Below are 72,089 nucleotides of genomic sequence, written 5' to 3'. Positions count from 1 at the left end.
TGAGGAAATAAAATGTGTCTGCACACATTCGACAAAGGATTCTTGGTCAAGAACTAGCTAAATGTTACATATATCTTGCGAGAATGAGTGAGACAGAAATAATAAAAAAAAGTCGAGACAACGGTCCATGCTTCTATCTCAGCCATATGAGGTGCTTTTGTTTGGGATGAGTCACTTGGCGAAAGTGGCGCGTCATGTGGCAACATGACTCACAGCGAGGGGGGAGGGGGCGGGGGGGAGCAGAGAGGATCTCTGTAGAGCAGACTGCTTCTGACCTGTCCAGCCTATTAGTACAGAACCAAAAAAATAAATAATAAAGCTGCTTATTCAAACCATTCAGAGACAGTGGTCATTCGAAACAACAAAATTGAGGTTCTTGATTCGACATACCGTGCAGCGAGGGGAACAGCTCCTTCCTACCTCCTCCGGTCGTTGGTCTCCAACTACACACCCTCAATACCCCTGTGCTCTGCATCGTCTGGCTGGGGGGTCATCAAAGCAAGCAGACTATTCTCCATCCAAATTCCACAATGGTGGAATGAACTTCCCACCAGTCAGGACAGCTGAAAATAACCCGGCCAATCTTCCACCGTCGACTAAAAACACATCTCTTCAATCAATATCTTAAATTAAAAAAAAATATATATAAAAAATAAACCTTCTTACAGCCTTTTAGTTTTACTATTATGTACTTTGCTACTATTGTCTATACTACTATGTCAGGACTTTCCCTAAGCAATGGTATAGGGGTGCAGCGCCACTATGGGTTTCTTTTATTTTTGCAGTGAAAGCTTGGGGCAAGGCTTAGAAACAGACGCATCATTGTCTATGTGATTGCCTGGTCCTCTATTCCAGTGGTTCCCAAAGTCGGGGTCGCGACCCAAATGTGGGCCGCGAGCAGCCACGGATGGGCCGCGAGATTTTTTTTTTTTTTTTATTATTATTATTATTATTTTTTTTTTTTTTCAGGCCACTGAACTTAGAAGCAGGCCAGGACAGTGTTTCTAGTTGTATTCTAAAATTATTTTCTATTGTATTCTAAAATGTGACTATATGGTTTTATATTAACTTAATAAATAAACAAAAACGAAAAATTTACTTATTTCAACGAACATTTCAAACTAAATAACAGATTATGCACATAAAACGCTGAAAACAACCGAAGCAACAATAGTATTTTAATGAGGCTATTATTATTATCATTATTATTTTGCAACAAGTTAGCCCTCTCATAAATAGCACATATAAATGAATAACTAACTTGAACTAACTTAATAGGATTGAAGTGATATTTGGCTTAAAAAATCGGTCGCCTGGCAAAAAAAAAAGAAAAAAAAAGCCAGACGATGTGCATTGGGCCGCGGCTCTCTGACGCCTTATTTTCTGGGCCCCGGTCTGAAAAGTTTGGGAACCCCTGCTCTATTCCACTGTGTGTGTGTGGTGTGGTGTGGTGTGGTGTGGTGTGGTGTGGTGTGGTATGGTGTGGTGTGGTATGGTGTGGTGTGTGTGTGTGTGTGCGCATGCATGCATGTGTTTTCGTGTTCAATGTTAAACTATTGTGTTACTGTAACCTTATACACTGTACTTAAAGGGGAACTATTTTACTATTTCTTTCACTATTTGGGCACAATTCCTGTGAGTTTATGAAACACCTCTGTAATTTTTTTCTTTTTTTTAATTCATTGTTTTGTATTTCTAATCAAGTCCTCAAAAACAGCATTTTTCTTCAAGATCTTAAGCCGTTTTGAGCCTGGGCTCCAACCACTGTGTTCGGAACTGTGTGGAGAGTGTGAGTCTTAGCAGATTATCATGCAGCTGAGTCTCTCTGACATCACAAATCAGCACATTTTCAGATGACTCAGTTCAGTGAGGGTGAATATTGTGAGAGGAGAATTGGAAGAATGCGCCAATATGAGAATTAGAGACATAGATCATATTAATATAAGTCCACATAGCTAGGAAACAATGCTAAACACTGAAAAAGGCCATTTATAAGATAGTTCCCCTTTAAATAATAACTTGTGTTTGCCATTTTATTGAAATTGTGTTTTTAAGTTGCAGGAAATTACAGCAATTGGCTTTCTTTATTGCACATTATCTTGCCTGCCCGACGGGGGACCACCCCCTATTTGAGACTCATCATCTTGTTTGAAAATCCTGGGGAATTGTACTATGCTACTATCCCTATATACTACATACTATGCTGCTATCCTACACTACTATCTACTAGGGCTGTCTTAAATACTTCGAAGCTTCGTTCGATGGCACAAGCTTCGAACATAAAAAAAAATCGAAGTTTCAATTTTTTTCTTTTTAATTTTAATTAATTTTTTTTAAATTTTGCCTCCAAAATCTTGCGCCTCCATTCCAATAAAACCAAAGTAAGCAGCGCCTTCCCGCCTCCATTCCAATGAAACGAAAGTAAGCAGCGCCTCGACTCCACCTCTCTACAAGCACGTGGAGATGATCTGTGTTGAAAACAACAAGGACATGTGCAGCAGACATGTCGACGAAGAAGCGAAGCAATGCCGTTTGTTATTTAAGACTATGTCTGACAGATTTGTGTTCATTGTGCTGCTTTTTTAAAGTGTCCCGACCCATATAAAAATATGTCTTAATAAAACGTGCTTAATTAAGTCGAATTCTGCCTTTGTCTCTTATCAACTACATATAAATATTTATATAATTGTTTGCTTGATAGACGAAGGTTGCAACATAATTATGTAATGTCATGTCGTTGGCTGTGAGAGCAGCCCCACTGCACCCAGGCAGCGCAGCCGAGTGAAACCTTGTTGGCTGCGTCACAGTCACGAAAGGGGCTACTTAATTAATTAATCCAATCCACTTTATTTATAGAGCACATTTAAAAACAACAACGTTTACCAAAGTGCTGTACAAGTCCCACAACATAAAAAAAAATGTAATTAAGAATTTAAAATTATTTTTTTTCGAAGCTTCGATTGCCAAAAAAAGCTTCGAAGGTCAGCCCTACTATGTACTGTATGCTACTATCCCTATACTACTACACTAATAATGTCTATACTAATATGCACTCAAGAGCGTAGCACTCAAGTTCGACACTGCTTGACGAATAATACCACAGACCATTAGCTACCAGAGGTGTACCCCTCCTGCTGACTTGTTGTTCACAATTTGTAAGTCGCTTTGGATAAAAGTGTCAGCTAAATGACTAAATGTAACTGTAAATATATCAACTCTGAAATGTATTGCTAGGGCTGACCTTCGATTATTTTTTTGGAATTCGAAGCTTCGGGGGCCGAGATTCGATTTTAATTCGAAGCTTCGAAATAAATAAATAAAATAAAAAAGCAATAAATTTTTTTTTTTTTTATGTTGTGGGACTTGTACAGCACTTTGTTCAACTTTGTCAATGCTGTAAAGTTTAAACCTTTTTAAATCTTAGACAACAAAACACTTTGCTTTCATGAAATATTGTAAGCCGTCATTTGAGGCTTTATAAAAGCAGCACAATGAACACAAATCTGTCAGTGCCGAGTCGACCTCATCTTAAATAACAAACAGCATTGCTTGTTGTAGTTAACAAAGAGAGGCAGAGTTGGTTTTGCAACCACATTTTTTTTTTTTATCGAATTTTATTTTCATATTCGAATCCCATGCCCATCGAACGAAGCTTCGAAGTATTTAAGACAGCCCTAGTGCATACACAACACAATTTCAAAAAAGTTCAACAATTACACACAGCAGTCTGCAGTGGACAAGTGAATTGCATGTAGATTCACCAAATTCACAAGTTCAAGTAGGGATGCACTGAAAATCCATCGTTTTGTCTCCATTTCTCAGTTTGGGTTCATTGGTGAAAAATATATATAATATAATTGTTGTGAAGGATCAGATTAAACCGAATATATATATTTATTTATGGATATATATTTAATAGTATTTGTATATCGTTTGATATCCCCTGTATATTCCTTGTACAATATGCACTGAATATCCCTTTAGTCTACTAAACAGCCCATAATAGTTTCATTCTACCATTGGACGAGAACCTGGCGCCAGCAGCCATACCCCTAGGTTCAAGTTCAATCGTGCCGACCAACATGTCGTGGCAAGCCCGGTTCCGTGTAGGAATACGTCTGGCGAAATACGAATGGTACTATTTGTTCACAGCGCATATATATATGGCGCAAGTAAAGTAGAACTTTCTTTTAGTCCATTAGTTCTTTACCCTCCAACCTAGTAACAGACGCGAAGCCTCACCCACGACGCACGTGTGGTGCAGTAAGGCCTACTTGGCCTCAGAATAGGCATTGAGATATCGTGTGGATTAATAGTTGAATTGTCATAGTTTGGCACTATACCGTCGAGTTGGACGTATTTCTATTAAGCTAATAATAGTCTATTATGTATGGTGCATCGTTCGGTTAGAGTTATAAAGTGAGCAGCACCCCCATCGTTCCTGACGTTATCTGGAGTCTTAACCAGGCTGGGCAGACCACTTGTGGTGCTTGCATCCGAGGAGCTCCGGGCCAGGACGAGTGGACCTGTACATTGGATTACTTTACCCGGACGACGGCGAGCCTTCCACGGCTTGGATTATCTACATGCTTTGGGTGCTTTGATTATTCCATGGATAACGGCCAACACTGCTGAGTGTTGGAACTACCCCCCGGAGAGGAGTCCAGGTGAGACGGCGCTCTACACCAGTGAGGTCGCCTCACGTCTCTCCGTTGTGGACCGGCAGCTACCGTCCACCAGAGGGTCCAGCTGTATTCATCTGCGGACCGAGGTTCTGTGGGCATCGTGTTCAGGACTCTGAATTCTCCCAAGAAATCGTCGGCCAGATGGGATACCGCCAGCGGCTCTTCTAACCCCCCCTCCTACTGTCTTACAACCAGCGGGACCCCCCCCCCCCCCTTAGTGTATCCAGCTATAATCATTTAAGTACCATCGCTATAGTTCCCTAAAGAACCGGGTTGTATACTTACTCCCTGCGTAACCAGAGATTGGACATTCAATGTTGATTTACCTACGAATACTCATTTGCCATACAAGTGCATTTCAAATCATAAATGTCATCAAGTGAACGTTGTATATACCCTTTGCTATATAAAATATTCGATTTGTACATTTGTGTGGACTTCGTTTCATCAGGTGGGAAAGTGTTCATCATATCTATATCATGTACTGGATGGCCAGAAGTTAAAGTACAAGAGGTAGTGGTTTAATAATACCATACTTATCAATACAGTCAGGGAATTGTACCCCTCAGTTACAATAATAATATATAAGATATATAATAATATTTTCTCCATTAAAGAAATTTAACATGTTTCTATATGTTAAAATGCAGCAAATCAAGTCACTTTGCTTAAATTTTCTAGCAAGGTTGGATTTGAGCATTGAATTTTAGTATTGGGGGAAATTCTCAGACACAGATACCTTACTTTAGCCTGGTATCTGACTGATATACCAGTTCATCCCTAAGTTCAAGATGAAGATGGGACATGAGCAGAATGAGCAGACTTGGTTGGCTGCCATTTAGATGGAAGATGATTCACAAGTTGAGCATATTGCATTATCAGCATTAGAATGGAATTCAGTCAATGAAATATAATCTGTTGTAATTGGCTGAGAGTCTGTATAAATACTATGTAATGGCCCAAAAGCCCCAGATTTTAAGTGGTGAAGGCAAAAGTACGATCAGTTTTAAATGAATGCGCTGATCAATATTTCCAGGTAGGGTGCCGCCATGCTGCACCGCACGTTGCGTAACTCGTCCTTGTAACTCAACTGCATGATGAAAAAAACATTGCACAAGCAGCCAGGAAATTTCAATCAATAAACTGCTGGTATGAAATGCTCTCTACTTGCTACAATGTTACCTTCCACATCACATTAGCACTTCTGTCTGTCTGCCAGGTTCAGCACATATTGACGAGATGACTAAACAAAGCCACAGAAAGTAGGGCTGGGCGATTTCAATTTCAATTACGCTGTTGGCTTCCCACGATCATAAAAACAAGATAATCGAGATAAAACAATTATTGTGCCGCATGCCGTGTTGTTCTCATTTTGTCTTGTGTTGTAAATGCGGCACACCCTTCCTTCACAGCGGTGCTCTCAACCCTTCCCCCCAAGACCAAACAGTAATTTCAGCTCGTGTTAAGAGGGAGGAGGAGCCACGGAGCGCTTCTCCAGTTATTTTTAAATGTCTTTGGTAACTTGTAGAAGATGACAGAAAGGCAGCCTTTGGTCGAGAAGATGGGTAAAACCAATTTAGTCGTCATCATATAATATTCTCAAATCAATGAGTAATTATGTTTAATAATCGTGATTTCAATATCAATAAAAATAATCATGATTGTGATTTTTTTGCCATAATCGAGTAGCCCTAACATAAAGTAGAATGTAGCGTAGGGCTGGGCGATATAACGATAACGATAAATATCGCGATATATTTTAATAATCGATATCGAATATCGAAATAAAAAAAAAATCGATTTTTTTTTTTTATACCTGCAACAGGGCAGTTTTAAAACCAGAGACAGTGGACAGACTTGTCTTTCTTGCCTGCAACTTAAAGTAATGGCTTTGCTTGTCCAAATGACAATACTGACCAAATTCAGATTTCTTTTTCTCTTGTCCATTTATTTTGTTTGCTTTCTAATTTAAAATACATTTTGAAACCGTCTGTACACAGTAGGCTATGTGTGCTAGCAGAACTAGACTCCAGTCACGAGTCACGGTGCACATGTGCGGTGGTTTGTCCACCAAAAAAGCGCCAAAAGATCGAAAATAAACTAGCAGAGCCAGAACTGTTCAACTCCCCTGGAGCCACAGCCAGCAGAGAAGCCGGTTTACTTTAGCTTTTAAACCAGCTGCAGCCTGAGAACTGGAGTGTGAGGGGATGTAACACTAAAGATGGCGGCAATGACAAAGAATTGCTGCAAAATAAACATAAATCTGCTGTTAAAAAAAAATAAAAAATAAAAAAATAATTTTTTTTTTTTTTTTTTTATACTTATAACAATTCGATAATTATCGATATCGAGAAATAAAATAAAATTATCATATCGTTATCGCGATATGATTTTTTTCCATATCGCCCAGCCCTAATGTAGCGTAAGATCTGAGAAAGTTAAAAGGTCACTTCACGGGGTGCCCCAGTGGCAAACCACATATCGCGCTCAGCCGCGACACAGGCGACCTGGGTTCGATTCCCGAATCCGTCATTATTTCCCGAATGTCTTCCCCCCACTCTGTCTCCCATTTCTCCTCCGTCTCTCCCTACTGGACTGCCCAGTAGTAATAAAGCGATAAAACGCCAAAAAAAAATCTTAAAAAATTAAAAAAAAAGGGTCACTTCACCAAAAACCTATGCTAATATATAATCACTTTTGCACATATTCAATCAGCATATCAGTGCACATGTTCATCAAATAAATAAATAAATACTCGAATTTGTCAAATACTAAACGTGTTATCAATACTTTGTCAGACAACATTATAAACGTAAAATGTCTGCACGGACAGCAGAGCTTAGGTGTGTGCAGCAAAGTAGCAGTACAGAGTAGCTTAAGTTTCACTTTAACTTCTAGAGTAGATTTAACTTCACGTGAAGCAGAGGAAAAGGTAGGTTTGCGCAATGCACTAAACAACAACTACATTGATCCGTCAATGAATTTAAGGAAAATGTATGGAAGGTATTACCGTCAACTCTGTCTGTCCAACAAATGTATACTCATTGAAAATTGAAAAACAGACATAGACAGACACAGCGGATCTATGTAGCCATATTAGGGATGGGCAAAACTCACAAAAGTACTCACTGTAGGAACTATTCGAATACTAATCAAAAATCCCCCCAAAATGTACCACACGTGAGATAATCAAACAAGCGAGCTAGCTGGCTGCTGTCATTGCTACAGCTAGATATTTGCAAGTCGCAGCAAGCTAACGTTATTTCCAGGAACAAATGCATTCATTCCGAAAGATACATCGTTTGCTTGAAATTTCTGAGCTTCCACGTTAACACATTCCCTGCCACGCACTTTCAGCATCTTATACCATTCTCTGCCAATACTGTAAGTCTATGGAGATGTTCACCTTCTTTGCAGGGCTATAACTATTTAAATTGTATTGCTAAATTGACATTACTATGGCCCATTCAACATCGATTATCCATCGTTCAGGATGTAGGAACGTTTTACTTTTTCATTCACACATTCATACAAAAATACCATCTAGAATATAAATATGTTTTTATCGTTTTCTGCAGTAATTCCTAGAATGTGAGATAGGCATAAATGCATATATAGATTATCAAATGCCGTTTGTTGCCGATCGACGCTATATTAAAAATGTCAACTGTACATGGTCCTAAATGTTATGACTGATCATGCGCGGATGAACGGAGGGGGGGGGGGGGGGGGGTAGTTGTTTATAATTCCGTGATCGTCGTTAAATGCTTTATGTAGTATGGGTGATATATAGATCAGAGCAGTTTGTATGGATAATAATAAACAAACAGGCTGAAAGTAACGTCAGCCTCCTCTTACCGTTGGGCGATGAGACTGGAGCAAAAAGATCCCAGTTATTTGATGGGGATCGAGTTGATCCATTTCCGGTTTGTATAATACTAATACATGCCCAAATCATGTCGATTATTGAGTTATGGCAGCGATCCATATCCACGGTGTGTGGCTAGAGTCCCGCGACGATATGCGAGTGGCCGGACGCATTTAGGAGACGCACCGATATCCAACCGGCCATTTCCGGTTTTTGGCAACTCGCCGATCATACACCAGGGGGCAGTATTGAAGCGTTCGAGAGTTGTGCTGGCTCACACAGCATCAGACCTGGCTCTGTGAGGGAAATATGAATACCATGGCGAAAATATGAAATATGATCTCAATAACGTTGTACGCCGTGGATTGGCAGAATTCGCATGAACTTGAAACACGTCGTACAACGTGATTGGCGGGGAAAGTGTTAAACGTATTGTTTTGTTTTTACTTAACACATTCAGCGCCGACCCCCAGTATAGTCAGGTTAACTCGCCATCGCTTGAGCGCCAATCACGAGTATAGTCGGGTTTTAGTCGTTATTTCTTTTATTAGCGATATCCATTAATTTTCATCCATCCAACCTGATGTTATCGTTGGGAATGGGTCTACCGTCTGAGCTTGCAAAAGGGCAAATACCGCTGCCTATCGTCTCCCGGATGGTATTGCACATCATTGGATTGGATTGGCTGGGGATGTGCATCAAAAAGAAAACTCCGGTCCAGGTTTTCGTTCTCGGCCATGCAGTATCGTTACAACAGATGGACTGGGGACACTCAGAGCAGCGTGGATTATGTGTTTTGGACTATAACGTTGGATCAATAAACGCGATCAATATTTGGAATGGCGATCAGGAATTGGATTAATCTTTTTGCAGAACATCTGATGTGAGGTAAGGACTCTGTTACCAGTCTTGGGTTAATCTGATGTTTTTTTCACAGCGATCACAACGTGTGTGTGTGTGCGTGCGTGCCGTTGGCGCTGAGCAAGGCACGGATAAGCGATTTTTCAGCCCGCTTCTGTATCGTGCATAAGGACACATATACTATCGATAATCTAGCGTTTATTTGAAAACTATTTATAAATCAGCGAAAAAATTACAACACGTTTTGTGTATTCCACTAAAGGGCAATTATCGCGTTTTTCTCTGGAATTACTAGAAATCTCCAAAACTATACCCGTATTCAAAACGGTATGCGACGGCTGCCTCCTCGAGTACCGGAGGGGACACGTGATGCAAGGCTTCGTCCACATTGCAGCCGGCTTGTGGGAGGCATGGCCAACAATGTTCGAGACAGGGGAGGGTAGAATTGGACAATACGAAAATTGGGGAAGGGAAAAAAATAGAAAATGGGGAGAAAAAGTAGATAAAGAAAATTATATATTTTAAGCACTCGCAAATATCCCCGTCCTCCCATTGATTAAAGCGCTGGCGTGCTAGCCCTAATTTGGTCATATAGGCCCGGCGCTGAATGTGTTAATAGTGAACGTGTGATAATAACAAGCAAGCTGGCTGGCTGCGGTCATTGCTAACACAGCTAACGCTAGCGGACGAGTCAAGCATATTTTCCGGGAACAAAAGCATTAATTCTGAACGTTACATCACTGATGCATGAGCTTAGTGAAACAACATGGCAAACGTACAAAACGCTGCTACAATGCAACATCTCCGGTCTCTTTATTTTGATCTCATTGATCATGAACTGCTGCTTACAAAACTAGCTGATTATGGTTTCAAAGACTCAGCTACCAACTGTAACTACTAAAAGTTACTTATTCTTGAGACAACAATGTGTCCTGTTTAATGGAACTTTATCAAGGAAGTTGCCTTGGACCATTATTATATTCAATATTTGTAAATGATATATATAACATAGTTAAAAAAAAATTTAGCAGTTCCGTTTATGCAGATGACACTACAATATATGCTTCGGCAAGCAATGCCAAAGACCTCAGCAGTCTTCTTCAAAGCGAGTTAATGCAGATTTCTGAATGGGTCACGGACTGTAAATAAGCTGAAACGAAATACATCCAAAACAAAATGTCTGATTATTTGTTCAAAGCATGCTCAAAGAGAGAAACACAGATTAAATATTTTAATCTATAAATCTATATAAAAGGTGCAGATATTGATATTGAAGTTAAGGAGGCCAGATTGCTCGGAGTTATAATAGATGAAACACTCTCTTGGTCAACTCACATTAACAATATTGTAACACAAATTTGCAGAAGTATTTCAATTATTAGACGGAATGCCTATTTTTTTACTGACACAGCTACCAAGCAAGTCATACAATCGGTAGTTTTGTCACATCTGGACTACTGTCCAGCAATCTGGTCAAATGCATCTAAACAAGACTTAAATTAAATACAGCTTACTCAAAATAGAGCTGCAAGACTTGCATTGCATAGCTCAATTAGAAACAGTGTTGAAAAAATGCATAAGGAACTGTCATGGATGAGAGTCAATGAGAGACTAGTGTGTAGTCTGATTTTGTTTATGAGAAATATTTATACTTTACATAAACCTGTATGCCTCTTTTCACAGCTGTTGCTTACTAGTGATGGTCATAACTATGGCACAAGCCTTGAGGGGTCAGTTCGCCCTGCCGAAACCCAGAACTGAAGCCTTAAAGAAGACTGTAATGTACAGGGCAATGTCCTACTGGAATAGACTTCCACAATATTTAGTTTCAATTACCAGTAAAGTTGGATTCAAGAAGAGACTAAGAAAAGCTGTAATGCAGAAAGAGATTGATTTTGGTTAAGTCTAACCTGTGTCTGATGCATGAATTCTTGTGTTGGGTACTATGGGTTATGTAATTTGGAATGTCTTTGTCTAATGGTTATGAGGAATATTAGTATATGGAATGTCAAGCTGTTTTTGAACAAGTTTTAGTTTTCTCTGAGATGTTTCCGTTTGTTGTTTTATTGATATTTAAAAAAAAAATTGTTCTTTTTTTCTCACTTTTTCTGTATTTTTGCTCCCATCCCAATTTAGTTTGTTATGCCAATTCCCTTCCTGGTCGTTGCGCGCATTGTCCCACTGTCGGCCTAGGGAGGGTGTAGAACTACCACATGCCTCCTCCGATACATGTGGAGTCAGCCAGCCGCTTCTTTTCACCTGACAGCGAGGACCGTCACTGGGGGAATGTAACGCGTGCGGAGGTTCACGCTATTTCCCCCCGATCCCCTCCCTGCTGAACAGGCGCCCCGACTGACCAGTAGGAACCGCAGATTACAACGACCAGGACACATTCCCCGCCGGCTTCCCACCCGCTAACACTGCCAATTGTGTTAGTAGGAGGTAGGGACGACTGACCAAGCCGGAGGTACCGCTGACAGCTGGATTCGATCAGAGAGTCTCTGCGGTGGTAGGCAAGTGCATTCTCCACTGCGCTACCCAGTCGCCCTAATATTTGTTGTTTTATTGATATTTGATTTGTTCCATGTTTGTATATTTGTTATCGTTCTATATTTGTTTGTATATTTTATTGGTGTTTTATTGATATGTTTTATTTTATGCTGTTTTATTGATTATTCTTGTTGGATTTTTATATGTTTGTATCCAGACCCCAGGAAGAATAGTAGCTGCTGAGGCAGTGACGAATGGGGATCTGAAATAAAGAAATAAAGAAATGTTAACTTAAACATAAATAAACGTCTGTTCTCCCAGCTCTTAACAGATGGTTTTGCTACCTGGCTAGCTAGCGTGCTGCACCCAGCATGCTGTTCAGCGGTGTAACAATCAATAGGGTTCCCTCTCAAAACACTACAGTGTAGGTGCCGGTAAAAATATATTTTTTGATATTCGCATAATCTATTCTATTTTTTTTATAAATTTAATAACCATTAGTATATTCGGAAATCGATGCCCATCCATAAGGCGTATAACATTAAAGATCAAAGTATGCGGGGCGGCTACGTGGCGTAGTGGGCAAGGTGCTCGCCACAAATGCGGAGACGCTGGGCTCGCCTGTTCGAGCCCAGCGCTCCACATTGCTTTCAGTTTATCTGGTCGTTCATACTAATACACATTGGCCGTATTAGGGGGTGGGAAACTGATGGGTGGGGATCGGGCGTTGTGGACAGCGACTCCTACAGGTCGGTTGGTGCGCCTGCGCAGTAGAATCAGGAAGTGTCAGGGGCAGCGTGAGCCTCCGACGCGTTACTCCTCGCCACTGAGAGATCGAGCTGCGCAGGTGAAAAGATGCGACTGCTGTTACCTCAAGTACCGGAGGGGACTTGTGCTATGTATGACTTAGTCCACATTGCAGTCGGCTTGTGGGAGGCAAGAAACAGCGTTCGTGACAGGGGAGGGTTGAATTGGATGATACGAAATTGGGATGGGAGAAAAATATAGAAAATGGGAGAAAAATATAGAAAATGGGAGAAAAAGTGGAAAAAAAAAAAAGATCAAAGTATGCACTCTACAGATATTGAATGCCATTTTGAAAAATGTCCAGTGTTGTCGTGAGTTTATTATTCATGGCAAATTTCACATCACCGCGGCAACCCTAGTGCACACACCGTTAAAAGAAATAACAACTTGAATAGAAAAGTCTGACCACTAATAATACCACTGAGTGGTATTGTGGTCGACTACTGGCACCCCTTGAAAAGGAGTAATAACATGACAACATCAAACAGTGAACAGACAACAGAGAAGAGGTTCAAGAGAGCCAGTGGTTTCTGAGGACCAACATGAACAGGCCACAATGGGGATTATCACACTTGACCAGAGCAGCAATCAGCGTTAGCCAGACGTGATAATTTTTTCATCCCCCAAATCATGATCACTTTTGTCAAGAGCATGATCACTTCGGCTTTTCTGCAACTGGACTCATACAGAAAAAGACAGCAATCAGAACAGTGTGATCCACGTGGAGGAAGTAGCGGAAGTGTGCCGGATTGTACAGAGCGCATTAAGTCATTAAAAGTCCCCCATGTGTGCGCGGTACCTCCCTCCCTTACCCCCTACTGTACAGACCATCACCCCCCACTGCACTCAGCCTTTCAGACCAAACGCCGCCCTGCCTCCTGCATCTTAATAAGGCGAGGGAAGCCAGAAGGGAAGTGCAGGCAATGGCTGTATTTTAGAGGAAGCCGAATAAATGACTGAACACACACCCCGGGGCGGCCATGCCGGGGGGTTTCCAGGGGGTCGGAGCGAGCAGGGCCGATCGTGTCAAGACGAAGGCGGCAGACTCAAACAAAACTGACATATCAAAGCAGCCGAGCCTTAGCGGGGGAAGGAAAAAATAAAAAGAGCAGCCGAGACACATTCAATGCACAGCTTGTTTCTGCTTCAATGAGAGACAACACTACCAAAAACAGCAATTAGCCATTAAAGTTGAAATGTGTCCGTGTAGGGAAACGGCATAATTTTTACAATAAAAGAAAAAAACTCAGCTCATCTGACTGATCACGTATGGCCTTTGATCCTGCTTGTTTTCTTTTCAGAGGTAGACAAACTGCTAACCAGGCTTTCATGAGCCTGCACACATCAACTTTCCTCTCCCGTCTTTACTAAACCTCTACCACGGGGAGCTTAGGGGCTATATTCCATCTGTAATTCGCTCTAATTCAAGGCCTTTGATTTGTGCAGCAAAAAGCCTTGTCCACACCAATAGGAACCCGGCCTAATCTCACCTCTGATTGACAACCTGGAGAAACAGGATACATTGGAACAGAAAGCGTACAACTAACTTAACAGGCTCTGACGAACTGGTTTGAAGAGAGCCAATATAGCCCAAAACCTCAAAAATCCTTTGGCTGCTGCTAATGAGATATCAAAGTCGAAATGTTTATCCTACTCCTCGCCTCAGTTCCTCATGACAATGCAGGGAATCCTCTGAGGTGACCGACTGCCGTGCTGCTGACGCAGCCATTAAGTGCTATAAATTAAAAAAAAATGGTTTAAGTACATTTTAATTAACCGATACTGTATTCACCCACTGTATTCTTTCAAACAAAAAATATCTCTGGCAGGCACTCCTAGAAGACTTAAAAAGTAGGTCAGTCTCCTGTGAGTCACAGCTGCTGGCAGGGGACCAGACAGTGCAGGTATGGAGCTGAGAGGGACCTGGGCTAATGGTACACTACTACTACTACTACTAGCCATTTAGGAAGTGCTATGATAATACATTTATGATACGATGATTTTCTTACAACTCCATGCCCATTCCATTACAATAAGATAGAAGTATTACTTAAGGTATCCCATTGAGTTTTTGACCACTAGTTTATTAAATTGGCGTTATAGAGCAGAGCACAGTAGGAGAAAAGGGGTTCCCATAAAATGTTGTTCTTCCAGCATGTATACGAGCACGCTCAGCACGGCACATGCACAGGGGTGACGTAGAACACAAAAAGAGTGCACTGGAAGCGTGTAAGCAAGCATGTCAAAATTATTAGTCTATATTCTCCTTGAAATCAAACTTCCTTAATCAAAGCAGGTCAGACTAGATACTACTTGGCCAAACTGAAGTGAAACACGGATGGGATGTAAACCGAGCAAGGAAAACAGCGAAAATGGACATTGCAATGTTATACAAAGTAGGATATGTATTCAGCGTGTAGATTATAGCACAATAATAGAAAACTCTTATTAGGTGGTGTAGTGGGCAAGGCGCTCGCCACCAATGCTGGAGACGCTGGGTTCGAGCCCAGCTCTCGGCATTGCTACCAGCTTGGCTGGTCGTTCATACTAACACAATTGGCAGTGTTAGGGGTGGGAAAGCTGGTGGGTGGGTCCTGGTCGTTGTAAACAGCGACTCCTACAGTTCGGTCGGGGCGCCTGCTCAGCGAGGAAAGATTAAGAATCTAAGGGAGGTAGTGTGATCCTTCCACACGTTACACCCTCTCAGTGAGAGTCCGCACTGCCAGGTGAAAAGAAGCGGTTGATTGGCTACACGTGTGTCAGAGGAAGCACGCGATAGCCTCCACTTTCCCAGACCGACTGTGGGGGGTAGGTGCGCAACGACCAGGAAGGGGATTGGGAATTGGCATAACGACTAACATTGGGATGGGAGAAAAACGGAGGAAAAAGGAGGGGGGGAAAAGATTTAAAAAATAAAACTCTTGTTAAATAAACCTAATGTTATGCAATGTCATAAAATGTCCAATCGTAAAACAAATCATTCTGTAGTCAGGCCATACTGTGTGCAGTTTAATTCCACTAGCAGTATGTGCAAGCTCGTCTGCAGTCCATTCATTCCACCACCACTAGACAAGATTCAGTAAAGGCAGACGGAAGATTTTGCAGATTCCCGGTGCAGGTTCCTTCCTCTCCACAGCCAGCAGGCTTGGGGCCCGGGCCTCGGGGCCAGCCTCCCAGGCTCAAAGAGTAACGTTAGCCCCTGCCAGGGTGACTGACTGCTGGGGTCACAGCTGGGCCTGGGATTCCAGGCCATGCCTTTACTAGGAGAGGGCGATAGGGGGGGGGGGGGGGGGGGGTGACTCAGCTTCGCCGACCCACCATCAGTCACGTAGCCACCTGGGGAAGGCCCCATTCTGAGGTGGCATTGATCCGAGTGGCACGCCCCCATCGCCAAACACACTAACACTTCCTTAATTACATTATGGGTCACTGGCACAAACCCGGCCGGCCATACAGCCATCCTGCACCCCTGCACCCCCCCCCCCCCCCCCCCCCCCCCCCACCACCATCACCACACCCCACAACCTCGCCGCCCTCTCATTCATCCAGCCTGAGGGAGAAGCATGCAGGCCAGAGGAAGCATGAGTCATCTGAATAACAAGATGCATTCTTCAGAAATCTCAACAGACGTGTTGTTTGCTAAGTGAAGAGCATAAGAGAGTAGCATGCGGGGGGAAGGGAATGAAGTGCACAAGATAGAGACAACAAAAAACCAAGGAAGACTATGTGTTTGAGAGAAAGAGAGATTAAGAAAGGGTGGGAATGATGGGGCAAGAAGAGCAAGTCATCACTCATTGTGTGAGCACACACACAGACACTCACTCCTTGGCTTCTTTCTGGGGGGTTTCTGAATCACCGATGGAGACTCCCCACACTAGATCTAAAGACCTATCCATCAGCTTCCACCATAGAGAGAGAAAGAATACAACACAAAGAGAATTTGAATTTTTAGGTAATTTTGCTGAGCATGCAGAGAATGATGAGGCTCAGGCGGGGGGGGGGGCAAATCATAGGGTTGAGACATCTAACACAGCTCCATCCCACCCCCGATATCCCATCTGCAAAACTTGGCAATCACTACTACGGATCATAAACCTCTCTCACACACACACACACACACACTCATACCACATCACACAAAGCCTACAACTTCTACATAAAAACTATTTGTGGACCAATCTACATTCTGCGCTTAACGTTGTCAGACAATAGCGATGGCAAAATCGATAGAGAGGAGTACTACATGCAGCCCTTAGGCCTGAAATAAGCCCAGGCTAGTAGTGATTTGATCAATCTGCAGCAGTATGCCGTCAGTGGAGACTGGAGAGTAAATGAGAGTATGAGTTGGCAGGAAGGAAGTTGTGTCTTCAGCATTCACTAACGCATTTAACCTTACTTATCAGGCTTAGGACTGTAGACTAACCCATTTAACCTTACTTATCAGGCTTAGGACTGTAGACTAAGCCATTTAACCTTACTTATCATCAGGCTTAGACCTGTAGACTAAATCATTTAACCTTACTCATCATCAGGCTTAGACCTGTACAGAGTTACAGACTAAATCATTTAACCTTACTCATCATCAGGCTTAGACCTGTAGACTAAATCATTTAACCTTACTTATCAGGTTTAGACCTGTAGACTAAATCATTTAACCTTACTTATCATCAGGCTTAGACCTGTAGACTAAATCATTTAACCTTACTCATCATCAGGCTTAGACCTGTAGACTAAATCATTTAACCTTACTTATCATCAGGCTTAGACCTGTAGACTAAATCATTTAATCTTACTTATCATCAGGCTTAGACCTGTAGACTAAATCATTTAACCTTACTTATCATCAGGCTTAGACCTGTAGACTAAATCATTTAATCTTACTTATCATCAGGCTTAGACCTGTCGACTAAATCATTTAACCTTACTTATCAGGCTTAGACCTGTAGACTAAATCATTTAACCTTACTTATCATCAGGCTTAGACCTGTAGACTAAATCATTTAATCTTACTTATCATCAGGCTTAGACCTGTCGACTAAATCATTTAATCTTACTTATCATCAGGCTTAGACCTGTAGACTAAATCATTTAACCTTACTTATCAGGTTTAGACCTGTAGACTAAATCATTTAATTAACCTTACTTATCATCAGACTTAGATCTGTAGACTAAATCATTTAACCTTACTTATCATCAGGCTTAGACCTGTAGACTAAATCATTTAAACATCAGGCTTAGACCTGTAGACTAAATCATTTAACCTTACTTATCATCAGGCTTAGACCTGTAGACTAAATCATTTAACCTTACTTATCATGATCAGGCATAAGACTGTGTAGACTAAATCATTTAACTATTTAGCCTGATCACACAGACGGTATGCCGTCGCTGCACAGGGGCAGTTCACCCAAATGTAAAAACTAAAAACAAAACCCAGGGTGCCATCTATCCACCCAGATAGTTTTTCTGTGATTCGCATAGTTTTGGAGATATGTGACTTAGATATGTGTCTGCAGTCACTCCAATACAATGGAGCTGAATGAACTGAGGGGAAAAAAACATTTTGGAAAAACTCAAAAGCAATGTCTCTTTCCAGAAATCATTCATAACCCGGTTACTCAAGATAATCCACAGACCCTGTTGTGAACATTTTCATGTAGGAACAATTTTCTACCGAACTATACACCCCATGTGGATGATCTTTCACTTAGAGGTGAAATTTGCATTAGTTGAGCGAGTATAAGCTAGCCACTGTAGTAATTAAAATGGATACTAAATAGTACGATGAGAGCTCCATTATCATTACTTAAGCTGTGTAAGCTTAGCAAAATCCTTTCCCTGCACACAGCTCAAAAGTCTCTTAAGAGTGTGAATCATATAAGCATATTATCAATTGCTTCTACGGAGGCATAGAACAAAAAAAAGGCATAGGGAAGAGGAATAGGCTGGCTCAGTGAGGGGGTCTGGAAACTCAAGGACACAGGCTACAACGTGATTGTGATGAATTATTAAATTCATTAGAAGTCAAGTCAGTCTTATTCATCAATTCAACGCCCAGACATTTTATTTTGAACAGAAAGTCAGATCTTGAGTGACATGCATACAGCCTCATATGAGGTGTTCTGTTCTACATGTAATATAGCATAAAATATATCAGACATTATTGGAGGTCATGTGTAGGCTCTGCTTTTCTTTGTACACGTTACATTCATGTCAGATATGTTCCGTGTTGCTGCTACAAATGTACTCACAGACTTGTTACCTGTGTTTCCCTGTAATGACTTGTAGTTCCACATCCAACCCTGTTGCCCTTAAGTTCTGGTTCTAGTGCAGGTTATTAGCGCTAAATGGATCATATTTGCAGTGGTTCATATCACGGTTCATACAGCACTACTTCTAAAAGACTGGGCATATGATGTTTATTAAGGCCATACTTTTTTATAAAAAGAAATTGAATAGAGTTAGATTTAGGATATAATGTTTTGATAACTTCCTATTGTATCTAGCTGTGGTGGTAATGTTCCACTGCGGCTGAACGCGTGTCGAGGAAACGCCGGCATAGAGATCAATTGAAGATTTAGAGAGAAGAATTCGCTTTGCACACAATGCATCAATCTCACTGCTCCCACGTGGTTTGGACAAGAGTCACAGAAGCCACGAGTTGCAAGAAATGGATCCAACTAGCCTGTTTCCCCCCTCGCCTACACTTTCTCTACTGCACTACAGTACTTACCCACTGAGCCTCAGTGTGGGTTGCTAGTTCCTCTGTAAGGCCTGGATTGGTCAGGCTGGGGAAGTAAGTGGCGGGAGTGTGGTTAAATAAAACAGGTTTAGATACAAATGTCTATGATTGATTGAAAACTTTATTAACAGATTGCAGAATGGGTACTACTACAATACAGTACGGCTCAATGTCTGAGCAAATGTGTGGATGATACTGGACATTGGGCAACCAGGCAGTTGAATTAAACATCACAGGCTTGCCTCACTGATGCGTGTCCACAGCTAATTCCTCAACAGATCTGTAGTGATTCGTATAGACCTAGGTCTGGTTTACAGACATGTTCAACAGAACACACTGGTGAGAACTAGGCAGTGTATGCTGGATGAGGGGGGGGGGGGGGGGGGGGGGGGGGGGGGTGGCGTTTGAAAACTCTGAACCGGCGCTGCATTCCCACATCCACCCTATATCCAGTGAGGGGCTCTTTAAAAATTCATTAATTTACAGCAAAAATAGATTAAAGCGCCCAGCTGAGCAAAACTCAAAATTTGGCTCCTGAATAACATTAATGATAAAAACATCTCCTTCAAGCTCAGGGGGGGGGGGGGGGGGGGGGATTTGCCTGAAGATAGTGCTGGCTTTTTTTTCACCTTATAGCACCTTGAGAATAATTTATTTTCAAATCATTACTAAAATAATGCCTTTCTAAGGGCGGCTAGGTGGTGTAGTGGTCTAAGGCACTCGCCACCAGTGTGGAGACGCTAGGATTCGCGTGTTCGAATCCAGCTCTCCACATTGTTTTTCAGTTTGGCTGGTCGTCCGCAGTAATACACATTGGCCGTATTACGGGGAGGGAAAACTGAAGGGTGGGGATCGAACGTTGTGAACAAGCGACTCCTACAAGTCGGTTGGTGCGCCTGCGCAGTAGAATCAGGAAGTGTCGGGGGCAGCGTGAGCCTCCCACGCGTTACTCCTCGACACTGAGAGGTCGAGCTGCGCAGGTGAAAAGATGCGACTGCTGTTACCTCAAGTACCGGAGGGGACTTGTGCTATGTATGACTTAGTCCACATTGCAGCCGGCTTGTGGGAGGCAAGAAACAGCGTTCGTGACAGGGGAGGGTTGAATTGGATGATACGAAATTGGGATGGGAGAAAAATATAGAAAAATGGGAGAAAAAGTGGATCAAAAAAAAAAAAAATAATGCCTTTCTAATTGTTGTTTTTAATTACGCCTTTTTTGGGGATGCAAAAACAGATGAGCAAAAACCTGCAGAAACTAATTAAAATCCATGCCGTTTCCCATGATGCCATGCCAATGTCATTCTATTCACTATTTGATATCTCGGCTACGGAGCCTCAATGACAGCTGCTTCAGGCCCCAAAAAGCGCCTATAACTGCAGTTACAGTAATTGCTCCGGCCAGCACTAAATGAGGTTCACTTAAGTGCAATTATCCCCCTCTGATCTCTCACATAAAGAGACTTCTTTAGCACGGAGAAGTGGGCTCACACAATATGACTGCAAACAAGATTCAAATTGGAATCAGGCAGACATTTCCAGGAGATGAATGGCTTCACAGCTCATCTGCATTCTGGTGATGCACAGCGTTGCTAATGAAGACTGAGCCGTTCCCTTCTCACCAACACGGCTTCCGAGAGAGCCAACTTCAGACTGGATAAAAGCAGAGCATGGGGAGAGATCTCTTAACAAAACTGTCTGCTCGTTTTGGGCCGAGCGGCTTCAGAGGCCGCCCCGTCTTCAACACAGCCCGCTACTGTGGCGGGAGAAAGGAGAGACCCGTTTCAGCAGGGGAAAACCGTATAAAAAAGATGGAACGATTGTTCAAAAAAATCTATCGCGGAAAAAGACCTACAAATCCAACAGCGGATGGTAACTAAACAACACTAACTCGGGTCAAGAAGAAGCAACTACTGGATTTTCAAGTCTAATAAATAATTCAATGAAATACAAATAAAAACAATACTGTAAGCATTCAACCAAAAAAACTAAATAATAATAATAAATCAGAAAGTCACAGCACACACAATGCCAAAATACATTTTGATTGCCCTCTTCATGCACAAATTACGATCTGCCAATCACATAACAACAATAGGCTTCCGACCAGAGGGCTTATATGATGAGGTGGTCTAGCAAGCAACCTGCTAGAGAGGGTACCTGTTGGGTGCCGTCCGACTATACAGGGCTGGTGATGGGCTTTCATATTGCCACGGGCTCAGCCACCACCAGGAGTCTGATAACTGCGTCTCACGGACGGCCATTTGAATAATCACTTCAACAAGGGGGGGAATTAAAAAGCCTCTCAGTGAGACGGGGCTAGGCACAGGGCCACCGCTGAATTCCAAATGAGCTGCTCGTATGCGAAAGGTAGTCTGCTAGACTATGTGGGTTTTGGCCGCCCTCTCTGCCTCACCAAACGAGCCTAATACCTTATCATTATTCCGTTTTATTTATCAGACGGCACTCTGCACCAGCACCTCTAGGCCTAGCATTATCTGCAAGGAAAAGACGTCATTACAATATTTGCACAAACAGTAGCCTATGTCTTTTACATTACCTTTTACAGCGCTTGACAAACAGGGAAGTGATTGTTTCATTCATCCATCAGAACAGAACATACAAAATAAAAACCTCATAGATCAAAGGCAGTACAGTTTTTACACTAACACACACCCCTTGGGAGAGGTGCACTATTGAACCATTCAACTAGGCATTTTAAACACTGCAAGCTACTACCATCCTTGATTGAAAACTTTATTAACAGATTGCAGAATGGGTACAATACAGTACAGCTCAATACACACAATTGTTAAGGGGATGCAGACCAGAGAAAGACTTTTGTCTTGTTTACATCAGGGTCCCCCATTTTCAATTCATCCAATGAGCCTTGAGGAGAGGCTCATTGGATGCATTCTTACATCCGTGTGTGGAAATGCGTAGTTAGGATGAGGACAAACAGATGCTGTTCCTCTCATTTAGTCCATTACTACTACATCCATTTATCAGCACCTTGAACTTGTTGAAAGAGAAACACCAATACTGCACACAGTTACCAACTGTGTTCAATGCCATGGATCCTCTCTTGTGTGTGTGTGTGTGTGTGTGTGTGTGTGTGTGTGTAATGTGTGTAATGTGTGTGTGTGTGTGAATTGACTCTTTACCTAACCTTTCATAACTAGGCTACCCAATGCAATTCTATCCTCAGAAATAAGCCATAGACACGAAAAGAAACAGCTGATGCAAACAGTTCAAAGTCCAGCCAACAGGACCTGTTAATTTGCATGGATGGACTAATTATTAAGAGACTTGAATACCCCGGTACAGCTGTGCTGGTAAACATGCAGCATTTGAAGGATAAGTTGGTGCTCTGAGGGACACATTTGATACTGTTTTTGGAGTGGTTGATATTACTGCACCCAATCTGTAACGAGACTGCACTCTGTCTACTCTCATCTACCACCAGCTACCCAGAAAGAAAAGGCAGTAGTTTTCAATTGTACTCTGTCTCTATGCCAGTAACATTGAATTAAGACTATGGCAACATTTGTTATGCTTCTTTCAATACGCAGATTTTGTTGCATGGGGAAATTATGGGCTGTACCTAAAGAATGTCATCTGATGAAATGCCAAAAAAAAAGTGTAGCACAAGAGTCAGGAAATGTTAGAACGTTAGATACAGATAGGGCTAGGGGGTTGGGACACAGTAGTAACAATGAAAGTCTAATGATGACCTACCCGGGCAACATCATTATTTACAGCTACAAACTCAAGTTGAATCCCAATCCTTTCTAAGCAATACATCAAGGAATCAAAACGAGACTACTATGGGTATGATTATGGTGTGGTTAGGCCTATCCGCTGGTGGTGAAGTAACATCAAAACTGTAACAGTATGCTTCTTCAAGGTTGCATGCACAGATAGCCTAGATCCACACAGCCTGCTATTTAAAGAATGAGTGATTAAGACTCAAACCAGGTCTGACCTTTCATTGTGGTTGCTGACTAAGACTATGGCCATTTTGTTAGTAAAAGCATAAAGTCTGGCAGTAATAATACATGCAGGAGGGACATTTTACAACCTTTTGTGGTTACAAATAAATCTATCTAGAAGGTACCAACCTAAAGACATCGTTATGCCTATTGAAGGCAAAGGTTAAATATAGGACTACAATTGAGATGATCAACCATCAATTTACTGCCATAATTACTGTGATTACAGGGGGGGGGGGGTGCAATTATTGATAAGGCATGGACTTGTTGAAAGGAAGCTAATTGTGAGTTCACTCATGCTCTGTTAAGTATAAGCAGGGACAAATGTCATTGTTGTCCACAATGTTTATGCCTATGTCAAATTTACAGATGTTACATTTTTGTTCCTTTTTTAACTCACACCACCAATCGATTTGCAAAATGATGGCAAGGAGAGGCATGCCAGCATTTCTACACATTCTCCTAAATCTATGCCATCTTGCAACAAGTCACAGGTACTAGACCACAGACAGCGACACTGACACATCGACATGATATCCTTGCCTCTATTGACCGAAACACTTGTTGAGTGTCCTGTCAGAGACACTGAATGCATGCTTTACAATAAAAGGTCGTGGGATCTAGTAGTAGTTAGGAAGATCATCAACAACAGACAACGAGACACATTTCAACACAACAACAGCTGATGTGCATGTGAGTCGAGAGAGAGAGACCAAATACATCACACAGCAGCAGGGCGAGGAGAGCACAGAAGCACACGACGCTGTGAGTGACTGAGAGCAGGGCTCACATGCTGGACACACAACCTCTGACATTCCTATCGAAGCTAGCTCATGTTAGCTGGTTAGGATAGTAAAAACAAAAACACACATAACAACAGAGAAACACGCCTAGTATTGAACCCACGGCTCTGGTTGACACAATGCACTGCCCACATTGTTTGCTACCGATACCGTTGAGCAGCAGGGCTGACGACCAAGCTGTGGCTAAGCTAGCTGTCAAAGTTGCTCTGTCAGTTGTCACTATAGCTGTGCTGCTGCTGTGTGGAGCTAGCAGGCTAGTAGCGCCAGCTGTCAAGTTGGAGAGTTATAGCAGAGCAACGCTTTTACGATAAGCCAGACAATTATGTTTTAATATTGACCACGAGAAAACTGTTTCGTTGCGAAACGTGTCCCCGTGTGCCCCTGGCTTCGGAGCAAAAGGAAAACTGTCATGTGGCCTAATCACGGAGCTCAATCCCCACAACTTCAGTGCAGCTCACTTCCCCATGAAAGTCGTCCATTTCACGGGCCTTACAACAACTTCCATTCCCGTGTTCTTCTTCGCTAGTAACAGTTAGCTCACTTACTCTGGCTCGAGCTGTGTAACGTCGCTGTCTTAATCCTGGGCAGTTTTTTTTGGAATAACTGCCCCCTCCCCTTCCACGTCTTCAACAGCGAGAGTGACCCCCAGGTGTCAGTGCTCTTGACGGTTGTCCTGTAAGCCCCGCGGTACCCTCTCCTCTCACCGGCGGTGTGCTGCTGCTGCCCGTGGCGTCGCTGCTCGGCTTCTCCGCCTTTTCTCGCTCGCCTTTCTCTCGACAGACGAGCCAACAACATCCGGGACTCTCTCGTTCGGCAAGTGCCCGGAACTACTTTCACATACAACGACGCACTAGTAGAGACACATCACTGCACTCTGCTGCCACAGAAACTAGTGCCATACCTTTTACACATGGTGATTATAATGTAACTTACAATAAGTGATTTTACGTCATCAATATATAATGCTGAAAGTATGTGCATGCATTATAAACGCCTACCTACCTGAGATATATCATTACGTTTTTCTCACTTAATACTTAGCATGTTTTATTTTCCTGCAAAGAATCATACATTCGCGTTGCTACTTCATAGTTTTACGACATTGCCTTTACTAGTGTATGTGGACCATTCTCCTTTTTTGTTGCTATGAGTGATGAATGAAACAAAATATCTGTTGTACCCGTAGAATTATTATTATTCCATATTATAACTTAATGATTTTGACATGACTCATTGTCCCATGCATAATGTGACTTTTATTAGTTCAGGATTAATAATACTAGTTTATGCTGAACTGAGAGTAATTTCTGTCCATCTAAAAAATTACTTCACTGTTTTGGCTGACTAAGCTGGCTTCTGGAAGCATACATTGTCAGTGTTTGTTATAGCTAATCACTATGAATTGAAAATGGGGGACCCTGATGTAAACAAGACTAAAGTCTTTCTCTGGTCTGTAACAATTGTGTGTATTGAGCCGTACTGTATTGTACCCATTCTGCAATCTGTTAAATAAAGTTTTCATTCATTCATTCATTCATTCATTCATTCATTCATTCAGCAGTGCTGCTGGTCAAGGGGGCTATTTCTATGGCTAAAGGGAATTGTCAGGAAAAGTCACCTACAAGATTTCCTTGCTGTTTGACAACACAGCTAAAGAGGGCAGTACTAAACTCATATGTTATGATCAGTCCAATCCAATCAATATTTGTGAATGTGAACAATTCTTTCTCACAGACCAGATTATTACAGACTATAGTATCAACCTGATATCATCAGTTTATAAAGGTTAAAAGTGCTCTATACAGAATAAATTAAGATGGCAGGGTGACTGGGGAAGTATCCAGTTTCTTTTATGAGGATAAAGGTGCATTTTCTGGTTCAAAACCTATAATACCTACTACAAAATCAACTAATCTAGGTTCGTTTCTGTTGAGCAGCTCCAGATGTTCCATCTTGATGACATTATTTTTTAGTCAAGTACTTCTTGGATTTCTGGCTTTTCGTGTTCACAAATTTGATTGGACGGTCCTAGATCATTGGAATATCATATACATTTCTCTTGAGAAAGCTATACATAGACCCAACGAAAATACGATTTTTCCGGTTGTATCCCTCATTGATTTGCACTAGCACTGTTAAAGGAACATGCCAACATTATGGGAAATGCGCTTACCATTACCAAAAAGATATATTCCAATTTCCTCTCTATGCGTTTAGTAGAAAGCAATCCGGCTGCAAGCTATAGCCTAGCTTAGCACAAATGAATAGAAGCGGATACGGATCAGCTAGCCATATCTTAAAACTCAGGGAGAGATGTTTTTGACCAATAGCTATCCGTATCCGCTTCCATTCATTTGTGCTAAGATAGGTTAAGTGGTTAATGTGTACATTCCCCTTTTGGTTATAAGAGAGGAAAGCATGCTGCAGAGCACATTCCTTGAATGCCTGCTGTGTCCATGTCATGATAAGTGCACATTTAGTTTCAATGAATAATTTAATCAGATCAGGATATCAATCACCAAGTGTTCTCTGTATTTCAGCAAGTGATCTATATGTTAGGTAGGGTTATATTAGGCACAATATCTCCAGTGAGGTTAAAGTGAGGCTATGTTCACCCAAAAAATTGGAGTGAACTGCCCCTTTATGGTTCGGGTAATTAGGTCTATATACAAACATGCATGATGATGAATTTAATCAGATTAGGATATAAACCATCAAGTGTTCACTGTATCAGAGCCGTGGCCTAGAAAAAATCTCACTTTTATCAACTTGATGGGGAATGTGCACATTAACCGGTGGATGTGCACATTCACCCCACTGACCCCAGAGTTTGCCAGGAAATGTGCACAATCACCATTTTCCCACATTTAATTTCATTCAATTAAATAGGTAAATTAAATAGGTTTAATAAAATAAAATAAATGAAAGGATACATAAAAAATAAAAGATCCTCAACAATTGTTATTGCACACCACACTGAGTCAGATCATCATGGAAACGTGATCACTGTGATCGGGCAACAGAAAATGATAATAGTCAGACTCATGTTGAATGATGAATTGAAAATGGGGAACCCTGATGTAAACAAGACGAAAGTCTTTCTCGGTCTGCATCATCTTAACAATTGTGTGTATTGAGCTGTACTGTATTGTACTAATTCTGCAATCTGTTAATAAAGTTTTCAATCAATCAATCAATCAATGTTGAGAGCCCAATGAACTAAGGGAGTGTGGGCTGTTCAGTAGTGCAACAGCGCCCCTTGTGGGTTAGGGCTTAATGACTACTGGATAGAGTATCGTCTTGATTTTGTAACTTTCTCAGTGATACTGTGTAAAAAAAACAAAAAAACAATGGGAATTACAGAAAACATCTTGTGTAAAAAAGTGTGAAATTAATTAAACGATGTACTTAAATTGCTCTCACAGCTCTGACTGTTCCGGTCAGCCATACTTTTCAGATAATGAGAAGAGAGATATGAGATATATGATGAGAGACAAAACAATAAAGTAGCACAAGCATCAGTGGGAACACACACACAACAACGAGCAAACATTACAAATTAAACAATTGCCTTTTCCAGAAGAAAAAAAAACACTGGACTCTCCCCACATGGTCCTAAATAAATCGTTGGTTGCTCAGGCCACAAGTATCAAAGCCTGTGGCCTTTGGATGTAACAGTAGGCCTACCTCTGTATGGACTCGTGTATGTCATAAATGTTATGATGAATTGAAGATGGGGGACCCTGATGTAAACAAGACGAAAGTCTTTATCTGATCTGCATTCCCTTAACAATTGTGTGTATTGAGCAATGAGCTGTACTGTATTGTACCCATTCTGCAATCTGTTAATACAGTTTTCAATCAATCAATCAATCAATCAATCAATCAATCAATCACTTCTGTGTCTATGAAGGCTTAGAGAGTGCAGAACAAAGTGCAATTTAGGCATTTGCCTTTTCCAGCAGAAGAACACTGACTGCACTGTAGCCTAATGACAAGCTAAACAGTGCCAATTGTCAGACTACCCAGGCAGAGTACAAGGCAAGCATATAATAATATTTGGTCCAGCTTATGAGATATCAATGTACAATTCACTGAGTAAGGAAGGATGTAACAAAATGTGTACCTGGGTGTCTCTTTGTGCTGCTGTCAAGCCTGTGATGTTGCAAATGTTTCATGCTTCATGTGAAATATTATGATTCGTTTACTATAATTATTATAATCATTATCATCAATAAATAAATTAAATAAGGCTTGAACCCCTACATATTGGCGTTGTTTTGGTCACAAATGGTTGTAGTTGGACTGTGTAATGATGACTGAGTTGATTGTACCTCTTTTGGTAGTAGCAGAACCCTATAGGTATAGGGCAGGGACAACATCCCAGTACACACACAACTGCACACTGTTGCAGCTGGACATCCACGACCATAGATGGCGTATTCGGTCCCACCGAACTTCTAAAGTACTACCGTTTTTATGAACACCAAAGAAAACGTCGGGCAGGCTTCCAGGAAGTGCAGAAGAAGACAGAGCTGTCAGAAGGTCTTTCGTTCTCGAAATCTGAAGTAAGAAATAGTGCAATGTATTGGGAATTGTGATGATATCTAGCAAAAGATCATTCTTGTCTGATTCAAGTTCATCACTTATGGTTATGTATATGATCGCACATTTCAGGAGGAGGCTCGCCTGTCATAGCCGATTAATTGCTAGGTTAGCTCAGAGCCTGGGTTAGCTAAGTAACTAGTACCAACACGTCGTAAACGTATGTCGTCCATAGCGATCACTTTTCAATACATAATGAGTAGTGAATTAAATGACTAGTTAATTAAATACAATTCCTACCAGAATTGCCATTTTTATGTCTACATCTTATTGTGGCCATCCACAATGTTATGAATTGATTTGAGGGAACACAACCACGTCATGCAGAGCAGCAGCTCAAACGTGTGCGTGTGCGTGTGTGTGTGTGTGTGTGTGTGTGTGCGAGCGAGCGAGCGAGAGCGAGAGAGAGACGTACAGTATAGCCCCCTACAGGCGTACCACATAGATAATAATTAATAATTAGAATGATTATCTTTGGTTTTGCTATTTTAATCAAAGGCTGAAACCTCTAAAGCCACAAGCCATAATATGTGGAACATTTCAGGATAAATTAATCATGTAATAATAGGGCTGCTTAGCTTAGTTGAACTCCCAGCAACTTCCCAGATTTTACCTGTAAAAGATGCTGCATTGCAAATAATTATCCTATTAAAACAAGTAATTACGTACAGTATCAATCTGCATAATTTAATATTGAAAAATACACTTTCCCATATCCAGTTCAATATTCTCCAACAGCCCTGAAAATATCATTACAATATGATCAAGCTATCAAAAGTGTAATTAAGAATAGTTAACAATTTACAGTTAACAGAGTTTATCTGGAGCCTTTTCAGAATTCTAGTGTTTCATTGCACCAAGTGTCCAGGCAACTGAAACAGTCATATCTCTGCATTGGCAGGTCCTATCCGCATGAAACACATTGCTCTGGTGTCCTGAGATCAGATTCTCAATTTGTACCATAACACATACCTTTGGTTTTAGAATTGACCTTGATAAATAATGAGATTAAGGTCATATACTTTTCTCCAATAGCTGATTCACCATAAGAAACCTTGATGAGGTTTGTTATCTATGGCTGGGCGATATGAAAGACATTCATATCACAATAATCATCTGGAATTCTTTCCAGTATCTATATCTATATATCTATATATATCATGATATCTGTTTGTGTATGATAAATAACGAGATAAATAATCCAAATGCTGTTCATCACATTGAACTTAAGTGTGATATCAAACCAAAATTTAAATGTTCAAATAACATCCACAACACATTATGTAATAATAACCAACAAAAATGTATATTCTTCATTCATGACATTTTTTATAACATTACAATAATGTTTATTAGCATGAATTATATATATATATATATATATATATATATATATATATATATATATATATATATATAAAAAAATACAAAGCTATTACAAAATGCAGGAGTTACACTTATTTTATGATGAACATATATGGTGCATTATGTAATCACCAACCAAAATGGATGTCTTCATTCATGAAAATTTATATTTGTATGCATACTAGCATGAATCATACTGACTCAAAATTATATTTAAAAGATACAATTAGTTCAGTAGTTTAGTATATCTTCCATTGACCAAAACGACTTTGTACATCAAGTGGTTTGCCAGCTTAATAGAAACTGTACTTCAGGGTTCATAGAAACATTGTGTAACTGCACAACACATTGTTATACTGACACAAACTATGTATTGGTACACACACACACACACACACACACACACACACACACACACACACACATGCTTAACAAGTCATTGACCTGGGGGGGGGGCAGGTGGCGCACGGAGATTACGTTCGTCACCAACACCGGGAGACACTGGATTCGCCTGTTCGAATCCAGCTCCCGGCGTTGCTATCAGCTTGGCTGGCCTCTCACACTGATACAATTGGCTGTATCAGGGGGTGGGAAAGCTGAAGGGTGGGTCCTGGGCGTTGTGGACAGCGACCCCTACAGTTCGGTCGGGGCGCCTGCTCAGCAAGGGTTGGAACTAAGGAGAGATAGTGTGGCCTCCCACACGCTACACTCTCCCCGGTGAGAACCTGCGCGGCCAGGTTGGCCTGCCGGCAGGCTGCACATGCGTCGGAGGAAAGCATGTGACAGTCTCCGGTCTCCCGGACCAACAGTAGGGGAAAGTACGCAACAACCAGGAAGGGTGGGATGGGAGAAAAATCGGGAAAAAGAGGGGAAAGAAAGATAATATAAAAAAAGAAGAAAAAAAATCATTGACCTCCCCTAGGAAGGCAGAGTGCATTCTCATTGTAGTGGCAAATCCTCTTCTTAAGATGCGCCCCCTTCGTACTCTGCTTTTTATAGATCTCATTATAGATCTTTTCCCTGATAACCTCTTTGCATTGTAGTGGTAAATCCACTACTTTACCCTGAGGCCTGAACAGGTGACATGACCTCAGGACTGTGTGTAATGATGTGAGCACTGAGCACAGACTCACACCGAGGTGTCAGCCTCATATTCCTCCTTAAGATCGCTGGCTTCCAACATGCTGTGTAGGATTGGTTTTGCCTTAAAAACTGCCCTGCAGCTGTGCCCACAACACCACCTATCCATCTATATATTATGGCACGCATACAAGTCAGAGTGCAAGTGCAGAGGCAGAGAACTAGACTGAAGACAACCATTGATACGGATTGATTGATTGAACATTTTATTAACAGATTGCAGAATGGTAGCTGTCAACATTGGGATTTGAAAAAACGGGATATTTCACCCCGCCCCCTTCCCCCCGGCCCCGCCCCCTCCCAATGTAGTCTCCCCCCCTCATATGTATATTATATATATATATTGTCTGCACTGCGCAGCCGTGGAATCGCGAGGCCATAGATTTAGAATAGATAGAAAGGGCACATTGTGGTGTATCATAATTTATTTGTTGATCACAATAGGATTTTTATAACGTTGACACAAATTAAAGAATATTTACACTAAGTTCTCTTTTACCTCTTATTTAATTCATTAATTTAATTGTAGGCACTGTTTATATTGTACATAGTCAATGTTGTATATTGTGTCCTATGTTACTTTTGTGTTTATTGTCTCTTTCTATATACACCGTGGGAAGGGGGGCACGTAATTGAATTTTTCTGTATGTCTTGCACAAATTGGAAAATGACAAAGTTGACTTTGACTTTTAACATGTGTCTATAGTGTCAGTCAGACACTAATTGTAACTGAGGGGTACAATTCCCTGACTGTATTGATAAGTATGGTATCATTAAACCACTACCGCTTTATGTACTTTAACTACTGGCCATACAGTACACGATATCTAAATATGATGAACACTTTCCACAATGAAATCGGTTCCAGTCAAAGGTAATAATCAAATATTTAATGGAGCAAAAGGTACATAGAATATTTATCTTACATTTATCATTTGAATGCACTTGTAAGGCAAATGAGTACTCGTAGGCAAATCAACACTGAATGTCCAATCTCTGGTTACGCAGGAAGCAAGTATACAACCTGGCTCTTAGGGAATTATATCTATGGTACACTTAATGATATAGCGGGATATTCTGGAGGGGGGTCCTCCCGGTTGTAAGCCGGTAGGAGAGCCGTCGGTAGTAGACCGTCTGGTCAACGATATCTATGGAGACTTCAAGTACAGAAGACAGTGCAATAGACTCTTGATCCGCAGATGAATACACCTTGGTTCTCTTGTAGGCTGTAGCTCCACAATGAAGAAGAAGCTAGGCGACCTCAGTCTCTCTGAGCGCCGACTCAACTTGACTCCTCTCGGGGGTAAATCCAACACTCACAGGCGTCGGCGATTATCCGCTCCACAAATCACAGTACCAAAGCAAATATATATTCCAGCCGCATAGGGCTCAGCAGTCGTCGGGTAGGTAATCCAGTGTACATGTCCCTCGGTCCTCGCCTAGATCTCCTCGGATGAAAGCGCCATGTGGTCGGCCCAACCTGGATAAGACTCTAGATAACACGAGGAAGCGTTGGAGATGCTGGTCACTTTAGAACTCTAACCGCACGATGCACCATACACGATAGACTATTATTACTTGATAGAAATACGTCGCACTCGACGGTACAGTGCCAAACTCTGACAATTCAGTTATTAATTCGCACGAGGTCTCAATGCTATTCTAAGGCCAAACAGGCCATACTTCACCGCACGTCGTATCGTGGGTGAGGCTTCACGTTCTGTTACTAAGTTGGGAAGAAGGGTAAGGGACTTCTACATTTACTTGCGCCATATTTATATGCACGGTGAACAAATAGTGCCACTCTCATTTCGGTAGCCGTATCCCTGAGCGGAGCCGGGGCTAGTACGGACATGTCTCGTCGGTACCTTTGAACTTGACGCCAGGGGCTGGTCCCCTGGCGCCTGGTCCTTTGTCCAATAAGAGAATGAACTATTATGGGCTATAGTAGGCTAAAGGGATATTCCGTGCATATGTACAAGGAATATACAAGGGATATCAAACGACATACAAATACTATTCAATATATATCCATAAATAAATATATATATTCGGTTTAATCTGATCCTTCGTAACAGTAATGTTAAAAACGGATACTGCTGTAATATAAAGTGAAATTCTACCATGCCTCAATGTATCAACTTTAAAAATACACTAAATGTTAATGTTCATTTCCATTATTTCCACCATGTGCAACATTTCCTAAGAACAGCAATGTCCATTCTATCAACTCCAAATCTGTGCTATGAGCTCAATTCTCTCGGTGCATGCAGAAGTAGAATTGCTGTCTTGTTTTGGATGAATGAGTAGTGTGCAGCTTTACTCCCGCTGCTGGGGTGAAGGGATGGACAGGATGCCACTCAGTTGTAAAAAGGTTTTAATTCTTTTCTCCAACAGGTTACAAACCTTGAAACAAAACACACATTCAATCAATAACTACCACAATACTACTATCATTCTTAAAACAAATCGCTTACACACATTCACTCACCAGTCCTCACTCGTTTCCCTTCGCTGCTGTCAAATTCCCCGCAACTTCCTGTTTACTCGTTTCACTGACACCACGTGACGTATCTCGACCAATTACAGCCCACTCCTCGCTACGTCCCTGGATCACATGTGAAATGAATACACCTCCATTCACAACTTTAACCAAGCATACAGTGCCTCCATACATCCGAAATGACAATATAATTATAACCATAGCTCAACTACCACTAATCAACATTCACATAAACGCACAGCATAAAAAACAAACACAAAAAAAAACATTACTTATTTACAAACACAGACTAAAGTGCACCTAACCTCCACCACCACAATAGAAAGCTGCACACCTCCCACTTGGTATCCTGGTCTTTAGACCCAAGGAGACCACAACAGATAAACACTCTCCCTTGGTGGTGGACACAAGCCTGTTCAGAGTTGACTCAGGGAATGCTACTCCCTTTTTAGCTGCCAAACAAAGTTCTCGGAAGGCGGCCCCAAGCTCCCATGCTTCGAGGACAGACCCTCTTTTTGAAGATGAAGAAATGCCCCTTCAAGGGCAAAAATGTCACATATTTATTTTGTTACAGCTTGAGTTTGAGATGTAATGTCTTCCATTTATTCTATGAAACTGAAATCTCAGTTCCATTGCTAACAGGTTGTTGTAGTTTCCAGCTGTTTCAGAGAGCTTCTGTGCTCATATTCCATTCTTCCCAACTGTGCTATTAGACCATTGTTCTCTTCAGCATGTTTCAGCCTTTCAATTGAGGCAGAATCCATGACATGGGCAATGGCTGCATCATTCTCCTTCAGCTGTTGACCGAGTCCAGCAAGTAATTCCTTTCTTTGACTTATTTGAACGTTGATGCAGTTGATTTGCTCATCTTTGGCTTGCAATTCATTGTGTAGACAATGATGTTTGTTAACTGCCTCTCTCACTTTATCTGACTCTTTATGGAACTGTACGTGGAGATGCTCCACTTTCTCCTTCAGGGCAGAGGCCCCTTCACACTCATCATGGTGGATCTTCTCTCTCTCCTCAAGACTGTACTCAGTCATTTGCAACTGTGCTGATACTTTATCCAATTCACTTTTTAAAGAATTTATCTCAGACTGATGACTTTCTTGTGATGTAAAGAGGCCTTTTCTTCCTCTAATGCAACACATTTCTCAGCCATGGTTAGCGACAAAATTGACAAATCTTTATCAGCACACTTTTTGCTTGCATCAAGTGCTTGGCCTCCCACTCTGCTCTCTCTATGGCTCCACCTCGGATTCGCCACTTGTTCACCGCTCGGCGGACCCAGCTGATGACCCCCCCACAGAGCTTGGCCAAGCTGCTGAACCTTACACACAGCCTCTCTGGCATTGGGCAACACCAGGGTTTCGAGCGCCAGACTCGAAACCTCACCAGATTGCTTGGGCTGACTTCTTTCACGCCTCCCACTTTGACCGGACTGAACCCATGGCTTGAGAGAGAAGCCTCCAGCGGGGAGGATCTCTTCCACTCCTCTCGTGACCTTGTCCAGTTTCTGAGCCCTTTTTCTTTTGGTGTTTACCAGCTCGCAGGAGATCTCCTCCACCGTGATCGCTTTTGCTCTCATAGAGTGTGCAAAATGAGTCTTAGAGTTGTGGATTGACATCTCCATCTCCTCAAACAGATCAGGGTGCGTTCCCCCCACAGTCTTCCCTAGCGGGCCGTCCCACAGCACCAGATCTCCCACTCTCTTCATCCGCTGTGGAGCAAGCCGACCCTCCCGGTGGCTGATCAAGAGCTCGATCTTCTCTGGCCGGACCAGCTCCTCTGTTTTGACCTCTGGGAAGAATTTTTTAAGCTGCTTCGGGCTGACGACTCTGCCTGCTCGGGCGATTTCATCCAGGCCATAACAGACTATCTGGTGGGGAAATATGCATCCTGACCTTGAGCAGGTACCTTTCTGTCTTGACTCTCACTTTCATCCCACCAACTCCATGCACAACCAACGTTATCTTCTCCCCTCTCAGTCTGAGTCTTTTGGCAGCTTGGTGGGTTATGTAGTTGGTGTCGGACGCAAGGTCTACTAGGGTCCCAATAGTTTGCCCTCCGTTTGTCATGACCTCCATGATCATCATAAGCACAGGATGCTCCCTCAGGCCATTTTTTCCACGGAGACTACCACCCTTACTGCTTGTGCTCATTGACACTGTTGTTTGGTTGGTGAATGCCCTTAAAATCTGGTCCGCTGCTTCGGGGGAGACGTTAGCAAGTGCCTTCTGTTGCTCTTCTGAGAGTGTTCCCATGTTTACGCCGCTTGTTTCCACCCTTTGCTTTCCCATTCTCCTCTCCTCTCCTTTTTGCCCTCCTTCTGCAGAGCACATGAGGTAGTGGTGGTCGGAGGTCTCTCCCTTTTGGCAGCACTTCCTGCAAAGGAACCTGTCGCTGCATTCTCCATCCCACTGATGGGATGTCAAACATCTCTGGCAGGCTTCATTCCTTTCGACGACGTCTCTCTTCTCAGCCAGACTGAGCGCTTTGAACCTTTTGCAGAAGAACATTTTGCCTCCGTGCTCCTCATCTCCACACACGCTGCATTTTTCTCCAGTCGCAACATTCCTGTTGCTCGTGTGAACGTCTTCCACTCTGGCTTGCTTGGCTTCTCGAACACTTCTGAGGGTCTTAGCTGCACCAACGCCTCAAGGACTACTTCTTCATTTTTTAAGAATTTTAGGAGAGCGTCAAAGTGGCCTTCAGGGGTGACATTGTTCACAGGTGCAGCTTTAAAGGTGAGCCAGCTCCTCAGCTCACATTCAGGCAGTTTGCTTTCAATAGCTTTGATAACAAGTGGATTCTTTATAGCTCCAATATTTCCTAAGTCTGTCAGGTCAGTAAGGGCCTTCTCAACAGCTTGGATGAGCTCTATTGTTTTTCTCGGCTGGTTACCTTTTGCCACCGGCAACTTCTCCAACTCTTCAATTATCTGAATAGCGATGGTGGTCTTATTCCCGAACCGGTTTTCAAGGACCCTAAACATATCATGAGCTGTGTCGTAGCTTGAGAGCCTAACGCCATTGATGATTCTCTCCTCCACACTGTCTAGGAGCTGGAATTTCTTTACTTCGGCTGACCCAGATGGATCTCCCTGTCGCTGGAGGTTTTCCCAGTCTCTTCGCCAACGGTGAAAGTCTCTCATGCAACCATTGAACTTTGGTAGCTGTATTGGGTGAAGGCGAACTCTCTGTATGGCTGCTGCTTGTGAGCCTCCCGCTTCCAGGCTTGCTATGCTAGCGCTGTGTGCTACCTCCCATGCTTTCCGCTGCGCCTTAGCCAGCTCGGCACGCTCTTCTGCGGCGGCCTCTGCCATTACCAACTGGATCTCAGCTGCCTTTTCTCTGGCATCTGCGGCCCTCTCCTCAGACCCAGCGCTAACTTCGGCTGCCTTTAGCCTGGTCTCGGCGGCTCTTCTTTCAGCCTCAGCGGCTCCTTTTTCAGCTTCTGCAATGTCGGAGGCGGCCTTTAGCCTGATTTCAATGGCTCTATCAGCCTGCTCTTTCTGGACCCTGCCGAATTCAACCACCCACCTTCGCCAGAGGTCAATTCTCTTGTCCTCCAGTACTTGCAGCTTTTTTCTAACCTCGCACGCAGCGCCTTCAGGGATCCACCCTTCCCAGACAGCTAGCAGACTTTCTGCCTTGGTGATGAGAGATTCCAAGAGTGTGACTTGTTCTTTACCAATTTCGTAGGTGATTGTTTCCAGGTTAACTTCTCCCGCACCTTCATAGCTTCTTTCTGCCCGTCCAATGGCTGCTTTTAGCTCGGTCTCTGCATATTTTGACCAAAGGTTGGAATGGATTGCCTGCTTCACCTCTTTTAATGTTGTATCACACTCTATGGTTACCCTCTCCAAGTCTGCTTTGGCTTTATCATCCACAGCCTCCATGTCGCCTGCTTCATCAATCAGACAGGCCTCACAAACATAATTAGCTGCATGAAGCCTTTCTGCGTCCTCAGAAAGGGATTTCCACTCACTTTTCAATTCCTCTCGCAGCATAGTTGGCACCATTCGCAAAATGCTGTTGGCCTTTCTTGTGAAAGCTGCCTTCACTTTGGCCCTCTCTTTCTTTAATTGATCCATTTTTATTTATTTATTATTTATTTGACCATAAAATAAATTGTAATAATAAATAATAACCTAATAAATAATAACCTAATTGAGCGTACCCGTAACTCCTTATCTACCTTGTGTCTTCCGCCCTCTCTAGCTGCCTAAACTAGCTCAGAAGCTTCTTCCCTAACTATCCTAGCCTAACTAGTCTTCAGCGGCGTTACCAGGCTCACCAGAGGTCCCCCCAGGGATACCGCCCAAAAATGGAAAACAATACAAATAAACAAAGTGGAGTAGGTTTCACCTTCTCCCGCCGGCTTGCCACCCAGGTACACTCAAACTAAGCTAAAGGTCTTGAAATTAGAGGGCTACTAATCAGCATACACCTATATAATATGATTGGCACCATCGCAGGGCTAGTAAACAAGCTATAGCTTTTATCCTCACTGGATGGGGGACCCTGATGTAAACAAGACGAAAGTCCTCTCTGGTCTACATCCCCCCAACAACCGTGTGCACTGAGCTGCACTGTATTGCACCCACTCTCCAATCTGTTAATAAAATGCTCAATCAATCAACTGCCTTCATTGCTTGTCCACGTTAGCTTTGGTATGCTATTTGATAGCCAGTTTCAGTAGCTTGGCATTACTCCTGATCGCATTTGGAGTTGGCACTGACATCTGTCAAACCAAGTTTTCATTCATTCACTCATTTAGCTGCGTTAGCTTCCTTAGCTGTTTTAGCTGCTTGCATTAACATTTGGACCAGGTGAAAGTTCCTGCTCGCTGACCCGTATGGTCTGATGCGCGAGTTATTCCATTTACAACGACACAGGAGTACCTCATATCCCTCGGTTATTTTGTCCTTGTCTGACGGCGCGTTTCAGCCACTCTTCTGCCGCCGCCCGTTGGTTTGTAACTGAAAAACGGAAATCTTCTTTTATTAAAGTAGTTTTGACATGTGATATAGATAAAGATATTGTTTCATTGTGTATTGATTAACTTTACATTTGCTCTTCATTACTTTGCAAAAGTTATACTGGCACAGTCTAATGGCAAACGTCTTTCTCTGGTCTGCATCCCCTTAACAATTGTGTGTATTGAGCCGTACTGTATTGTACCCATTCTGCAATCTGTTAAATAAAGTTTTCATTCATTCATAATACAGCAATGGATTATGAGTAAATGCAATGTTAAAGCAGTGCCAATGTAAGACTGACTTTAAATTAAACGAATGACAATAATATAGTATAAAGTAGGACTAAAGAATGGTGTTGTCTCACGGTCACCCTACTCGCATGTTGAGGGAGAGCACCATACATTATACACTGAGAAACCACGGCCGAGAGTGAGCTCTCCGGGAAGCGCCTCCGGGAACAACCCCACTTTGCCGGTATCGCTTCTCTGCCTTGTGTAGGTAGGTAGTTGTAGAATGTAATACATTTCGCGCTAAACCCCTCCTTTATCCGGTCGCTGTTCTTCTTCTTCGTGTCGCAACCGTCTTCCGGTCTGACTTCCTGTGCTAATGTTCTAATCTACAATGCTGCCACCTGTCGTCACGGAGGGGAATTGCAGCCATTTTGTAAAAATTTTAAAGAAAATAAAAAAAACTGGAAAAATACGGGAACGGGATGACGGCGGGAAGGAAGGTTGAAATACGGGACAATCCCGGGTAAAACGGGATGGTTGACAGGGTACAATACAGTAAGGCTCAATACACACAATTGTTAAGGGGATGCAGACCAGAGAAAGACTTTTGTTTTGTTTACATCAGGGTCCCCCATTTACCGGGGCCAGTTTCGAATTGTAGGATTTGAACTAACTATTGTACAATTGCAATTATACAGATGAAGACATCCATTTTGGTTGGTTATTACATAATGCACCATATTATTAGCACAAGTATACAGTACAACAAAAATAAGTTTGGCATCCAACCAGAATGCAAATATACAATGTACAGGATATATAAAATGAGTACTACTGAGTGTAGTGATAATCACACCCCATCATTTCACCATGATTACAATAATAAAACAATCAGACTTTATGCAGTCATGTTTTATTTTTCATCTACTAACCACAAAACCTTTAGGGAAACCCATGATTAAGGTAGACTATCGTACAATGGCATATATTCTTAGAAATATACTTCTCGTTGTGGTCAACTGTACAAGTTAACCGTAACAAGATTGGAAAAGTAGAGCATGCACATCTACTCTGGTGATCAGATGCAGATCAACATAAAAAATAATAGTCTGCACACTGCACAAACTTTCCCACTATATTTAAAGATCTTTTGATCGAAACATTGATCACAAATATAGTGGGACCAAGTTTAACAGTGTGCGGATCCGTAACAAGATTCCCTGAGGAGCTACTGGTTGCTAAGCAACGTTCAGATTGAGAATGGGCCAGGAGCTTCTGGTTGCTAAGCAACATTGAGAATAGACATGGGGCGGGAGGATTTTAGCATGGGTAACTGTACAAGCTGGCTACTTTTAAAGCGTACGTGACATTTTTGTCAGTTTATCTCTGACAACACATTTGCATTAAAATAGTAAAGCAGGCTGAACTGTAAAGCAATAGTAAAGCATCAACTGAAGAATGCTTTGACATAGATATATTGGTAAATTGTACAATGAAAATCTTGTCTTTCAATATCATTGCATTATTTTTACAGACGTGTGTTGATGTAACGTCAAATCAAAATGTTGGAATATTGTTGTGAAAATGATGACTAAAGCACTTTGATCTCAACCCCCCTGGATATCAACATAATTAAAATAATTTCAGATATCCGATCTGCTTCCCTGAAGAGATTACATAATCTACTCAATTACCCTGATTGGCCCATCAGTCAGTTTTAAGTAGTTGTGAAGATCAGCTAGTTAGTCCACAAACAAGTAATTAAACTAGTTTACTACAATTTAGTTAATTTTAGTAGTTCAAAAACATCCACAGCAAATGTGATAATTTATTTATCACCTGCTAGCACAGGTTAGCCAATGTTAATCTCCCATAGCAACCGATCATACTGGTCCCATGAATTCTTTTTACATTTGAAACCTAAGCAGAGAGTTGGACGATGTTCCACTGTCAAACAGGAATTAAACTAACCGGTGCTACCTTAAATCATCTTATTTTCCTTTAACATATTGAATAAATAGTATATTATTGTCGCCCCATATTTTCGGTCTCTTTTATAAAGAAGAGTTAAATAATTTAAAGGTGCTATAGACAACATATGGATATTATTTAAAACAATTATTACTCTACATACAAATGTTACCTAAGCCTTGTTTATTCACTGTCCATGGAAATGATGATTAATGCAGCCATAAAGGTATGGTTTTCTCACACAGAAAATACATAGCACAGGTGGCTAAGTGGCGCAGTGGGGAAGGCGCTCGCCACTAATGCAGGAGATGCTGGGTTCGAGCCCAGCTCTCTGCATTGCTACCAGCTTGGCTGGTCGTTCATACTAACACAATTGGCAGTGTTAGGGGTGGAAAGCTGGTGGGTGGGGATCGGACGTTGTGGACAGCGACTCCTACAGGTCGGTTGTTGCGCCTGCGCAGCAGAATCAGAAAGCAACGAGAGCGGCGTGTCCCTCCCACGCAGACCCTCGCCGCTGAGAGATCGCGCTGTGCAGGTGAAAAGATGCGACAGCTGCCTCGTGTACCGGAGGGGACACGTGATGCAAGGCTTGGTCCACATTGCACAGGTGGGAGGCATGGCCTAACAGCGTTCGAGACAGGGGAGGGTAGAATTGGACAATACGAAATTGCGATGGGAGAAAAATAGAAAATGGGAGAAAAAGTAGATAAAAAAAAGAAAGAAAATACATAGCACTATAGTCAGTTTACTTTTCTAATAACTACATCACTGGATAACTCGTAAATGTTCACATAAGCACACTTTTTGGTTATTAGCGATACTCTGTATACACCCAATTCAACATTATATAGCCACATTTTCCTTCAAACTAATTGGGTCGCGGATGTCCCGATTTGGTACAAATGTTTGCCCTCTTGGACAGAGGTGTTTCGGAGGCTGTGACGTACAGGCGTAGAGACGGCTCTGCGTAGGTGTGTGATCTCCTTTCAATGAACAGAAGGACACGCCTCCTCAACCTACTGCTCAAGCTTTTTCTGATTAACATCATTCATTGTACTGTGTTCTTTAATAATAATAATGTCTCGGGGCGCCCCAGTGGCGAACCACATAGCGCGCTCAGCCGCGACACGGCCGACCCGGGTTCGACTCCCGAACCTGTCGTTATTTGCCGAATGTCTTCCCCCCCACTCTGTCTCCCATTCATCTGTCTCTCCATACTGGACTGCCCAGTAGAAATAAAGCGATAAAACGCCAAAAAATAAATCTAAAAAAAAAAAAAATTCTCTGGCATTTAGCTTGTTTGGTATCTGACAACTAATGCTAAGCTATGCCAAGGCTAATGCTAGCGTATCCTTTATTTTCTAAATTAATTCAATATTTTAAATAAAATGAAATATTGGCAAATATGAAAACCCCAACAGTTTGCTCATTTCTGCAAGTATTTATTTGTGTTAATGCCAAAATGCCCTTCTTTCATCAGGTATGGCAGAACCCAGGGCATCTACCATTGATGGGAAGCTTGCTGAAGAATTTGCTGTTCCGTCCCACGTCGAGGAGGTGAAAGAGCAGATGGCTGCTTTCGCTGGGCAGCACGGGGCTGCGGGCCGCAGGGTGGTTCTGATCACATCAGGAGGCACCAAAGTCCCACTGGAGTCCCGCACTGTCCGGTTCCTGGACAACTTCAGCAGTGGAAGGCGAGGCGCCTCCTCAGCAGAGTACTTCCTGGACTCGGGCTACGCTGTGATCTTCCTACACAGACACCGCTCCCTGTACCCTTACACACGCCTGTACTCGGGGGTAAACCTGCTGGACGCGCTGCAGGTAGAACCTGGGTCTGGAGGACCCAAAGTGCTGGTCAACCAGGAGGCCCTCCCAAACATTTCCAAAGTCCTGATGCGTTACAGAGAAGTGAAAGAGGCTGGACTTCTCCTGCCTGTCGAGTTCAGCACTCTGTCGGAATACCTGCACCTCCTCAAAGCAGCTGCACAGGCACTCAGCACAATAGGTAGACACTGACCCCAAGTCACTGGTAGCGGTAACAGGGCTGAAGGGGACATGGTAACGGTAACAGGGATGAAGGGGACATGATAGCGGTTTGATTGATTGATTGAAAACTTTATTAACAGATTGCAGAATGGGTACAATACAGTACGGCTCAATACACACAATTGTTAAGGGGATGCAGACCAGAGAAAGACTTTAGTCTTGTTTACATCAGGGTCCCCCATTTTCAATTCATAACATTTATGACATACACAGATATACAGTACCGTTACATCCAGACATTTATCACATACAATATATACATGATACAGTAATGTTTATTTACAGAGTTTCTAAAAGAGAATATATACATTTGAGGGGGAGGAAACTGTACATTGGGGGGGTTGGGAGGGGGGTGTTTGGACATTTACCGGGGCCAGTTTAGAATTGCGGCCTCCCGTAGGTGGTTTTTTAGAGCGGTTTTGAAAGTGGGTAGGGATTCACATTATTTTATGGCTGTGGGTAGGGCGTTCCACATTGATGTGGCATAATTGCGAAACGTGTTTAGTCCCTTGTTTGAGCCTAATCTGGGTTGAACATGATTTGTGGAACTCCCTCTGGTGTTGTGGTCGTGGACTTCACTGACCTTTATGAAGTATTTCGACATGTACATGGGTACCTGTGTGGTGTAGTGTATCTTGTAGACCAGGCCCATTGCAAGTTGCTGTACTCTGTCATCTACTCCAAGCCATTCTAGGTTGTCAAAATGGGCAGGGGTGAGGTGGGTTTTAGGAGTAAGGTCAAGCAGTAGTCTGACCAGTTTGTTTTGTGATGTTTGTAATCTTGTTTTTAGTGCCTTTGAAGTGCTTTGGTACCATGAGGTGCAGTGCAAGCATAGTCGTACCCTTGAATGAGTGCTCCTGTTAGTCTTCAGGGTATTCTTGTTTACCAGAGAGGAGATCCGGTACAAGAATCTTGCTCGTTGGTTGACCTTTTTTTATTACATTGGTTGCCATTTTGTCACAGGAAAGATTTGCCTCTAGGATGGAACCTAGGTATGTAATTTCATCTTTCCTTGTGACAATATTGTCATCCACTGTAACAGAGAAGCCGTTGGCCTTGCTGAGTTTGCTATTTGATCCAAAGAGAATGGACTCTGTTTTACCCAGGTGTAATGATAGTTTGTTATCAGCGAGCCAGGTGCAGATTCTGCCGAGTTCTGAGCTGAGGGCTTTTTCAACCTGTAACTTGTTCCTGTCAGAGACCAGCAGGGCTGAGTCGTCTGCGAACAGGAACAAGTTGCAGTCACAAGCTGTAACAGGGCTGACAGGGACATGGTAACAGTAACAGGGCTGAATGGGACATGGTAACAGTAACGGGGTTGAATGGGACATGGTAACAGGGCTGAATAGTAACAGGGCTGAAAGGGGGCATGGTAACAGTGACAGGGCTGAAGGGGCCATGGTAACAGGGCTGAAGGGGACATGTAACAGTAACAGGGCTGAAGGGGACATGGTAACAGGGCTGAAGGGGCCATGGTAGCGGTAACAGGGCTGAAGGGGACATGGTAGCGGTAACAGGGCTGAAGGGGACATGGAGTCCTACCACAGCATACTTGACTGGAAACATCACTGCCTGGTATGGAAACAGCACGGCACAGGACAAGAAGGCCCTACAGAGAGTGGTGCGCTCTGCCGAGCGTACCACGGGTATTGCACTACCTCCCCTGCAGGCTCTATACAACAAGAGGTGCAAATCCAGAGCCTGCAGAATAATGAAAGACCCTCACCACCCCAATAACAGCCTGTTCCAGCTGCTGAGGTCAGGCAGACGCCTGCGAACACCAGCTACTAGGACAGAGAGGCTTCGGCTCAGCTTCTTCCCCCAGGCCATCGGAGCCTTGAACAATGAACACTGAGGGTCACAGAACACTGAACTCTCCACACACAAGCACACATTAGCACACACACGACACGCTGTGCACGCTCGCACACTAGCAGCCACTTTAACATGAGAAAGCACTCACTCATGCTGCACACGCCCACACTTATGGCCACAAAGGAAAGGTCACTTTAAAAATAGTATAGTAACAGTGTATCGCACTACCAAGGGACCTAGCATGTCCTTCATGCTCTGTAAATAACTGAAATACTGTGATGTCCCACTATGTTACCTGTTTATTGCACAATGTTGTTTATTGTTTATTGGATTCCATTATATGTTGTACTACTGTATTGCACATCGTTGCGGGCAAGACCACCCGCATTTCATTGTATACTTGTATGCCGTGACAAATAAAACTTTTGACTTGACTTGCTGTTAACATGTCTATAAATGTTTACTCTCTACCTAGGGTCCAAGGCCATGTTTTACTTGGCTGCAGCCGTGTCTGATTTCTACATCCCAGCATCTGAGATGCCTGAACACAAAATCCAGTCTTCCAATGGACCTCTCCAGGTGAGTTTAGCCATCAAATTACAATACATAGACAAACACTTCCTTTCCTTCCCCCCCCCCCCTCCCTCAGTAACTGTGTATTCACAACCTGTATTTCTACCATACAGATAAGCATGAAAATGGTCCCCAAGATGCTGTCCCCACTGGTGAAGGACTGGGCGCCACAGGCATTCGTCATTTCCTTCAAGCTGGAGACAGACCCCACGATCCTGCTGGACAGGGCTCGGAGGGCTCTGGAGATCTACAGGCACCAGGCAGTGGTGGCCAACGTGCTGGACACCAGGCGGGGCTACGTGGTGGTGGTGACCCCCGACACCCAGGCAGAGCTGGTCCTCACAGACGAGGACGTGAGGAAAGAGGTGGAGATAGAAGACATGATAGTCTGCAACCTGACTGCAGTGCACAGCCAGTTCATCACACAGCAGGGCTGAGTCTCGACGTTAACTGGTTTGCCAGCTCATTAACAAGCCCATTGGCGTTTCTCTGTAGATGGGGTTTCTCTGAGGTGGAGATGTGCGCTTAGCCAGGGGGGTGCAGAAAGCGACTCTGAATAAACACAAGTAAAAGATTTGTTGTGCAGTAAGTTGTACAGGGCCCTATTCCCCGTACCTGGTTCAACTAAGTCGATAAAAAATCCCATTAGCCAGATTCAATTAACCCGATGATTGAAACCAGGCTTTCCCTGTTCCTCGAACGCTGATTCACTCGTTAATTCGAACCAGACTTGATACGGAGGATAATTGCACGTGGCCGCCTCACCTGAAAAGACAGCAGGTGTCGATCGCAGAAATCCTGATTTTTTTAACGGCATTGATTGATTGAAAACAGATTACAGTACGGCTCAATAGCCTCGCCGACATCATAGGCACATTTTAAATTAAGTCGCTCATTACCCCAATCAATCAGATTATATTTCTTTAAATGTGCCTGCTGGCAGTAGGCTTAATGGAATGAATAATCAAATGAGATCTCGCTAGCGAAAATAATTAGTTCAACTCTTTCAGAATAAGTAGATAAAAACAAGCCCAAAGAGTATCTAATTGATACTCACGATATCCATACTGTATGCGCTTAGGTATCATGTGCTATATAAATACATGGTTCCCAAAGTTTTCAAGGCACCACCCCCGAAATAACGTGTCAGAGAGGCTTGGAGGCTATAGTTTCACTATTAATCAGGATTTAATCTGTTTCGGACATCATCCATACATGCATTGAATTGATTAACCTTTGGTTTATACCAGTGACACCAGTCATGTTCATCACACTCTTGTTCATCAGATTAGTGCTTGAACAGAAATGCATTTTCTCAAATGCATTCATCAAAACGTCAAAGGCTTGCAATTGCTCACTCTTTTCAAGTCACGTCCACGTCATCAAATCCGTCATACAGCGCATCTCCTCAGACATTTTAATCCCAGTTACAATATCACAATAACGTGAGTGACAATGATACAATTCAACAATCCACAGATTCAGATGTCATAATTCACATCCACAATCCACGCATAAAGACGCTTCAATTTATGCTTGAATGAAACACAATCAACGCAGTCGGACTTAAATTACCAAACTGAGAAGTGTACACCTACCACAATGTTCCACTTAAAGCGCCTTATTTCCCCAAAGCTACTCTAGCTATGTATTGAATACGATTAGAGAACAATTTCTCACACTGATCACAATTGTGAATGAACTGAGACTTACCAATAGTTCATCCCTCCTGGCTTCACGTCTACCAGCAATGTCGCTAAAGAAACCCATCAACGATCTCACCTCTACCTTTGCTTATGTTCCGCTAATATGGCTTGTGTGCACATGTCTTCTAATAGTGTTCAGCCAATACTTAGCATAATTACTATACGTCATCTTGTGTCTTCTAAGAAACATATTGCCTTCTACCTTCCATTTTAATGTTCTACAAAAGGCGCTCCTGGAAGTCATGTTGTGAGGAGGCCTAGCGGTATGCAAGTTGTCCAAAAACACACATGATGATGCTTGAAATTATGTTTATTCACATCAAATCAAGTGTAAATGTCATTACGAGAAATATTTTGAGTAGTTAAAACCATTTCTTGTGGGCGCCCCAGTGGTGAACCACATAGCGCGCTCAGCCGCGACTCCCGAACCCGTCGTTATTTGCCGAATGTCTTCCCCCCCACTCTGTCTCCCATTCCTCATCTGTCTCTCCCTACTGGACTGCCCAGTAGAAATAAAGCGATAAAACGCCAAAAAATAAATCTTTAAAAAAAAGAAAAAAAACATTTCTTGTTAAATGTATTTTTAACAACAGATCTGGTTAAATGTCTTTAACACAGCAGATTGCCTGCAGTCATATAATTAAATCTCTTTCAATCCATTGGGATGGTTGACTGTTGCTCCACGACATGTTGCTCCGGTGGTCATGCTGAGCAGAGTGTGATTTGTCCTATATTCTGCAACAGGGTTTATTTAAGCTTGACACTCTTTTTGACTCCAGCACGGATACCAGACATCTCTCCACTGTATCTCGTCTCCTCCCGACGAACCTCCCGAACCTGGAAAATATGGATAGTGACCTTATAATGTAAAACTGTTGAAATGCGTTTGATTTATTTACCGAGATGTAAGTTGTCAATTCTATTTTTGAATGTCATTCCAAAGAAGCCAACTGTCCCATTTTGGAAAACAATCTCAAAAACACAGCCGACTGCTTTACATTTTTTGTAAACAGATCTGAAGATAAGCCATCGCCTTCAACTACGTTTGAATATAATGATTTCCTAAGAATGAAAACCTTCAGGTGGTACTTGTACCTCATTTTGACAGCAGAAAATCTCTTTAAAATAGTCCCAGGAAGGCCCCCTGTCTTTACTAACCTGGCCCTTTCTGCGGATATTGGCTCGTCTGAACTTCTCTCTGTGCTTCACTCTGGGATTCCTGTCGATCTTCTTCCTCTTTGGCGTCAGCCCTTTGTTCTTGGCCATCTGTTAGAATGACAACGAGCATAATGCGATCAGACTGATGGGTCGAAGGTTAGGACGATTATGCAGCTCTCAAGAAAGCCGACACGAGAGACGCAACTGAATGTATCAAAGAATTATTTTCTGATCCGATTATGCCTTGTATTGAATATCGACCCTGATGGGATTGTGTCAGTGATAATACAGGAATAAATACATACTGTACAGAAATGAATGCAATAAATAAAATAATGAATGGCTGTCTGCTTCATCTCATTGTGTATACTGTTAGAACAGTACCTGGTAGGTGATTCCTCTCTTAGCATTTGGATCCAACTCCTGGACTCCACCCTCCTCCAGTCTGAAACCAGAGCACAGGAGACATCAGATCCCCTCCCACAATAAAGGATAAGACCGGTGTAATTACATTTCTCTTATCGTCAGCATAGCCTATGAAAAATCAAACTTTGAAGCATGGTCCATCTAGCTGACACCAGATTATATCTCGTAGAACTTTTCTTTTTAAGTCACAGAGCCGTACTGTTCGCTTTGGTCAGTATAATTCATCACCATGATGAATGCAGGCATTGCACTTTTTCCTGGAACTACTTAATGAAGTGACAGTGATTGCTCTGGAAGTAGTTCCGGTTCAGGCAGAATCGACGCAATCACAGTCACTTTATACAGTAGTTCAAGGAAAATGTACAATGCCTGCATTCATCGTAATGATGAATTATACTGACCAAAGTAAACAGTACGGCTCCGACTTCTGTTTAACAGTTTTTGGAATTATATGACTTCTGGATATGATCTATAATCTGGTGTTGGCTGGATGGACTTTATACGTAGAATAAATGCATTGTAGGTTTTGCTCTTTTCATAGATCATGCATTTTATATAATGCTTTTATACAACATTGGCCTTATCATTTAAGACCCTTTCCATCTCCTTTTCTCTACATACTCTTACAGACAAATCAAGCTCACCCCTCGGGTTCCGTTATACCCTTCCTCTTTAGTTTCAGTCTGTCCTGCACTCCTCTGTAGAAGAGCAGGGCAGCCTCCTCGTCCAGGTCAGACTCGGAGTCCTCCGCCGCCACAGGTCCTGGCTCTCCAGACACCTAGCGTCAACAAGGGGAAGCGGTACACGTTAGCAACATGGCAGAAACCCTGTCGCGTCATGTAAATGAGGGCTACTGCGCATGTCATGACTAATTCCCCTTAAATCCACCCTAAAATTGATTTCACATAATGTTAGTCGAGTTTAGATTTGTAAATATTAAGATGAACACCAGAGATACACAACTCTTATTTTTACTGGGATATTAGGTACATTTTCAGATTCAGAGCTATAAGCTATACATTTAAATAAAAAAATTTATTTACTGTAATAGCTCAAACAAAAACATTTTATGAGCCCACAAAGTCGGTCACCAATTCAGTGTAAAACGGCAAACTCCAAAAAAGGTGTCATTTGAACAGATAATCAGAAATATTATTATTTGAGATGTGTCCCACACTTAAACTTAGCCCGTCCAGACAATATTAATGCAAATTAACAAGCAAAATATCTCACCTTGCCCTTCTTGCTGGAGACTCCAGGTTGCTTGCCTTCCGCCGGCTTCCTTGTGACCTTGTCCTTCCGTTGTCCCGCTAGCAGCGGACGGAGCTGTGGTTCAAGCCGCGCATCGACAGCACTCAGGTCATTGATCATCTGCAGGGAGACGTTCAGAGGCTAATCAGCCAGAGCATCTCTGCTAGCCAGTTCTGTTACAAGAAGGAAAGACCTCTCTCACAATGACAGGACATGCAATTCACACATTGAAAGTGTGGGAGCTAAAACTACCTTCCCCCACCTCTCTTTGATCTCCCTCACCCATCTTCCTTTCCTACCATCATCCCTCATTCTTAACCCCAACAAACCCTCCCCCACCTTTCCCCAAAATGTCATGACACCCTTATCTATGGCCCCCACCCCGGCCTGTTCAGTTTTGTAGGTATAAAGATGTTGAAGATCCGGTGGGGGCTCTCTCATTCCTGGTGTCCTAGCTAGTCACTTCGTTGAGTCATCCAGCCATACTCTTGACTATTTGTATTGATACTTTGACTGAGTTAATAAACTGTATTAATCAGGTCTCTTTTGACTGAGTAAGTTATTCAGCTTCGGCTACTTTCCACCACAAAATTCTGATTGTATACTGTACAATCTAAAGTAAAACAGCCACGTTTTTTGATTGTTGATTGATTGTTTTGTCCAGGGTGAAGTTTGCAACCAAAGCCAGATACACAAACATCAGCAGTTATATACCAGGATACATCAACTTGCATTTCTATAGGTGAGCAGTCTTTCTATCACAGGGTGGTTGTGAGCGGGGATTCGCTTCGCTTTCAGGACCAAGTAGAAACTGATGTTTGTGCAGTAGCTGTGAGGAGAAAGAATCATTAGTAGATGCTCTGTGAATAAATTATAATTTTTTTGAGCATTTATTGCTTTTTCATGGTCAGACATGACCGACAGAGGAGAGGATGAACGGGAGAGGAGGCGGGAAAGACAAGCAACGAATAGGTGTGCGAGGCACTATGCGGTGCGCCACGAGGGCGCCCCAATAAATTACTTTTTAATACACACTTGAAATAATAACATTCCAAATTCTGAATGAGGCTTACTTCAGATAGAGCTGCTGCTTTGTCTTGATGTAGTTGGCAACCTGTGAAAATGAGCACATTTTGACATTAGGATCATTTAGATGCATTTGCCATTGAGAGCAAATAGCAAGTAGGAACTTGAGGGGTTCACCTTGCCAGCGGGGATCCCTCCATCCTTGACCATCTCTACAAGGGGCTGCAGCTCATCCTTCAGTTCTGCAAGCTGCAAAAATCATCCAATAAATCACATGTTGGTATGGAAACCTGGACTAACGGTTATGCCAATTCCCCCCTCCTGGTCATTGCGCGCATTTTCCCCCTACTTGCTGGTATAGGGAGCCCTGAAGTCTATCAGATGCTTCCTCTGATACATAGGAGACAGCCAGCAGCCTCTTTTCACTTGACAGCGCGGACTACCATCACCAGTTCCTTCCCTTGCTGTGCAGGCACCCTGACCGACCTGTAGGAGTCGCTGTTTACAACGACCAGGATACCACCCACCGGCTTCCCACCCGCTGACACTGCCAATTCTGTCAGTATGACGACCGGCCAAGCCGGAGGCACAGCTGACAGCCGGATTCGATACCAGTGTCTCTGCGGTGGTAGACAGACGCTTAGTCCGCTGCGCTACCCGGCCGCCCAGGAGTAGTTGCTTCTTGAAGTTGTAATTCATAGTATTCTCTAGGGGTGTACAATAAATTGCAAATGTATTGCAATTGCACAGTGTATCGACCTTTTTAAATATAGTCGATTCTCCATCTCTCATTCTTCACTTGGTTGGTGTTCTTTAACCAAGATATGAGATGCCAAGCAGACCTTAGCTGAACTGGTCGTATGGTATGGTTAACGTCATTTTAAAAAAGGCACATTTTCATTGTTTACAACCAATAAACAACCAATAAATTTGGAAACACCTGGAGTGCGTGCCTGGACATTGTTTCCCTATTTTTATGTTACAACTTTAAATAAAATCTGTATTTTCCGGAGACAAACTAAACGGTGTAGTATTTATATAACGTATACAATTAGAGCTTTGTAGAGTACTCTTTAACTGCCACGCTGTTTTTCTATCTGTACTCCCTGGCGCCATTTTTTTTTGGCAATTTTCACGATGTTTGCAGACCCATCGTATATTCTATATTATAGCTATGGAGACAATAGTATGGCTCATTTGAAAGGAAATATGTATACTCCAACAGGGAAAAAAACTGTTAGTTCTACATACCTTCGTTCCTGCGCTGTCCCATGCTAAAAATCGTCCCGTTTCAAAATAATCCAGTTCCGTTTTCTGGAACGCGAGATATGACGTGTTTTGTATGCATATGCGCATTTCATGCGGGTTGCTTGCCTGTCACCTATATTATTTCCAGGTCAAAGGTAACATGACCATAGTAGAATGATTCTCATACCATGGGGGGGTTCCTTTCGCGGGGTCGTTTTCTGGGATCATTACAAAGGCATGTTTTATGTTGGGGTTCGGTAAAATAGACGCTACCTTTGTCAGCAGGTCCGCCAAAACCCTGTTCACTCTTGCTCCGAAGTGTCTTGGGTCAGAACAATAAATAACGTTAGTTGGCCCTGGCAGCGCCCAACAGATAACGTTATCGTTACATCCAAACAGCCTGTTTGAAAATACTAGAATCCAACATAGTCTGGTGAAAACGCACCTTATGCTATGGATGGATCGTCACCGTTTGTCCTCTTCATAATAATCTATCTCCAATAGTTCGCTCGTCTAGGCCCTAGTCTGGAGTGCTCTCAACTCTAGTGTCGGCGACTACAGCAGAGTCGTGAACAGATGTTACATGCTCGGCCGGTTTGACTATAGTATTTTTATGATTTACCAGAAGTGCTGAGTCCAATGTAGTCTGGTGAAAATGCACCTTATCCTCCATTAGTTTTGTCCTCTTCATAATAATCTCCAATATTTTACTCCCCATTGCATAGACAGTCCGTAGGCTAGTGGTAGCCAGCAGTGAGTGAGCAACCCCCTTCCCCACAGTAAACTAGCCCAGTTCAAAAGGTAGGCGATACTGCCACCTATCGGGATTCGATCGTCGAAAACGTGTGTATCGTTACACCTCTAGTATTCTCACGGTGTGTCAACCAATATGGCACAATGCCAACACAGCTCATCGGCCACCACAGTTGTAACCTGTTAGTTGACTACAATCACGTTTTGCTGACCAAGACGTCTGCGATGGGGAGTTACTATGAAAGTTATCCTACAATAATTAAGTGTAAAATATTTGGCCTGCTCCGTATCTAGAGCTGTGTATTACCTTTGCCTTGAAGTCCTGGATGAGTTCAAGCAGCTCTGGTGACTCCTTCTTCAGAAGCTTCATCTTCTCCTTCTTAGACATCTCCTTCAAGTCTTTCACAATCCTCTCCTCCTGCTCCACTTTCTTCTCCCCATCCTTCTCCTCTGCAGCCAATTCCTACATTTAGACAACAGACATGCAAACAACAAAACCTCAAATAACTAAATCAATAGAAAGCAAAGTAAGGCTAACAGAAGATGCATCGTGACTAAAATGAGTTTAATATGAAATGGAGACAGGAGTTAGGTTATGCTCAGACCTGGAAAATGTTCAGATCATAGTCCTCCTCACTGAGATTGGCAGCTAAACGTCTCTGAATGTTCTTAGCCTCTTCTTCCTCCTCCTGGTCTTCAGCTTCCACCTCTTCCTGAGTTCTCCCTTCTGCAATAAAAAAAAAACACAAGTAGTGACAGGCCCACATAAAGCACTCATCTTAGGGGCTGGTTACACTGGTGAATACAGCAACGTTTCTGTTGCTGAATGATTACGTTTGCTGTCCAAGTTAAAAAGAAACGCTGTTTTGGCAGGATAACGCGTCGTCCTACTGGCAACGCTGAAATTGTGTTTCCGTTTTGGATACTCGCAGACAATGGTGCCATGTAATCTGCGTGAGCCGGATACGGAGCCGTTCTGCCCAATGCCCATGCGCAGTAGAGACCTGCACGGTTATTTCCAGTGTTTACAGCAGAGCTGTCCAGAATAGCTCTGGCTACCATGTGTTGTTAAGTTATTGTTATAAGGAGCCCAGTCCAAGCTACAACAGTCTGCATTCCCTTAACACTTTGAGTGCCACTCACGAGATATCTCGGGTTTTTAATAGTGACGTTGAATGCCACTCACAAGATTTCTCGGATTTTTAGCGATCTGAAAAATTATTGCATCACCCGAGCCTACCCGAGTATAGCCGAGCGGCGCCGGCGATCACTGTGGAAAAAAGCGCCCCCTGTCGTCTCCCAGATGACATAAGTGATTTTGGAATGGACTCAATGAAAATGAATAGGGAAAAAAATCCGGTACTCCACATTTTCCAGTTCACTGATCCAGCCGGGGTTACCACAGTTCATTCTGGAACCTCAGATCCCCGCTGATCATGGAGTTCTACAGTATCGCGTTGGATCCATACACGTATCGATTTTTTCGAATGGTGATCAGGAATTGGAATATACCAGTTGGATACCATCTGATGTCAGGTAAGGACTCTATGTTATCAGTGTTAGGATAATCAGAGTAAGTTTGATGAAGATATAGGCTGTTTTGTGAAATGTCTTCTTTCGGTTTCACTGTAAAAGTCAGAGAGGAAATCAACGAGGCGATTATCCGTGCGCGGCCGTAATGTGCTTGCGTGTACGTATAATATTGATCATCTAGCGTTTATTTGAAAACGATTCATAAAAAGGCCGACGAATATCAACGTTGTGGAATATTCCACTAAAAGACGATTTTCATAGAATGCTCCAGAATTAGCTGTTTTTTATATCAAAACGGGGGCTTTTCTAACTGCTCTGAAACGGAAACGACGCGATAAAAAAACAATCTGCCTTGACAGCACTGACTGGAAAATAGTCTTTGATAATGCGATGGGCAGATTAGACACATAATTTAATAATTTAAAACATAGATTAGGCGATATTAACGTTAACATTGGCGCCGATGGTGGCATTCAGCCGGTAAAAAGGAAAACCAGGCGTGGCGCTCAAAGTGTTAACAATTGTTTGTATTGAGCCGTATTGTATTGTACCCATTCTGCAATCTGTTAAATAAAGTTTACATCCATTCAATCGCCACCTACTGCCACCTACTGCTTTGGCATTGTACTACATCACTGAGTCTGTGCTCAGGAGGCAAAACCAATGTCTAACTTGACTGCCATTACGTTGCGTTCTGGAAAGCGAAACGGACTTTGAAAACGAAACGAAAATAGCCCTGTGTGTAACCGCAGCCTTAGGGATGCACCGATAACACTTCTTTATATGGATGCATGATACATTGGTATCAGCTGATGATAGTGATTTTGTCATAAATCAGTCCGATGAGCAAAACTGGGCAAATATACATCAAGAAACATATCGGCTGGTGATAGTGATTTTCTTTATTGATTGCATCGATCCGATGAGAAAAACTGGGCCAGTGTGGACAACTGATGATTAGTTCTCCATCTAGCTGCCATTATACATGTTCTTCTCCTTTTGGCCATGCAGAGTTTATTTGGGTAAAGTTACTTGCATGTGACAATGAAGCAGCACAAGATTGTGGGCCAACAACATTGTTTTAGTATTTGATTACCATAGAAACACGTGTTATTTATACAGATCACATCGACAATGGTAATATCGTTTATCGGCCATAACAGAAATGTTAATATTAATATATCGGTATTGGTTAAAATGTTCAAATCGGTGCATCCCTACTTCTCTAGTGCCGATATACCAACTCCGGATGATACCAAGCACTGACCGGACTCATTACTTTTATTGAAAAGACTTGCTCCATTATCTTGGGGTCACTGGACAAAAATTATTGAGAAGAGAATCTAATTTATCTCTGTGTGGAAGCAAAGCAAAGCAATGCAAAGCCTGTAGCTCTCTTGGCAACAAAATCATTGTCTCTCTGCATCTGACCTGATCCAGTACTTTGTACTGAAAATGTCTTCTATGGGAGGACAAGGAACATTCCTAAGTGAATGTGTTTGTGCGTTCCTGTTCTGCATCGAATTATTTCATTGGCTAGCTAGCACCACTTTCTCCATCGTATAACCTTCCAAGTGCACATAATTCATACTCATGCACAAGTTAGCCAATCATAGGTGCAAGGTACTTTCATCACGTCACTATAAATTATACAGATTCTCCTGACAACTTTAGAGAAGCTTGTTATTGCTACAGGAGATATCTCCGTCTGTTCTCACATAGCAGATGCTCTGTGTGCTGAACAGATCCAAAACGAGCGAAGACAAGCGTTTCTTTGACAGTTCTTAGAGAGATCTAATATGCCTCTATGTGCCAAAATGTTGTTGTAATAAATGAGATATTACAGATTGGACTTGGTATTGGATTGTCTGTTACCGAGACTTAGTTTTAGCTTGGTATGGGCCTGTTACCTGATACCAGTATCATAATTTTAGTACGGGTACGGGCCAGGCCAGTTACCTGATACCAGTATCATGGTTTTAGCTTGGTACAGGCGTGTTATCAGCATCATAGTTTTAGCTTGGTACCGGACTGTTTTCTGATACCAGCATCATAGTGTTAGCTTGGTATGGGCCCGTTACCCGATACCAGCATCATAGTTTTAGCTTGGTGTGGGCCGGTTACCAGCATCATAGTTTTAGCTTGGTACAGGCCCATTACCTGATACCAGCATCATAGTTTTAGCTTGGTGTGGGCCTGTTACACGATACCAGCATCATAGTTTTAGCTTGGTGTGGGCCTGTTACACGATACCAGCATCATAGTTTTAGCTTGGTACGGGCCCGTTACCTGTTACCAGCATCATAGTTTTAGCTTGGTACAAGCATGTTACCAGCATCATAGTTTTTGCTTGGTACGGGTCTGTTACCAGCATCATAGTTTTACCTTGGTACGGGTCTGTTTCCTGATACCAGTATCATAGTTTTTGCTTGGTACAGGTCTGTTTCCTGATACCAGTATCATAGTTTTTGCTTGGTACGGGTCTGTTTCCTGATACCAGCATCATAGTTTTAGCTTGGTACGGGACGGTTTCCTGATACCAGCATCATAGTTTTAGCTTGGTACGGGACGGTTTCCCCGATACCAGTATCATTATCATGTTTTATCTCAATGCCATGGGTTGCGGTGAGAGGATACTTACTGACAGCCACATAATCGGAGTCATAGAACATATCCTTCTTTTTTCCCCAGGCCAGGTCACTGGGGAGACCTAGGAGAGACAACACAAATACACTTAATAAGGACAGGCTTCTCAACTGTAAAAAAAAATATATATATATATAAATTATTAATATTGATAATAATAATAAATCAATCAACAGTGAGTTCATGTTCATTTTACCATCTTCCTTCTTCTCCTCTAGATCACTCTCCATGTCTGTCCCCTCTTCCTCTTCCGCCTCCACCGCCTCCCCCTCTTCTTCCTCCTCATCTTGTTCTGATTCAGAATCATCAAGTGCCATCACTTCCTCCTGTAAAAAGCACAAGCACCACATAACTACTTTTCCCCCCTTGACATAGGGAAACATTTCAAAGTTCTTGATATATCAACATTGTTTTTGAGCTGAGCTTGGACTGGGTCTCGGCCCAAATTAACCTGCCTATGACAGTGTAAGGAACTGTGCCGCTAGTGTTCCTGAAGTGCTCTATAAGCAAACAAGAGCTCTGCTCACTGACCGATGAAATCCCATTAACTAACCTCGTCGTCCATATCTTCCTGGTCGCTGTCCATTTTAACACCACGGGCCAGGAGATTCTGTGGCAAAGAGTTAACAAAGCATAAGAGGTCATGGAGAGAGGAAAATAATTATCAATAAATAATAGATAATCACTGCTTATGGAACTTACCGTGATCTTTGCATCGTGAAACTCGTCAACCTTGTCTTTTGTGTAATCTGCAGATTTCTGTGAGAAAAGAGGAGAACAGACAATAGCGATGTTCCATTTTTATTGTCATTTCGACATCAGTACTGATTGCAACAAATACACAACCAAGGTCACAAAGTGTTGACAGATTGCCCCGAGCATGTTGTTTAATTTGTTTATCATGCATACGTTCAAATGAACATAACCAACCTCCCAATGATGAGTTCATCAGAACACTGAACTCTCCACTCACAAGTACACACACACACACATGCGGCAACCGCTAAAACAATCACTTTAAACAAAATGTCACTTTAAAAAATAGAAAGTCACTTTAAAGGGAGGAGGTACTGTATAGTATGCTGCCCTGTCAAGGCAGACCGCAGTAACTTCCAAACAGTGAAAAATGGCTTTAAAGTTATATTTCGTATGGCTTATCGCGTCCCGCTCAAGCCGATTGAGATACCCCTTATCTCCTTGTACCTACTGTACACCACCACGAACACAACTTATACACCCACACCTGACCGGGTCCCGCCTCTATGGAGGCGTAGCCTATAAGACCATGGTCATGGTCACCAAACACAGGGCTGTACGTTAACTTTTTTTGCACATAGCACTGGTGCTACAGAGGTTGATCGTTTTGTAGCACAGGCCAAAATCTTGTAGCACAAGTATAAAATGTGTTATATTTGTAACAGTCACAAATGTGCCTATTGTATTTGTGTTATTTAGTTGCAGTGCCATGTTTGGCTGTCATTTTCATGCTGACAAGTTGACGTCACACAGCCAGACACGTTACGTGTAAGGAATTATGGGATTTGGTGTTGGGTGTATGGACTCTATTAGGGGTGGGAATCACCAGTTTCATCACGATACGATATAGATTCTTTGGACAACAATACGATATTTGCTGATATATGCCACGATATGAATGATACGATGCAGGTGCCTGCAATCGATATGAGACGATATCATAACATAAGCCCATTTAACACAATCAGTAACATTTAGATCAACTCAAAAAAGGCAACGGAAATATCATTTGACATTTTTATTTTTGACCTCTTCCAGACTTTTAAAGGAAAAACAATCTATTGTTTTTAATACACATAGACCTCCTGTTCACTGTAAAGTGCCACGTTTTGATATATTGAGCTTTAAACTTTAAGTTAAATGTTTTGGAACTCGCAACACGCAACCGTTTTATGTTGCATGATCATGAATACATTTATTTTGTATTGTATTTTTTATGTTTAAATATCAACATTATCTGTCCACCCTCAGTACATTTACTATCAATATAATATACTCGTCTGACTTCATGTGATCTTTCCAAACGCACACACACACACAGAGAAGGGAGAATGTCTGCCCCCTCCGTTCTCTCTATATAAATATGGCTATGAACAGCTTGTTGTTAGCTCATGCTAACGTAACGTTCATTTTGGACTTTATGACGCGAGGATTGCAAAGCATGTTATATGCATTTGACCCGTTGCCGAATAAAACAGCAGGGATTTGTTTTGGGTCGCGACAAGACTATCCACTAGCTCTGTTTCAATGTCCGCGTTCCAAACGCTACTGCTGCTGAGACGAGTCCTGCCGTGTTGTGAGCTGAGCCGAGCGGATATGAGTCACTGTACATTGAGCTCGCAACTCGCGGGGATATTGTTCGCTAGGGATTATGGGATTTGGTGTTTGATATATGGAGTCTTACGCAGAAGGGACATTGTATTTAATCGCACAAGACTACAAGTACCAAGTGGATAGCGGGCCATCGCACCAGTGCTATTGAAGTCAATCCTTTCATCGCACAGACTGACGTCAGTGTCGCACGTGCGACATATATATCGCACTGTACAACCCTGACCAAACACCCTACCTCTATTTTTGTTCCATCATATTGGATGCAATGCACCTTATATAACTAGTAGTATGAAAAAGATTGGAGGAATTGCGTAATGTTGAAAGCTTACCGGAGGGTTGCGTGCCCCTGGCATCTTCGAGGCATGTTTCAGCGACACGACGGGCCTATGTTGATGTTCCTCATCTGTCGGCAGCCAGATCAAGGTGCAGCGTACAACGTTGGCTATCGAGCCGGGTTGTACAACGGTGAGCCCTGTGTCATTAGGCACGGGTATTAGTGTTAGTAATGCTGGGTTGTTGTTACACAACCATGTTGTGTGTTGGCGCCAGGGGGGGGATGGTTTGGTGAACGTTCACTGCGGTGAACGGGTTCCAAACGGTCCTGCAAGCGTGCTGTTAAACAACTAATGCTAGCTACATGCTAATACTAATGCTACATGCTGAACTCTACTGCTACGCTGTTCTAATGTCTCCGCCGTGAGATGTTGTCACTTCTCCCTCCTCTTGCCCGGTTCATCAATGAAGGTCAGTCGGTAGCTGATGTGGGGGTTTTGCTGAGTCCTATTTACGGGTAAATGGGTTGACAACAGGGTAGGCCGTGGCTAGGTAGCCTAGCCAGGTACGTTACCTTTGTGTTCCGGCGGGGTCTGTTGAACGGTGTCCCCATCTGGGAGCCGATGCGTGAGCTCGGCGGTGTAGCAGTAGAGCTATACTACTGCAGGATGGGACTTAACGGCGGGTTAGGGCTCAGCTGGCTAGTTCCTATCCACATTGGCGTCGGGTAGTGGGGCTATGGGTCCAGCCGACATTGTAAACATGTTGCGTGTTGTGCGCAGGCGGTTGTTGATCTGGGTTCCACATCGCCTCACGCTAGGCTGTAGTAGTGTAGGGGCTACTGTTTTGTTCTGTCACTCTGCTATGAGAAGGTCTGTCTATGCTACAGCTTTCTCTCCTCTCAACCATGCATGCTGACGGTCAATCGGTGTCTATTGGGAGAGTATGCGGGGGGGGGGCTTTGTTTACCTTTTTTGGTAAATGGGCTAAGCTAGGGCTGGTGTGCTGTTGTGAATATTTTGAATGAAGGCGGGACTAGTTCGCTCTGGTCCGCCTCCCCTTAACGTTGTGTATATGGGTTTGCTCATTCTACAGTATTTTGTGGTTTTGTTCTTTTATTCATTTAATCCTTTCAGGGTGCACACCACAGTGGAGGTTGCTGTTTGCAACCACCAATGCTGCTCCATGTTAACATCAGTCCTTTGCTTTTGACATATTGAAACAGTGCCCCGCCCGGCCGACGCCATGGGTGGGTCGGCCTGGCAAGTGGCTGGTGGGCTGCTAAAGCCTGTACCGCCACGGTATGGAATTGGCAGCGATTAGAAAATGGTGTCTGGTGGCGGGGCCTTGAGGGCCAGCCGACGTAGACACATCGCGCGAGGTTGTTGACGTTATTAGCTTTGACCCAGCCGCAAGCTATAACCGCTCAGGGTTCCCCTCTCCGCAGGGGATTTTGGTCTTCTGCTGGAGCTCGAGCGGTATTGTCCTAGGCCCCACACCGCGCAGCCAGAAGAAGAGAGAGCACGGCCTCGTCAGCGGCGATGACGAGGCCCTCGACAGGCGGCCATGTTTTCCCCCGCCGGAGGTATACTGGGCGTTGAATCGACAGGTGTCCACAAGGCCGACAGCCTTGGCGGCCGAGGGATCGGCCATGTTGGATGGGTTCGGCTTGAACAACAAGCAGTCACCGTCCTGCCGCGAGCAGCCCGCTCTCCGATCACTCCCTTCCCCAACACCAGCGGAAAAAGTGGGCTCCGATTGTTTCCTTTGGCTGCGGGCCGCGTGCCTTCGTTGAAGCGCGGGCGGCCCCACTTTTCGCTTCTCATGGGGACAGGGGCTGACACCCAGTTGATGGCTGAGCCTGGGTCTGTCCGTGAGAATGTTGTGCTGTCAAGCGGCTCCCACACCATAAGCTGTGTTGGTTGAGCCTGGTGTTACGTCTGTCAACTATAAGTGTCGTCAGCAGGGGGGCTCGAAACCTTTTGAGGCACACAGTGCGGGCTTCCCCGGCCTCGTCTTCGCCAGGCCAGGTATCATGTTGGTGCCTCCCACTCCTGAAAGATTGGCAGTGGTCTCGCAGGCACGCGTGATTTGGGTGGTAGTAATTAATATCACTGCAGGGCTACGGTGTGTAGGAACCCATGGGGTCCTTACACCTTGCATGTCCGGCTGCAGAACAACTCCTCAGCATGTTCTGGAGGGGTGTTCAGTGGGGGGGCTTTTTTCACCTAGAAAGCCCCCCATATCAAACCGGCCCTTTCTGTCGGGGTCCCCCCTTGGGTGCGATTGCCTCATGGGTGGTGTCAGGGTCAGATGTCCCGACACGGAACGCTCTGCTCGCACGGTTCCAGGGTTGGCTACGCACAGCGGGTGGGACCGGGCCAACTATCTACAGTTCCTGGCGGACCTGCGCCACATGGCGGCGGGTGCGTTGGGAGTGTCATCACATATGACTACGGCAGTACCATATGTCGAGGTGGATGGAGAGAACGCTGGGGCGGGGACTTGTGTTTACACAACCCCACCCGTTTTCGGGTTTGGTACAGACCCTATTGTCAGGGTCTCCAGCAGTGACAGCTCTGGTCAACGAGATCCAATCTCTGTGGACGAAGCAAGCCATCGTCGTGGCGTTCTCCTCCCGGTGTTCTCTGGTGCCTGAGAAATCGGGGGGGGGGGGGGTGTCAGACCCAGGCTGGACCTGTCCCATGGGAAGGTTCAGCATTTTTTGGATCGTCCCTACCTGTTGAACACTGTCAGGTGGGGGTCTGGTTCTCCTCCATAGACCTGTAGGATGCGTATGCGCATCTCCGATCTTCCATCCTAGGGCTCAAGTTCAAGTTTCTTTAATAGTTGTCATACAGAAGTACAGAATACTTTCATACAAAATGCTTCTTACTGTTACGCTCCAGAGACTGTGCTAGACAAGATAGTATCAAATAACATAGTATAGCATGTAAATTAGAAGTAGAAAATGAGGTCACAGTGTTCAGTATAGACATATGTACAATGTTCGATGCAGAGTAGACGTAACTGAGTTACCATAAAATATACAATACTATGCAGTGTACTAATGTACAATACTATATAGTGCAAAGCAGAAATGGGATGAGGTACAATTTAGGTACGAGTTGTAGTGTAATCCTTCATCAATAAATATAAAGTGTGGGGAGTGGGTGCTACAGTGTGTTTGTTTAAAGTGAGTGTGTGCTATAAAGTGTGGGGAGTGGGTGCTACAGTGTGTTTGTTTAAAGCGAGTGTGTGCGTGTGGATGTGTGTGCTATGTGCGTTTGATGGTTGTTGTTGTGTAGTGTTCATTGTTCGTTGAGCAGCCTGATGGCCTGTGGATAGAAGCTTCTTCTGAGTCTTTCTGTGCTCGCCTTGAGACTCCGGTATCGCTTGCCTGACCGCAGCAGTTCAAAGAGGCAGTTGTTCGGGTGACTGGAGTCTTTAATGATTCTCTTAGCCTTGCCCCTGCACCGCTTGTTGTAAATGTTCTGGAGGGTGGGGAGCCCCCCTCCAATCGTGCGTTCGGCTGAACGTGTCACTCTTTGTAGTCTGCTTCGGTCTTGTGCAGTGCTATTCCCAAACCAGGAGGTGATGTTGCCAGTCAGGATGCTCTCTATTGTACATGAGTAGAAGTTCTTAAGGATCTTCTGACTGACTTGGAACTTCCTTAGGCGCCTGAGGAAGTAGAGGCGTTGTCGTGCCTTCTTCACAACACTGTCAATGTGTGTGGTCCATGTCAAGTCCTCGGATATGTAGGCTCCGAGGTACTTAAAGCTGTTGACTCTCTCAACCGGTGCCCTGTCGATGCTGAGGGGGCTGTAGTCCTTGACCCCCGACCTCCTGAAGTCCACAATCATCTCCTTTGTTTTGCTGACGTTCAGGGAGAGGCTGTTTTCCTGGCACCATCCCGCCAGGACCTTGACCTCTTCCAGGTAGGCCCTCTCGTCGTTGGCAGAGATCATGGTCCTCCCCGGGCCCCTTTGTAAGGTTTTACCTCATGGACATGACCGGGGGTTCTGTCTCCCAGGCGGTTCTGGGGTCTGTGGCCTTTCCTGCTTCCCGTCCTTTGGTAGGGTAGCAGGAGTGTGTGGGTATGGGCCACAGTGTGTTAGGTCACACGTGGTTCCGCCTGTGCTGTGTGTTCAAGGGGTTCTAGTTCCCTCTTGTTCGCACTCAGGTGGAGTTGAATGCGCCCCCCCCTTCGTTAGGAAGGATGGGGTGACAGGGCTCCCCGCACCCCTTGATGTGGGCTTATGGGTCCTCAGGGGGTACATCTGTCGGGTCTCGCGTCCGCTCTAACCCATATCTCAATAGGCTTGAGCGGGACGCGATAAGCCATACGAAATATAACGATTAACCTGTTATATGAGTATTGGCTGAGCGTCCCGCTCTAAGCGGCTCTGAGTTCCCTTTTGAGGGATCTTTTACTGGAACGGGATTTGGCGAGGAAGGGTGTTTGGTGACTATGACCATTTTTCTCAGTTTCACTGTTTGGAAGTTACTGCGGTCTGCCTTGACAGGGCAGTATAGTTTAGATACTTTAAGGAGTTAAAATTGTAAATTGTATAGTAGTGTATATAGGAACCAGTTTCTCAGGAACTTAGCATGTCTTTTTTACCATGCATATCTTGTGTCTTACCCATTTTATTTGTTCTATGCCCATTTTATTATTGTATTTTGCACAATCGATGCAGGCATGACCACCCGCATTTCACTGTATGCCCTGGTATGTATGTGACAAATAAACCTCTTGATTCTTGATGAGTTCATGTTTTATTATCGGACACACATTTCTTATCGATATGTACAAAATTGTCAATAACCTTTTTCTCAAGCAACCTGCTGTGCTGACCAAATTGTTTGCAATATATACACAATAGAAAAAATACACTTAAAAATAAAAGTGTATAAAAAAGGAGACCTTAAAATTAAAGCCTATCAAAACATATAAAATGTGCAGAGGCTATTATAAAAGGTGCAATCTGTAAACAAATAGGTGGCCCTGACCACTAAAAACCAAACATGGGATTGGACATTGGAGAGATTATTTCATGATCAAATTTGACTGCATGAACTCTTCATACAAGGACTGTGTGTACCTCTGCAAATTTTGTATGTCTGTATGTGAAGCTGCGATAGTATCGTGGCCTATATTTTTAATTTGTGAAAACATTGGCTACAAAACGTTACCTTATCTGGGACAGGCATGTGTTTAAAGGCTTCAGGGTCGTCATCGTCATATTGTGGCGCTGTCGGTTTTGGCTTCCGTTTTGCTCTGTTTGAATGAAAGTAGTGTATTAGCTATGCAATCAAGAACGTGCCAACACAAAAGTTTAATCGAACCATAGGGATACACCGTATAGCTATAGGAATGAGTCCACAGTTTGCCTACGAAGGAATCGAAAATATCACATAATAAATAACAGTTGGAATCACTTATAATTTACAGTGGCGTTAGTTAGCCTAGCTCACAAAGTGAGTACATTGTTGCTTTCCCTGATACGTTTGGCTTGAACTTACCTTTGTGCTCGAACCATAATGGAAAACTGGAATAATCTTCAAGTTGGCTAGACTTTATATACAGTACAAGTAAAATAACCGACGTTGTACGTTTACGTTTCAAATATATTATTTACTAAGTTAACCACAACTCTTAAAATATCCGAGGATAGAAGGACACATTTATCTTCTACTCCCCATGTGCTTCCGGGATTTCTTCTTCTAGTTTAAGACTACGTTTGATACCAAGCCTGATGCAATAACATTGCCACCTAGCGGCTGACTCGAGAGTAGACCGTGTTCTTCTTCTTTTCTATTTGATTGGCGGTTGGCAATCACTTTCGATGAGCATTACCGCCATCTACTGATAAGGACTGTGGATCTGGATGTTCTACATCCTATAAAATAAACCTGTTGTTCTCAAAAAAATAAACTGTCCATACAAACTTTCGAGACCGTGTTGATAGCAGCTGCATAATTTATTAAACCATTGTACATGTCGTGTTTTTGTATTCAGTTCAATACAATTTAACAACAGTCTATACAGTGTACCAGACAAATAAACTAAATATATTTCATAATAATTTCATTCCCACACATTTCATGTCATAAACCCATTAAATTAGGCCTACATCATGCCTATGTATCTTTCCTGTGACAAAATGGCATCCAATGTAATAAAAAAAAGTCAACCAACGAACTCAATTCTTGTACCGGATCTCCTCTCTGGTAAACAAGAATACCCTGAAGACTGGCAGGAGCACTCATTCAAGGGTATACGACTATGCTTGCACCTCATGGTACCAAAGCACCTCAAAGGCACTAAAAACCAAATTACAAACATCTCAAAACAAACTAGTCAGACTACTGCTTGACCTGACTCCTAGAACCCACCTCACCCCTGCCCACTTTGACAACCTAGGATGGCTTATAGTAGACGACAGAGTACAGCAACTTGCAATGGGCCTGGTCTACAAGATACACTACACTACACGACCAAGGTACCCATGTACATGTAAAAATACTTCCCAAAGGTCAGTGAATACCACGATCACAACACCAGAGGGAGCTCCACAAATCATGTTAAACCCAGATTCGGCTCAAACAAGGGACTAAACACGTTTCGCAATTATGCCACATCAATGTGGAACGCCCTACCCAAAGCTGTAAAGGAATGTGAATCACTACCCACTTTCAAAACCACTCTCAAAGAACATCTACGGGAGACTGCAATTAGAAACTGGCCCCCACAAATGTCCTAACCCAGTTGTACAGTAAATGACCAGGTATGGCTTTGTCAGTATTCCAATGTACAGTGTACATTGTCCCCCTACCCAACCCCCCCCCCCCCCACCTCCAATGTACAGTCCCCCCCCCCCCCAACCCCACCCCACCTACCCAACCTCCTCCAATGTACAGTTTATACGTCAAATGTATATACACTCTTTTCTGGACACTTTTTGTATCACGTATTTGCAAATCTGGTATGTCATAAATGTATAGATGTAGCAGTACTGTCTATCTGTATGTCGTGTGTGTCATATATGTTATGATGAATTGAAAATGGGGGACCCTGATGTAAACAAGATGAAAGTCTTTCTCTGGTCTGCATCCCCTTAACAATTGTATGTATTGAGCTGTACTGTACTGTACCCATTCTGCAATCTGTTAATAAAGTTTTCAATCAATCAATCAATCAATCAATCAATATGTCCTGAAACATAATATTATACAATAAGGTAGTGTTAAAACTAGTAATAACCCTGTTCACTCACTATTCACTAACAATACCTACATGGTTAAGTGTTTTGTTTTCTGAGTCATAGCTCTGTTTCACTCTGATAGCGAAATTATCGTAACACTACATAGTTTATTAGAGCAACTCTTCACTTTGGCAGCTACCTTTTTTCAGTGAAGGAAGATACGGGAGAGCTATCTATCCCTAGAACGGCTGATATTCCATACATCGCATGTATTCCATATACAGCCATAGAACACTCAATGCAAATTTGCCCCGTGGCATTCTAATTAGTCACGCTCTGTGTGTGAACTCACCCAATAATTAATTGCTGTGACTTGGGGTCAGTTCTTGTCATATAGTATCAAATTCATTTGAAGGTTCTGGCAGAAAACCTATATTTAGTCAAATATCTCCACTTTTCCACAAGATTCACACATTCTGTGTATGCGACGGAATGGCAAGCACAACAGCACCAATCACATGAAATCTCTGTTGGTGCGTTTACAATTGCCCAATTACCCCTCACCATATTTGTGATTAACAGAAGATTTCATGTGATTGGTGCTGCTGTGCTTGTCTGTGGTTGTCTTTTGAGTCTTAATTTTAATCAAGTGTCTTTGAGCACCTGGAAAAGCACTATATAAGATAGATGTATTATTATTATTATTATTAATTTTAGTAACACTTATCAGCTGGATCTGGTTACCATATAATCACCTCCAAATCATGTGAGTCACCTTCAATAATACAACAATAGTTGATTATCCTTCAAACATGAGTAGCCTATTTTTCAATAGTAACAATGCTGTCCACTGGCGGACTCAGGGGGGCGGTGCAGCCGTGCCCTTGGTGTCCCCATGGTTGAAAACATCACGCTAAAGTGCTCTCTTGAGTGTCCAAAGCGAGAAGACGTGCCCTATTGGCTGCCCTTCACATGGGAAAACATAGCAAGACAATTCAATAACGGATAAACGGATCAAATGTGATGCAGTGCCCTATGGGTGTCCTTCCAATGGTCTAAACTTGACTAGGGATGGGAATCGAGAATCGGAATCGATAGGGAACCGGTTCCTAATTGTCTGATTCCTGGAATCGTATGCCTCTGTGACTATCGATTCCTCTTAGGGGTGACAGTGGCTCGGGAGGTAGAGCAGTCGTCTGGTAATCCGGAGGTTCCCGGTTTGATTCCCGCTCCTCCTGGGCAGCATGTCGAAGTGTCCTTGAGCAAGACACTTAACCCCTAACTGCTCCCGATGAGCAGGTTGGCACCTTGCATGGTCACCTCTGCCGTCGGTGTGTGAATGTGTGAGTGAATGGGTAAAATGTGAGGAACAAATTGTAAAGCGTTTTGGATAAAAAACGCTATATAAATGCAGCCATTTACCATTTATGCTTATCGATGCCATGTTTTTCCGACAGTTGTGCATTTAAAAACAAACGTTTGTGCCACGCATGCAGCCATAGCAGACTATTTGATTCCTTGACTAGGAAAACCTAAAGGGCTCGATATTGCGACCGTTTTGTGTGTGCAGTGAAAACTGAAAGTGCTTTGCATCCTAGTCATTCATTTTACATGGTAAAGTAACAATAGCCGCTAGCTAGCTAAATAGCCATGCTCATTGCAGAGAGAGACAGAGAGAGAACACTGAGCTGGCACGGGTGGGGGCTCGGGGGCTCGGGAGCCGTCTCTGTGTGTGTGTGTGTGTGTGTGTGTGTGTGTGTGTGTGTGTGTGTGTGTGTGTGTGTGTGTGTGTGTGTGTGTGTGTGTGTGTGTGTGTGTGTGTGTGTGTGTGTGTGTGTGTGTGTGTGTGTGTGTGTGTGTGTGTGTGTGTGTGTGAGTGTGTGTGTGTGTGTGTGTGTGTGAGTGTGTGTGTGTGTGTGTGTGTGTGTGTGTGTGTGTGTGTGTGTGTGTGTGTGTGTGTGTGTGTGTGTGTGCGTGCGTGCGTGCGTGCGTGCGTGCGTGCGTGCGTGCGTGCGTGCGCGCGACATCAGAGGAGGTAGAAGACTCGGAATTTCGGTAGGTGAATTGCTTTCCTAGATGTTACTTATGTGTCAGTTATGTTTTTACTTTTAACTTTTATTTATACAGGTAGGTTATTGCTAACGAATTTTAGTTTGCAATAACAACCTGTTGAATGCAACTACAGTCCAATAGATTAAATGAGTTCTCAAATACATTATTTTATTTAAGTATTATAGTTAATAATTTATTTTACAGTTTTTGTATTTTTCTGACATGGGGGCTCAACAATAAATGATAAATGACAATCAGAAATGTCAAGTTGCATGTTGTTATTCTAACCAGCTTAGTTGTGTTGCATTTCCAATTTATTTATTTAAATTATAAATGTATCAGGAATCGATAAGGGAATCGATAAAGGAAGCATATCGATAAAATCTTATCAATTCCCATCCCTAAACTTGACATTCCCAATGGGTGCCCTTCCAATGGTCTAAACTTGTGATAAAGTGCCCTCTATGCTGCCACTACATGACAGTGTTGTGATAAAGTGCCCTCTATGCTGCCACTACATGACAGTGTTGTGATAAAGTGCCCTCTATGTTGCCACTACATGACAGTGTTGTGATAAAGTGCCCTCTATGTTGCCACTACATGACAGTGTTGTGATAAAGTGCCCTCTATGTTGCCACTACATGACAGTGTTGTGATAAAGTGCCCTCTATGCTGCCACTACATGACAGTGTTGTGATAAAGTGCCCTCTATGCTGCAACTACATGACAGTGTCCTTAGGGTTCCCTTTCCAGTAGACAAAATGTGAGGCAGTGCTATAAAGGCTATCCCTACATGCGTGAGAATGTTGCAAGGTTTCCTAATGGATGCCCCTCCAGTGGAGAACATGTGATGTGAAGCTATACAGTAGGTGCCCCTACAATGGGATAAACTCGAGGTTCCCTTTCTGATGAAAACTCATGAAGTACCTTATGAATTGAGTCCATTATGAATTGAAAATGGGTGACCCTGATATAAACAAGACAAACGTCTTTCTCTGGTCTGCATCCCCTTAACAATTGTGTGTATTGAGCCGTACTGTATTGTACCCATTCTGCAATATGTTAAATAAAGTTTTAATTCATTCATTCATTCACCTCTTAGATGTACCCGTTCCAAGTGAGAGGAAGAATGGGGGGAAAGTATTGAGTGCCCTCTGTGTCCCTTCATGCAATACATTATGATGATGTGCCCTCTAGAGCAAGAAAATTACATAACATGTCTTAATGAGTGTTCTTCTAGTGGAGAAGACGTGATGCAGCGGCCTATAAGGTGCCTTTACAATTGTCTAAACTTGACCTTCCCTATGGGTGCCCAGGCCCTTGCAATGGAAAAGGGTGCTGTTATGAAGTGCCCTCTTAGATGCCCTTCCAAGAGAGAAAACACTGAAGTGCCCTTGCAATGAAGAGAAAAAGATTCCTGTGAAGAAAATGGGATGCAGTGCCTGCAGTCTCCCTAAACTTACTAGGGCACTTACTAGGCTTTCCCAAAGTGGGTGCCACGACGACAGACTAGGGGTGCCGCCAAATAGTCAAACCCTGCTTACATTCAAAACACATGTGTGTGGCCATTAGCAAATACCTTCTGTGTTTCTGCAAGGGGACGATGATCTTTCTCAATCTGCACTGTCCCTATTCCCCACCCCCATGTATCATTTAGGTTACAGTAAGTTAGATTAACTGTATTTAAAAGTAAAAGACAAAATACATGTTTGCCAACGATGAAACAATGAAGTTTAAAATACTCATTCCCATTGTTAAAAACATTACTATTTTTTTTAACCCTAGAATATTCAGATGACAGAGGGGGCTTAATGCACTCTGAGCTGTAATCCTGCATCCTACTGCTGTGTGCGTGAGGTATGGTAATACAGCAAACTTTCTTTGAAGTTGCAAAGATTTAGTTTTACCAATGATGCATCACTAAATACTAATGTATGTATACTGTAAGTGCTTTTATTGATAGCAGTATCAGATGTTTTAGCCTAGGCTGCTGTAGATGCCTAGCTAAAGAGCTAGCTAACTAAACAGGTTATTGATACTGATTCTATGCTAACCTGTGTTCTCAATTTGGAAATAAAGCAGAAGTGTACAAATCCTTTTTTATAAAGGATAATTTGCACAAAATATACCCATAGGATTTTAATGTTCAGTGTGAATTGCTCATTTAAGAGTGGTAGTAAACTTAAAAGTGGGGTTAGCATTGACCTACAGTATATTATATGATTACAGAATGCCAAGGAGAGAAAGAAAAAAACATTAAAAAGCAGCAGAAAAATGCTTCTCTTTGAAAGACTGTGTCCAAAGCAACAAAAGTAAGAGAGGAGATAAGGATAATAAATCCTCACTGCTAGCTATGTACTAGCTTGTCTTGCAGAGCCATAGTTTGGATTATCACTGAGAATCTGGTGCTAACATGGTTAAGAATGCTCATTTTGGACAGAAAATGCTAATTTTCATTTTGGACAGAAAAATGTGTCTTAAACATTGACCAACCATAGATATTTTTTTTTATTCCAATCAAGGCAAGAGCAAGGGCTAGTGGTAGTGCTGTACGACATATTATTTTATAATACTAATTATAACATAGGCTACATTATATACATACAATATTATTAAACTATTATAATACAAATATAGTTATTTGCTCCATTTTGCATAAAGGTGTATTGTTCCCTGTGTGTTTTGATCATAGAGGTGTGGTTATACCTTTAATCTGGATCACCTAGCCTACATAATGTTAATCTTAATCAAGGATGAAGATTATTTCACCATACATGACACATCACAGCTTTCTGCACGCTGACAAGGCCTCATGTCGTGCAGTATAGGTGCCCTTTTTTTCTTTCTTTTTTGCCCCTGTCCTTCAAACAGCCTGAGTCCGCCACTGATGCTGTCCCAACCGACCTCACGGATCTGTCCCAAACATCCCATGGAGAGCAGACACACTTTGCACTCCTGTGCT

At 42.9% G+C, this 72,089-nt stretch overlaps 4 protein-coding genes across 11 annotated transcripts in view; 1 reads left to right on the top strand and 3 right to left on the bottom strand.

Annotated features, from left to right (window-relative positions):
* foxj3 (forkhead box J3) overlaps window positions 1–24,948 on the bottom strand; it is a 182,092-nt gene extending 157,144 nt beyond the window's left edge. Inside the window, exon 1 of the mRNA XM_084316286.1 lies at window positions 24,791–24,948. The gene's annotated coding sequence lies outside the window, so the exon portion shown is untranslated. The remainder of the gene's footprint in view (window positions 1–24,790) is intronic.
* A 3,799-nt stretch (window positions 24,949–28,747) lies between these two features.
* Window positions 28,748–46,503, top strand: ppcs (phosphopantothenoylcysteine synthetase). 2 transcript variants are annotated; one of them, XM_084317618.1, is made up of 4 exons: window positions 28,748–28,813; window positions 42,524–43,048; window positions 45,380–45,483; window positions 45,591–46,503. In XM_084317618.1, the coding sequence occupies exons 2-4, from the start codon at window positions 42,526–42,528 to the stop codon at window positions 45,912–45,914; spliced, it is 951 nt and encodes a 316-aa protein (XP_084173744.1). In that variant the 5' UTR covers window positions 28,748–28,813; window positions 42,524–42,525; the 3' UTR covers window positions 45,915–46,503. The 2 variants fall into 2 exon arrangements, with proteins under 2 accessions (XP_084173744.1, XP_084173743.1); XM_084317617.1 differs by lacking the exon at window positions 28,748–28,813 and adding an exon at window positions 41,517–41,650.
* Window positions 46,504–46,904: 401 nt separating this feature from the next.
* utp3 (UTP3 small subunit processome component) lies at window positions 46,905–65,577 on the bottom strand. Of its 2 annotated transcripts, XM_084317616.1 has the most exons (16): window positions 65,394–65,577; window positions 65,064–65,148; window positions 57,927–57,983; window positions 57,778–57,834; window positions 57,421–57,550; window positions 57,220–57,288; window positions 53,651–53,772; window positions 53,353–53,508; window positions 51,222–51,293; window positions 51,092–51,132; window positions 50,751–50,847; window positions 50,001–50,138; window positions 49,412–49,545; window positions 48,726–48,786; window positions 48,342–48,449; window positions 46,905–48,020 (listed from the first exon to the last, which is right to left on the bottom strand). In XM_084317616.1, exons 1-16 carry the CDS (start codon window positions 65,408–65,410, stop codon window positions 47,931–47,933), a joined length of 1,434 nt encoding a protein of 477 aa, XP_084173742.1. In that variant the 5' UTR covers window positions 65,411–65,577; the 3' UTR covers window positions 46,905–47,930. The 2 variants fall into 2 exon arrangements, with proteins under 2 accessions (XP_084173742.1, XP_084173741.1); XM_084317615.1 differs by having other exon boundaries at window positions 46,905–48,449.
* A 5,594-nt stretch (window positions 65,578–71,171) lies between these two features.
* fam83e (family with sequence similarity 83 member E) overlaps window positions 71,172–72,089 on the bottom strand; it is an 11,484-nt gene continuing 10,566 nt past the window's right edge. For all 6 annotated transcript variants that reach the window (XM_084316306.1, XM_084316307.1, XM_084316305.1 and 3 more), the window contains one exon: window positions 71,172–72,089. This exon is cut by the window's right edge and continues 720 nt beyond it. The gene's annotated coding sequence lies outside the window, so the exon portion shown is untranslated.

The sequence above is a fragment of the Notolepis coatsorum genome (genome assembly GCF_963971535.1).
Source record: "Notolepis coatsorum genome assembly, chromosome: 6".
Classification (NCBI taxonomy): domain Eukaryota; kingdom Metazoa; phylum Chordata; class Actinopteri; order Aulopiformes; family Paralepididae; genus Notolepis; species Notolepis coatsorum.
This window is presented reverse-complemented; position numbering and strand designations above follow the sequence as displayed.

Excerpts from the sequence above, each read along its gene's own strand:
- ppcs (XM_084317617.1), top strand. The coding sequence starts at position 41,587 with ATGCGACAGCTGCCTCGTGTACCGGAGGGGACACGTGATGCAAGGCTT. Across the intron at positions 41,651-42,523 it reads GCTTGGTCCACATTGCACAG|GTATGGCAGAACCCAGGGCA; the intron begins GTGGGAGGCATG and ends TTCTTTCATCAG. Across the intron at positions 45,484-45,590 it reads CTTCCAATGGACCTCTCCAG|ATAAGCATGAAAATGGTCCC; the intron begins GTGAGTTTAGCC and ends TCTACCATACAG.
- utp3 (XM_084317615.1), bottom strand. Across the intron at positions 57,984-65,063 it reads ACATGCCTGTCCCAGATAAG|AAATCTGCAGATTACACAAA; the intron begins GTAACGTTTTGT and ends CTTTTCTCACAG. Across the intron at positions 49,546-50,000 it reads TCTCCAGCAAGAAGGGCAAG|GTGTCTGGAGAGCCAGGACC; the intron begins GTGAGATATTTT and ends TGTTGACGCTAG.